The sequence below is a fragment of the Arachis hypogaea genome, chromosome 3 (assembly GCF_003086295.3).
Source record: "Arachis hypogaea cultivar Tifrunner chromosome 3, arahy.Tifrunner.gnm2.J5K5, whole genome shotgun sequence".
NCBI lineage: Eukaryota > Viridiplantae > Streptophyta > Magnoliopsida > Fabales > Fabaceae > Arachis > Arachis hypogaea.
The window spans coordinates 81,396,974-81,458,258 of record NC_092038.1 but is presented as its reverse complement, the minus strand read 5'-3'; the positions used below and the strand labels follow the sequence as shown (position 1 = coordinate 81,458,258).

General features: G+C 37.7%; 2 protein-coding genes and 2 non-coding genes across 4 annotated transcripts; 1 reads left to right on the top strand and 3 right to left on the bottom strand.

The window, feature by feature from the left end:
• Positions 1–6,204: 6,204 nt before the first annotated feature.
• On the bottom strand, positions 6,205–6,312 carry LOC112793930 (small nucleolar RNA R71). The gene has a single exon (XR_003198617.1). It is a non-coding gene; the product is annotated as a small nucleolar RNA R71 (small nucleolar RNA).
• Positions 6,313–18,501: 12,189 nt separating this feature from the next.
• Positions 18,502–18,609, bottom strand: LOC112792967 (small nucleolar RNA R71). The gene has a single exon (XR_003197683.1). It is a non-coding gene; the product is annotated as a small nucleolar RNA R71 (small nucleolar RNA).
• Positions 18,610–33,992: 15,383 nt separating this feature from the next.
• Positions 33,993–36,486, bottom strand: LOC112778399 (uncharacterized). The gene is made up of 5 exons (XM_025822721.1): positions 36,147–36,486; positions 35,252–35,598; positions 34,606–35,107; positions 34,411–34,510; positions 33,993–34,278 (listed from the first exon to the last, which is right to left on the bottom strand). Exons 1-5 carry the CDS (start codon positions 36,484–36,486, stop codon positions 33,993–33,995), a joined length of 1,575 nt encoding a protein of 524 aa, XP_025678506.1.
• Positions 36,487–37,212: 726 nt separating this feature from the next.
• LOC112790672 (uncharacterized) lies at positions 37,213–43,372 on the top strand. Its single transcript, XM_025833186.3, has 10 exons — positions 37,213–37,919; positions 38,016–38,083; positions 38,892–38,962; positions 39,094–39,372; positions 39,924–40,087; positions 40,175–40,230; positions 40,336–40,388; positions 40,470–40,590; positions 40,906–41,003; positions 42,908–43,372. Exons 1-10 carry the CDS (start codon positions 37,582–37,584, stop codon positions 42,977–42,979), a joined length of 1,320 nt encoding a protein of 439 aa, XP_025688971.1. The 5' UTR covers positions 37,213–37,581; the 3' UTR covers positions 42,980–43,372.
• The last annotated feature ends 17,913 nt before the right edge of the window (positions 43,373–61,285 follow it).

Sequence of the window (61,285 nt, the reverse complement as noted above, 5' to 3'; positions counted from 1 at the left end):
CTATCAGCAAACAGTTAACAACTGAAATTGAAAAACAATCAACCAAAGTGACTTAAACATAAACTATCTAAAAAGCTTGAAATTGAAACGATATGAATGTTGGGGTGCCTCCCAACTAGCGCTTCTTTAACGTCACTAGCTTGACGATTCTTCCTTCTTCAGCTGAGATTGTAGTTCACCCTCTGCTCCTCTAGTGAGTCTCCCAAGTAGTGCTTAAGTATTTGGCCATTAACAGTGAAAGTCCTCTGAGTTTTCTCATCCATAAGCTCCACATGACCATAAGGGGAGGCCTTGACTATAGTGAAGGGTCCAGACCACCTTCACTTAAGTTTTCCTGGGAAGAACTTGAGTCTTGAGTTGCATAGTAGCACCTTTTGACCTTCTATAAAATCTCTTCTTGCTATCTTTTGGTCATGCCATTTCTTAGCCTTCTCCTTGTAAATTTTGGCATTTTCATATGCTTGAGCTCTGAATTCTTCCAATTCTTGCAGTTGAAAGATCCTTTTTCTCCCCAGCAGTGTTACTATCAAAATTTAGTAGCTTGAGGGCCCAGAAAGCTTTGTGCTCCAGCTCCAATGGCAGGTGATATGCCTTCCCATACAACTGCTGATATGGGAACATCCAAATTGGTGTTTTGAAGGCTGTCCTATATGAACAAAGAGCGTCGTCCAGCCTTTTTGACCAGTCTTTCCTTGAAGCTCCCACAGTCTTCTCTAGGATCCTTTTTAACTCTCTGTTGGATACCTCTGTCTGCCCATTTGTTTGAGGGTGATAAGGTGTGGCAACCTTATATTTTACTCCATATCTCAGAAAGAGGGCTTCTAATGGTCTATTGCAGAAATGGCTTCCTCCATCCCTGATAAGGGCTTTGGGGACACCCAATCGATTGAAGATGTTCCTTCTAAGGAAGTTCATCATGACTACCTTATTATCATTTGTTGGGGTTGCAATGGCCTCCACCCACTTAGATACATAGTCCACTGCCACTAGAATGTACTTGTTTGAGTATGAGGTAGGAAGGGGACCCATGAAGTCAATTCCCCATACATCAAAAAGCTCAAGTTCTAGGATGAATTGTTGTGGCATCTCGTTTCTCTTGGGAAAATTTCTAGCTTTTTGGCATTCATTACAATCCTTTACTAATTCTTTTGCATCTTAAAAGATAGTGAGCCAAAAGAATCCACATTGCAGCACCTTGGCTGCAGTTCTTTCCCCATTGAAATAGCTTCCATATGGGGTCCATGGCACTGCCAGAGGACCTCTTGTCCTTCCTCATGGGATATGCATCTTCTTAGGATTCCATAGCACACCTCTTGAAGAGGTATGGCTTATCCCATATGTAGTCCTTGGCATCATTGATGAGTTTCCTTTTCAAGTGTTTGTTAATGTTTGAAGGTAGCTCTCCAATAGCTTTGAAATTAGCTATATCTGCAAACCAGGGGGCATCTTGGATCATCATCAAATGTTCATCCAGAAAGCTCTCATTCACTGTAGGGCTATGTGCTTCATTCTCCTCATGTGGGATCCTTGACAAGTGGTCAGCCACTTTGTTCTCTGCCCCACTTCTATCCTTGATTTCAAGGTTAAATTCTTGGAGCAGCAAGATCCATCTTATCAATCTAGGCATGGACTCTTGTTTGGTCATCAGATATTTAAGAGCTGCATGGTCAGTAAACACAATGACTTTAGAACCAATAAGATATGATCTAAGCTTATCAAATACAAAGACTATAGCAAGAAGTTCATTCTCTATGGTGGTGTAGTTCTTTTGATTCTCATTAGGAACCTTGCTAGCATAATACATGACATGCACTAACTTATCTTTCCTTTGTCCTAAAACAGCACCAATAGCAAAGTCTGATGCATCACACATCAATTCAAAAGGTAAGTCCCAACTAGGTGGTGCTATAATAGGTGCAGAGGAAAGTTTGATTTTAAACTCATCAAAGGTGCATTCTCTATCAAAGATAAAAGGGATATTAGAGACAAGCAAGTTACTTAAAGGTTTAGCAATTTTCGAAAAGTGTCTAATGAACCTTCTATAAAACCTAGCATGTCCTAAGAAACTTCTAATTGCTTTGAGATTGCAAGGTGGGGATAATTTCTCAATTACTTCCACTTTAGCTCTGTCCACCTCTATGCCTCTTTTGGAGATCTTGTGACCAAGAACAACCCCCTCTGTGACCATAAAGTGACACTTCTCCCAATTCAAAAAGAGGTTGGTTTCTTGGCATCTCCTTAGCACCAAGGCAAGGTGATGCAAGAACTTAGAATATGAATCACCAAACACAGAAAAGTCATCCATAAACACTTCAATAAATTTTTCAATCATGTCAGAAAATATGGAGAGCATGCTGATGAGCGGATAATTTATACGCTTTTTGGCATTGTTTTTAGGTAGTTTTTAGTAGGATCTAGCTACTTTTAGGGATGTTTTTATTAGTTTTTATGAAAAATTCACATTTTTGGAATTCACTATGAGTTTGTGTATTTTTCTATGATTTCAGGTATTTTCTGGTTGAAATTGAGGGACCTGAGCAAAAATCTAGTAGGAGGCTGAAAAAGGACTACAGATGCTGTTGGATTCTGACCTCCCTTCACTCGAAATAGATTTTATGGAGCTAAAGAACTCCAAATGGCGCGCTCTCAATTGAGTTGGAAAGTAGACATCTAGGGCTTTCCAACAATATATAATAGTCCATACTTTATTCGAGTTTAAACGACGCAAACTGGCGTTCAACGCCAGTTCCATGCTGCATTCTGGAGTAAAACGCCAGAAACACATCACAAACAAGAGTTAAATGCCAAAAACACGTTACAACTTAGCGTTTAACCCCAAGAGAAGTCTCTGCATGTGTAAAGCTCAAGTTCAGCCCAAGCACACACCAAAGTGGGCCCCGGAAGCAGATTTCTGCACTAAGACTTATTTTTGTAAACCCTAGTAACTAGTCTAGTATAAATAGGACTTTTTACTACTATATTTGAATCTTTGGACGAGCTTTTGGAACATCTTTGATTATTGTTAGTCCTTAGACATTGGGGGCTGGCCTCATGGCCATGCCTACCTTATTTTCACTTATGTATCTTCAACGGTGGAGTTTCTACACACCATAGATTAAGGTGTGGAGCTCTGCTGTTCCTCGAGTATTAATGCAAGTACTACTGTTTTCTATTCAATTCATGCTTATTCTTATTCTAAGATATTCATTCGCACTTCAACCTGATGAATGTGATGATCCGTGACACTCATCACCATTCTCACTTATGAACGCGTGCCTGACAAACACTTCCGTTCTACCTGCGAAAGCTAGAGTGTGTATCTCTTGGATTCCTGACCCACGACGCATGGTTGCCTCGCCTGACAACCGAGCCTCCCATTCCGTGAGATCAGAGTCTTCGTGGTATAAGCTAGAATCCATTGGCAGTATTCTTGAGATCCAGAAAGTCTAAACCTTGTCTGTGATATTCTGAGTAGGATCTGGGATGGGATGACTGTGACGAGCTTCAAACTCGTGAGTGTTGCGCGTAGTGACAGACGCAAAAGGATCAATAGATCCTATTCTGACATGATCGAGAACCGACAGATGATTAGTCGTGCTGTGACAGCGCATTTGGACCATTTTCACTGAGAGGATGGGAAGTAGCCATTGACAACGGTGACGCCCTACATACAGCTTGCCATAGAAAGGAGTAAGAATGATTGGATGAAAGCAGTAGGAAAGCAGAGATTCAGAAGGAACATAGTATCTTCACGTGCTTATCTGAAGTTCCCACCAACGAATTACATAAGTATCTCTATCTTTATTTTATGCTTTATTTATCTTTATATTCGAAAACCATTATAACCATTAGAATTTGCCTGACTGAGATTTACAAGATGACCATAGCTTGCTTCATACCAACAATCTCCGTAGGATCGACTCTTACTCATGTAAGGTTTATTACTTGGACGACCCAGTGCACTTGCTGGTTAGTTGTGCAAAGTTGTGAAAAAGAGTGATATTACAATTGTACATACCAAGTTGTTGGCGCCATTGAGATCACAATTTCGTGCACCAAATTTTTGGGACCGTTACTGGGGATTGTTTGAGTTTGGACAACTGACGGTTCATCTTGTTGCTCAGATTAGGTAATTTTCTTCTTATTTTCTTTTCAAAAAGTTTTCAAAAATCTTTCAAATTTTTTTTATTTATTTTCGTTTCTTTTTCAAAAAGACATTTTCGAAAAAAACCCAAAAAAATTAATAAAATCATAAAAACAAAAAATATTTTGTGTTTCTTGTTTGAGTCTAGTGTCAATTTTTAAGTTTGGTGTCAATTGCATGTTTTTAAAATTTATGCATTTTTTTTTTTGAAAAATTCATGCATGGTGTTCTTCATGATCTTCAAGTTGTTCTTGGTAAGTCTTCTTGTTTGATCTTCATGTTTTCTTGTTTTGTGTCTTTTGTTGTTTTTCATATGCATTTTTGCATTCATAGTGTTTAAGCATGAAAAATTTCTAAGTTTGGTGTCTTGCACGTTTTTCTTTTCTTGAAAATTTTTCAAAAATAAGTCTTGATGTTCATCTTGATCTTCAAAGTGTTCTTGGTGTTCATCTTGACATTCATAGTGTTCTTGCATGCATCATGTGTTTTAATCTAAAATTTTCATGTTTGGAGTCATTTTTGTGTTTTTCTCTCTCCTCATTAAAAATTCAAAAATAAAAAATATCTTTTCCTTATTTTACTCATAATTTTCGAAATCTTTGGGTTGACTTAGTCAAAAATTTTTAAAATAAGTTGTTTCTTGTTAGTCAAGTCAAGATTTCAATTTTAAAAATCCTATCTTTTCAAAATCTTTTTCAAAAATTAAATCTTTTTCATTTTTCTTATTATTTTTCGAAAATTTTAAAAATTGATTTTCAAAATCTTTTTCTTAATTTTATTTCATGATTTTCGAAAACTTTACTAACAATTAATATGATTGATTCAAAAATATAAAGTTTGTTACTTTCTTATTAAGAAAGGTTCAATCTTTGAATTCTAGAATCATATCTTTTAGTTTCTTGTTAGTCAAGTAATCAATTTTAATTTCAGAAAATCAAATCTTTTTAAATTTCTTTTTCAAATCCTTTTCAAAATAAATTTCAAATCATATTTTTTCAATCATATCTTTTGAATTATATCTTTTTCAAAAATTTGATTTCAAAAATCTTTTCTAACTTCCTATCTTTTCAAAATTGATTTTCAAATCTTTTTCAACTAACTAATTGACTTTTTTGGTTTGTTTTACTATTTCTTATCTTTTTCAAAACCACCTAACTACTTTTCTCTCTCTAATTTTCGAAAATCACCTCCCTCTTTTTCAAAAATCTTTTTACTTAACTAATTGTTTTAAATTTTAATTTTATTCCTTTTTATAAATTCAAATTTTAACTTTAATTTAAGATAAAAACAAAAATATTTTTCTTTTATTTTAGTTTTTTCGAAAACTCGTCTCTCTCATCTTCTTCTATTTATTTATTTATCTACTAACACTTCTCTTCTACTCAAAATTTGAACCCTCTTCTCCCCTCTACCTGTGCTCAGATTTTTTTTCTTATTTTCTTCTACTCACATAAAGGAATCTTTCTACTGTGGTAAAGAGGATCCCTATTATTATTTTCTGTTCCCTTCTTTTTCATATGAGCAGGAGCAAAGACAAGAACATTCTTGTTGAAGCAGATCCTGAACCTGAAAGGACTCTAAAGAAGAAACTAAAAGAAGCTAAAATACAACAATCCAGAGAAAACCTTACAAAAATTTTCGAAAAAGAAGAGGAGATGGCAGCCGAAAATAATAACAACAACAATAATGCAAGGAGGATGCTTGGTGATTATACTACACCTACTTCCAATTTTTATGGAAGAAGCATCTCAATCTCTGCCATTGGAGCAAACAATTTTGAGCTGAAGCCTCAACTAGTTGCTCTAATGCAACAGAACCGTAAGTTTCATGGACTTCCATCAGAAGATCCCTATCAGTTTTTAACTGAGTTCTTGCAGATCTGTGATACTGTTAAGACTAATGGAGTAAATCCTGAAGTCTAAAGGCTTATGCTTTTCCCTTTTGCTGTAAGAGACAGGGCTAGAACATTGTTGGACTCACAACCTAAAGATAGCCTGGACTCTTGGGATAAGCTGATCACGGCCTTCTTGGCCAAGTACTTTCCTCCTCAAAAGTTGAGCAAGCTTAGAGTGGATGTTCAGACCTTCAAGCAAAAAGATGGTGAATCCCTCTATGAAGCTTGGGAAAGATACAAGCAGTTGACCAAAAAGTGTCCTTTAAACATGCTTTCAAAGTGGACCATTTTTGCCATTGGAGCAAACAACTTTGAGCTTAAGCCTCAATTAGTTTCTCTAATACAACAGAATTGCAAGTTTCATGGACTTCCATTGGAATATCCTCATCAGTTTTTAGCTGAGTTCCTGCAAATATGTGACACTGTCAAGACTAATGGGGTTGACCCTGAAGTCTACAGACTTATGCTATTCGCTTTTGCTGTAAGAGACAGAGCTAGAATATGGTTGGACTCACAACCTAAAGAAAGCCTGAACTCTTGGGAAAAGCTAGTCAATGCCTTCTTGGCAAAGTTCTTTCCACCTCAAAAATTGAGTAAGCTTAGAGTGGAAGTCCAAACCTTCAGACAAAAGGAAGGAGAATTCCTCTATGAAGCTTGGGAAAGATACAAACAATTAATCAGAAAGTGACCCTCTAACATGCTTTCTGAATGGAGCATCATAGGTATTTTCTATGATGGTCTGTCTGAACTGTCCAAGATGTCTTTGGATAGTTCTGGTGGAGGATCTCTTCATCTGAAGAAGACGCCTACAGAAGCTCAATAACTAATTGAAATGGTTGCAAACAACCAATTCATGTACATTTCTGAAAGGAATCCTGTGAACAATGGGACTAATCAGAAGAAAGGAGTCCTTGAGATTGATACTCTGAATGTCATATTGGCTCAGAACAAGATATTGACTCAGCAAGTCAATATGATTTCTCAAAGTCTGTCTGGAATGCAAAATGCACCAGGCAGTATTAAGGAAGCTTCATCTGAAGAAGAAGCTTATGATCCTGAGAACCCTTCAATGGAAGAGGTGAATTACATGGGAGAACCCTATGGAAACACCTATAATCCTTCATGGAGAAATCATCCTAATCTCTCATGGAATGATCAACAGAGACCTCAATAAGGTTTCAACAACAATAATGGTGGAAGAAACAGGTTTAGCAATGGCAAGCCTTTTCCATCATCTTCTCAGCAACAGACAGAGAATTCCAAGCAGAACCACTCTGACTTAGCAACCATGGTCTCTGATCTAATCAAAACCACTCAAAGTTTCATGACTGAAACAAGGTCCTCCATTAGAAATTTGGAGGCACAAGTGGGTCAGCTGAGCAAGAAAATTACTGAACTCCCTCCTAGTACTCTTCCAAGCAATACAGAAGAAAATCCAAAAGGAGAGTGCAAGGCCATCAACATGGCCAAATTTGGAGAGGAGCGAGAGGCAATGAACGCCACTGAGGAAGACCTCAATGGACGTCCACTGGCCTCCAATGAGTTCCCTAATGAGGAACCATGGGAATCTGAGGCTCCCACTGAGACCATAGAGATTCCATTGGATTTAATTCTGCCATTCATGAGCTCTGATGAGTATTCCTCCTCTGAAGAGGATGAGTATGTCACTGAAGAGCAAGTTGCTAAATACCTTAGAGCAATCATGAAGCTAAATGACAAGTTATTTGGCAATGAGACTTGGGAGGATGAACTCCCTTTGCTCACCAAAGAACTGGATGACTTGTCTAGGCAGAAATTACCTGAAAAGAGACAAGATCCTGGGAAGTTCTCAATACCTTGTGCCATAGGCACCCTGACCTTTAAGAAGGCCTTGTGTGACCTAGGGTCAAGTGTAAACCTCATGCCTCTCTCTGTAATGGAGAAGCTAGGGATCTTTGAGGTGCAAGCTGCAAAAATCTCACTAGAGATGGCAGACAATTCAAGAAAACAAGCTTATGGACTTGTAGAGGATGATCTGGTAAAAGTTGAAGACCATTACATCCCTGCTGATTTCATAGTCCTAGAGACTGGAAAGTGCATGAATGAATCTATCATCCTTGGCAGACCCTTCCTAGCCACAGCAAAGGCTGTGATTGATGTTGATAGAGGAGAATTGATCATTCAAGTGAATGAAGAATCCTTTGTGTTTAAGGCTCAAGGATATCCCTCTGTCACCATGGAGAGGAAGCATGATGAGCTTCTCTCAAAACAGAGTCAAACAGAGCCCCCACAGTCAAACTCTAAGTTTGGTGTTGGGAGGCCACAACCAACTTCTAAGTTTGGTATTGAACCCCCACATTCAAACTCTAAGTTTGGTGTTGGGAGGTTCCAACATTGCTCTGAGTATCTATGAGGCTCCATGAGAGCCCACTGTCAAGCTAATGACATTAAAGAAGCGCTTGTTGGGAGGCAACCCAAACTTATTATATTTATCTATTCTCTTTTGTTATTTTATGTTTTTTGTAGGTTGATGATCATGAGAAGTCATAAAATCAGTTGAAAAAGCAAAAAAACAAAATGAAAAAAAGAAAGAATAACAACACACCCTGGAGGAAGATCTTGCTGGCGTTTAAACGCCAGTAAGAGTAGCAAATGGGCGTTTAACGCCCAGTCTGGCACCATTCTGGGTGTTTAACGCCAGAAAGGGGCACCAGACTGGCGTTAAACGCCAGAGAAGGGCAAGAACTTGGCGTTAAACGCCAGAAATGGGCATCAGCCCGGTGTTTAAAGCCAGAATTGGCAGAAAGGGCATTTTTGCTCGCCACTTGGTGCAAGGATGACTTTTCCTTGACAACTCAGGATCTGTGGACCCCACAGGATCCCCACCTACCCCACCACTCTCTCTCTTCTTCACCCATTCACCAATCACCTCAACACCTCTTCCCCAAAAACCCTTCACCTATCAAATCCCATCTTTCTCTTCACCACTCACATCCATCCTTCATAAAACCCCACCTACCTCACCATTCAAATTCAAACCACTTTCCCACCCAAACCCACCCTCCCATAGCCGAGCCCTACCCCTCTCTTCACCCCTATATAAACCCCTCTTCAATCCTTCATTTTCACACGACCTAAACACTCATTCTCCCCCTTTGGCCGAACCACAAAGCCATTTCCATCTCCTTCATTTCTTCTTCTTCTACTCTCTTCCTTTCTCTTTTGCTCGAGGACGAGCAAACCTTTTAAGTTTGGTGTGGTAAAAGCATTGCTTTTTGTTTTTCCATAACCATTTATGGCATCCAAGGCCGGAGAAACCTCTAGAAAGAGGAAAGGGAAGGCAAAAGCTTCCACCTCCGACTCATGAGAGATGGAGAGATTCATCTCAAGGGTGCATCAAGACCACTTCTATGAAGTTGTGGCCTTGAAGAAGGTGATCCCCGAGGTCCCTTTCAAACTCAAAAAGAGTGAATATCCGGAGATCCGACATGAGATCCGAAGAAGAGGTTGGGAAGTTCCTACCAACCCCATTCAACAAGTCGGAATCTTAATGGTCCAAGAGTTCTATGCCAATGCATAGATCACCAAGAACCATGATCAAAGTGTGAACCTGGACCCAAAGAATTGGCTTACTATGGTTTGGGGGAAATACTTGGATTTTAGTCCGGAAAATGTAAGGTTGGCATTCAACTTGCCCATGATGCAAGGAGATGAACACCCTTACACTAGAAGGGTCAACTTTGATCAAAGGTTGGACCAAGTCCTCACAGTCATTTGTGAAGAGGGCGCCCAATGGAAGAGTGATTCAAGAGGAAAGCCGGTTCAATTGAGAAGGCATGACCTCAAGCCCGTGGCTAGGGGATGGTTGGAGTTTATCCAACGCTCAATCATTCCCACTAGCAACCGGTCCGAAGTTACCATAGACCGGGCTATCATGATTTATAGCATCATGATTAGAGAAGAAATAGAAGTTCATGAGGTTATATCCCAAGAACTTTATAAGGTGGCGGACAAGTCCTCTACCTTGGCAAGGTTAGCCTTTCCTCATCTCATTTGTCACCTCTGTTATTCAGTTGGAGTTGACATAGAGGGAGACATCCCCATTGATGAGGACAAACCCATCACTAAGAAGAGGATGGAGCAAACAAGAGACCCCTCTCATCATCAAATCCCTGAGATGCCTCAAGGGATGCACTTTCCTCCACAAAACTATTGGGAGCAACTAAACACCTCCCTAGGAGAATTGAGTTCCAACATGGGACAACTAAGGGTGGAGCACCAAGAACACTCCATCCTCCTCCATGAAATTAGAGAAGATCAAAGAGTCATGAGAGAGGAGCAACAAAGACAAGGAAGAGACATTGAGGAGCTCAAGCACTCCATAGGATCTTCAAGAGGAAGAACAAGCCGCCATCACTAAGGTGGACCCGTTTTTTAATTTCCTTGTTCTTTATTTTTCTGCTTTTCGAAAATTATGCTTATGTTTATCTATGTTTGTGTCTTGTGATCATTAGTGTCTTAGTGTCTATGCCTTAAAGTTATGAATGTCCTATGAATCCATCACCTTTCTTGAATGAAAAATGTTCTTAATTGAAAAAAAAGAAGAATTGCATGAATTTTGAATTTTACAACAGTTTAATTATTTTGATGTGGTGGCAATATTTTTATTTTCTGAATGTATGCTTAAACAGTGCATATGTCTTTTGAATTTGTTGTTCATGAATGTTGGCTCTTGAAAGAATGATGAAAAAGGAGAAATGTTACTGAGGATCTGAAAAATCATAAAAATGATTCTTGAAGCAAGAAAAAGTAGTGAATACAAAAAAAAAGAGAAGGAGAAAAACGAAAAAAAAGAGGGAGAAAAGAAAACGAAAAAAAAGAAAGAAAAAGAAAGAAATAAAGTTGTGATCCAAAGCAAAAAGAGTGTGCTTAAGAACCCTGGACACCTCTAATTGGGGACTCTAGCAAAGCTGAGTCACAATCTAAAAAGGTTCACCCAATTATGTGTCTGTGGCATGTATGTATCCGGTGGTAATACCGGAAGACAGAGTGCTTTGGGCCACGGCCAAGACTCATAAAGTAGCTGTGTTCAGGAATCATCATACTTAACTAGGAGAATCAATAACACTATCTGGATTCTGAGTTCCTAAAGAAGCCAACCATTCTAAATTTCAAAGGATAGAGTGAGATGCCAAAACTATTCAGAGGCAAAAAGCTAAAAGCCCCGCTCATCTAATTAATACTGATCTTCATAGATGTTTTTGGAATTCATTGTATATTCTCTTCTTTTTATCTTATTTGATTTTCAGTTGCTTGGGTACTTTGGGCGTTTAGCAAAACGCCCAGTGATAAAGGGATTTCTGGCGTTTAACGCTAGCCAGGGTACCTGGCTGGGTGTTAAACGCCCAAATTGGCCAACAAATGGGCGTTAAATGCCAGAATGGATACCATTCTGGGCGTTTAACGCCAGAAAGGCAGGGGGAGGAGATTTTATTTCCCACTTCAAATTTTTTCAAACTTTCTTGTTTTGATCCATATTTTTCTGCATAAACACATTACAAACTTTCATCATTCACCTTCCAATTTCAAAAATTAAAATCTTCTTCAAATCTATTTCAAATCCTTTCCTAGGCTCTTTCAAAAAACTCAATTATCTCCTCAAATTTTTTTCTATATCTTCTCAAATCTCCCTCAAATTTTCGAAAATCTCTCCTCCTCTCCTATTTAAACACGTTCGGCCACCCCCCTTTTCCCCAAACCATTCGAATTTTCTCTCCTCCTCTCTCCCCTCTTTCCTTTCTTTTGCTTGAGGACAAGCAAACCTCTAAGTTTGGTGTGCTTTTCCATGATCATTAAGCCAAGATTCATCAAGATCATGGCTCCTAAGGGAAAACAAACCAATTTAAGAGGAAAGAAAGAGAATAATCCAAAGAATCTTTGGAATCAAGAGAAATTCTTAACCAAAGAACATGAAGACCATTATCACAAAATAATGGGTCTGAGGTCAGTGATCCCGGAAGTTAAATTCGATCTGAAAGAAGATGAATATCCAGGAATCCAAGAGCAAATTCGAAATAGAGGATGGGAAGTTCTAACCAATCCTGAGATAAAGGTTGGAAGAAATATGGTTCAGGAATTCTACTCAAATCTGTGGCTGACAAATAAGCAGAGAATGACTGGAACTGCTTTCCATACTTACAGAACCATGGTCAGAGGGAAAGTTATCTACTTCCATCTGGACAAAATAAGAGAGGTCTTCAAATTGCCTCAACTGCAAGATGATCCTGAATCCTTTAATAGGAGAATGGTGAGAGCAGATAAGGGGTTGGATCAAGTTCTAGAGGACATTTGCCTCCCTGGAACTAAGTGGATAACCAATTCAAAAGGTGTCCCAAACCAACTCAAGATGGGAGACCTCAAACCAATTGCAAGAGGCTAGCTAGACTTTATTGGGCATTCCATATTGTCCACTAGCAACCGTTCTGAGGTCACCATCAAGAGAGCAGTGATGATTCATTGCATCATGCTTGGAAAAGAAGTGGAGGTTTATCATCTGATTGCTTGTGAGATCTACGCAATTGCAAATAAGAATTCCACTGAAGCCAAATTGGCTTATCCAAGCTTGATCTCCTTGCTCTGTAAAGAGGCTGGGGTGAAGATGGGAGTAGATGAATTCATACCCATTGAACATCTAATCACCAAGAAGTCAATGGAAGGACAAATGCAAGACAACTCTATCAAAAAGAGGGCGCAGGAGTTCCTCCCTGAATTTCCTGAAATTGACTACTGGGCCAACCTAGAAGCATCTATCACCAAGTTGCAAGAAACTATGGAGCAACTTAAGGAAGAACAGCAGAATGAGAACTGCATGCTCTGCAAATTGCTGAAGGAACAAGAGAAGCAGGGGCGTGAACTTCAAGAGTTGAAACGCCAAAAGTTCTCCCCTCAATTTGAGGGAGCATCCACTTCTCAAAATCAAGGTTGTTGAGTCCTAACTCTGTGATAACCTCTATCATTAGGAGCCTATTTAAATTTTTGTTTTCTATTCCTACTAGTCTCATCTTATATCTATTTCTGAGTCTTGTTCTTAATTCATAATTAATAAAATTTAAAGTTCATGTCTTAAAGCTATGAATGTCCTATGGATCCATCACCTCTCTCAAATGAAAAGTGCTTTAATCACAAAAGAACAAGAAGTACAGGATTTTGAATTTATCTTTGAAACTAGTTGAATTAGTTTGATGTGGTGACAATACTTTTTGTTTTCTGAATGAATGCTTGAACAGTGCATATGTATTTTGAATTTGTTGTTTTAAGAATGTTAAAATTGTTGGCTCTTGAAAGAATGAGGAAAAAGAGAACTGTTATTGAGGATCTGAAAAATCATCACATTGATTCTTGAAGCAAGAAAAAGCAGTGATTCAAAAAAATGAAAAAAAAAAGAAAGAAATAAAGTTGTGATCCAAGGCAAAAAGAGTGTGCTTAAGAACCCTGGACACCTCTAATTGGGGACTCTAGCAAAGCTGAGTCACAATCTGAAAAGGTTCACCCAATTATGTGTCTGTGGCATGTATGTATCCAGTGGTAATACTGGAAGACAGAGTGCTTTGGGCCACAGCCAAGACTCATAAAGTAGCTATGTTCAAGAATCATAATTCTTAACTAGGAGAATCAATAACACTATCTGAGTTTTGAGTTCCTATGGATGCCAATCATTCTAAACTTCAAAGGATAAAGTGAGATGCCGAAACTGTTCAGAAGCAAAAAGCTACTAGTCCCGCTCATCTAATTGGAGCTAAGTTTCTTTGATATTTTGGAGTCTATAGTATATTCTCTTCTTTTTTATTCTATTTTGAATTTCAGTTGCTTGGGGACAAGCAACAATTTAAGTTTGGTGTTGTGATGAGCGGATAATTTATACGCTTTTTGGCATTGTTTTAGTATGCTTTTAGTATATTTTAGTTAGTTTTTAGTATACTTTTATTAGTTTTTAGTTAAAATTCACTTTTCTGGACTTTATTATGAGTTTGTGTGTTTTTCTGTGATTTCAGGTATTTTCTGGCTGAAATTGAGGGTCCTGAGCAAAAATCTGATTCAGAGGCTGAAAAGGACTGCAGATGTTGTTGGATTCTGACCTCCCTGCACTCGAAGTAGATTTTCTGGAGCTACAGAAGCTCAATTGGCGCGCTCTCAACAGCGTTGGAAAGTAGACATCCTGGGCTTTCCAGCAATGTATAATAGTCTATACTTTGCCTGAGATTTGATGGCCCAAACCGGCGTTGTAAATCAGCTTCAGAATTCCCAGCGTTTAACGCTGGAACTGGCATAAAAATTGGAGTTAAACGCCCAAACTGGCATAAAAGCTGGCGTTTAACTCCAGAAAAAGTCTCTACACATGAAAGCTTCAATGCTCAGCCCAAGCACACACTAAGTGGACCCAGAAGTGGATTTTTACGTCATTTACTCATTTCTGTATACCCTAGGTTACTAGTTCACTATTAATAGGATCTTTTGACATTGTATCTGTACCTCATGACACTTTACACATTTCTCATTGTATCTTCTACAGCATGAGTCTCTAAACCCCATGGTTGGGGGTGAGGAGCTCTGCTGTGTCTTGATGGATTAATGCAATTACTACTATTTTTCATTCAATCATGCTTGCTTCCGTTCTAAGATATCACTTGTTCTTAAACCTGATGAATGTGATGATCCGTGACACTCATCATCATTCTCAACTATGAACATGTGCCTGAAAACCACCTCCGTTCTACCTTAGATTGAGTAGATATCTCTTGGATTCCTTAATCAGAATCTTCGTGGTATAAGCTAGAATTGATGGCGGCATTCAAGAAAATCCGGAAGGTCTAAACCTTATCTGTGGTATTCTGAGTAGGATTCAAGGATTGAATGACTGTGACGAGCTTCAAACTCCTGAGGGCTGGGCGTTAGTGACAGACGCAAAAGAATCACTGGATTCTATTCCAACCCGATTGAGAACCGACAGATGATTAGCCGTGCCATGACAGGGCGCGTTGAACATTTTCACTGAGAGGATGGGAGGTAGCCATTGACAACGGTGAAACCCTACATACAGCTTGCCATGGAAGGAGTCGTGCGTGCTTGAAGATGAAGACAGTAGGAAAGCAGAGATTCAGAAGATAGAGCATCTCCAAAACCTCAACCTGTTCTCTATTACTGCAAAACAAGTACTTATTTCATGTTCTTTTACTTTCTACAATCAATCCTGATAATTATTCATATCCTGACTAAGAGTTACAAGATGACCATAGCTTGCTTCAAGCCAACAATCTCCGTGGGATCGACCCTTACTCACGTAAGGTATTACTTGGACGACCCAGTGCACTTGCTGGTTAGTTGTGCGGAATTGCAAAAGTGTGATAGCAATTTCGTGCACCAAGTTTTTTTCTGGCCTCACGGCCATGCCTAGACCTTGTTCTTATGTATTTTCAACAGTGGAGTTTCTACACACCATAGATTAAGGTGTGGAGCTCTGCTGTACCTCGAGTATTAATGCAATCACTATTGTTCTTCTATTCAATTCAGCTTGTTCTTGTTCTAAGATATCACTTGTTTTTCAACTTGATGAATGTGATGATCCGTGACACTCATCATCATTCTCACCTATGAACGTGTGCCTGACAACCACCTCCGTTCTACCTTAGATTGGGTGGATATCTCTTGGATTCTTTAACCGGAATCTTCGTGGTATAAGCTAGAATTGATGGCGGCATTTAAGAGAATCCGGAAGGTCTAAACCTTGTCTGTGGTATTCTGAGTAGGATTCAATGATTGAATGACTGTGACGAGCTTTAAACTCGCGATTGTGGGGCGTTAGTGACAGACGCAAAAGAATCACTGGATTCTATTCCGACATGATCGAGAACCGACAGCTGAATAGCCGTGCCGTGACAGGGTGCGTTGAACATTTTCACTGAGAGGATGGGAGGTAGCCACTGACAACGGTGAAACCCTACATACAGCTTGCCATGGAAAGGAGTAAGAAGGATTGGATGAAAACAATAGGAAAGCAGAGAGACGGAAGGGACAAAGCATCTTCATACGCTTATCTGAAATTCCCACCAATGAATTACATAAGTATCTCTATCTTTATCTTTATGTTTTATTCATTATTCATAACCATTTGAGTTTGCCTGACTAAGATTTACAAGGTGACCATAGCTTGCTTCATACCAACAATCTCTGTGGGATCGACCCTTACTCGCGTAAGGTTTATTACTTGGACGACCCAGTACACTTGCTGGTTAGTTGTGCGAAGTTGTGTTTATGCCATGGTATTAAACACCAAGTTTCTGGATTCATCACCGGGGATTATTTGAGTTGTGAAAAGAAGAGATCACAATTTCGTGCACCAAGTTTTTGGCGCCATTGCCGGGGATTGTTTGAGTATGGACAACTGACGGTTCATCTTGTTGCTTAGATTAGGTATTTTTCTTCAGAGTTCTTAAGAATGAATTCTAGTGTTTCAAGGTGATGTTCTTATCATCACCAAAGCTGATTGATTTTCATCAATTTAGCTCTTGAATGCAATGTCCTGCTGAAGCTTGGTTAGCCATGTCTAATTTCTTTAGACTGAAGCTTTAGACTAACATTGCATGATTCCTGGAATTCTTATTAAGAATTTTGATATCTTTATTTTCTTTTCCACTTTATTTTCGAAAAATCCAAAAAAAAAATTTACAAAATCATAAAAACCAAAAATATTTTATGTTTCTTGTTTGAGTCTAGAGTCTCATGTTAAGTTTGGTGTCAATTGCATGTTTCTTTTCTTTTTGCACTCATGCATGTGTCTTCATTAATCTTCAAGTTATTCTTGATGATTTCCTTGTTTTAATCTTTAAATTCTCTTATCTTGAGTGTTTTGTTGTTTATCATATGCATTCTCATTTTGTTAGTGTCAGTAGTATACAAACTGTTAAGTTTGGTGTCTTGCATGCATTGTTATTTGATTTTAGTTGCATTATGATTATTCCTCATTATTAAAAATCCAAAAATATTTTTAATTTGTGTCTTTTCAAGTCAATAATACAGATAATTGAAGATTCAGAATATACAGCAGAGGAATTACACAGAAAAAGCTGGGCGTTCAAAACACCCAGTGAGAAAGACAAACTGGCGTTTAAACGCCAGCCAGGTACCGTTTAACGCCCAAAAGGGTAGTGTTTTGGGCGTTAAACGCCAGAATGTGCACCATTCTGGGCGTTTAACGCCAGGATGGCACAAGAGGAAAGATTCTGTTTTCAATTCAAATTTTTTTCAAGTTTTCAAAATTTTTCAAAATCAAATCTTTTTCAAATCATATCTTTTCAATCAAATCTTTTTCAAAATCAATTTCTTTCCATTTTCAAAAATACTTGCTCTCGATTAATGATTTGATTCAACATTTCAAGCATGTTGCCTTTTCTGTTGAGAAAGGTTTGATGTTTGAATCATATCTTTTCTTGTTAGCTAAGTTATTAATTTTTAAAATCAAATCTTTTTAAAATGTTTTTCAAATCATATCTTCCCAATCACATCTTTTTAAAACCAATCATATCTTTTTAATCACATCTTTTTTAAAATAGTTTTCAATCATATCTTTTTAATTTCTTATATCAAAATCTTTTTCAAAAATCACTTGATTTCTTTTCCACCCTTGGTTTTCGAAAATCAATTAGTGTTTTTCAAAATGTTTTTAAAATCTTTTACTTAATTTTCGAAAATTACTTCTCCTCTTCTCACATCCTTCTATTTATGGACTAACACTATTCGTTAATGCACAATTCGAACTCCATCTTTCTTGATAAGTTCGAATTTTCTACCTCTTCCTTCTATTTTTCTTTTCCTCTGACACCTCAAGGAATCTCTATACTGTGACATAGAGGATTCCATATTTTCTTGTTCTCTTTTCTCTTTCATATGAGCAGGAGCAAAGACAAAAGCATTCTTGTTGAGGCTGACCCTGAACCTGAAAAGACCTTGAAGCAAAAACTAAGAGAAGCTAAGGCACAACTCTCTGTAGAGGACCTAACAGAAATCTTCAAAGAAGAAGAAAACATGGCAGCCGAGAACAACAACAATGCCAACAATGCAAGGAAGGTGCTGGGTGACTTCACTGCACCTACTCCCGACTTCTATGGGAGAAGCATCTCTATCCCTGCCATTGGAGCAAACAACTTTGAGCTTAAGCCTCAATTAGTTTCTCTAATGCAACAGAATTGCAAGTTCCATGGACTTCCATTGGAAGATCCTCATCAGTTTTTAGCTGAATTCTTGCAAATCTGTGACACTGTCAAGACTAATGGGGTTGACCCTGAGGTCTACAGACTTATGTTATTCCCTTTTGCTGTAAGAGACAGAGCTAGAATATGGTTTGGACTCACAACCTAAAGAAAGCCTGAACTCTTGGGAAAAGCTAGTCAATGCCTTCTTGACAAAGTTCTTTCCACCTCAAAAATTAAGTAAGCTTAGAGTGGAAGTCCAAACCTTCAGACAGAAGGAAGGAGAATCCTTCTATGAAGCTTGGGAAAGATACAAACAATTAATCAAAAAGTGTCCCTCTGACATGCTTTCTGAATGGGGCATCATAGGTATTTTCTATGATGGTCTGTCTGAACTGTCCAAGATGTCTTTGGATAGCTCTGCTGGAGGATCTCTTCATCTGAAGAAGATGCCTACAGAAGCTCAATGGTTGCAAATAACCAATTCATGTACACTTCTGAAAGGAATCCTGTGAACAATGGGACAAATCAGAAGAAAGGAGTTCTTGAGATTGATACTCTGAATGCCATACTGGCTCAGAATAAAATATTGACTCAGCAAGTCAATATGATTTCTCAAAGTCTGTCTGGAATGCAAAATGCACCAGACAGTACTAAGGAAGCTTCATCTGAAGAAGAAGCTTATGATCCTGAGAACCCTTCAATGGAAGAGGTGAATTACATGGGAGAACCCTATGGAAACACCTATAATCCTTCATGGAGAAATCATCCTAATCTCTCATGGAAGGATCAATAGAGACCTCAACAAGGTTTCAACAACAATAATGGTGGAAGAAACAGGTTTAGCAATGGCAAGCCTTTTCTATCATCTTCTCAGCAACAGACAGAGAATTCCAAGCAGAACCACTCTGACTTAGCAACCATGGTCTCTGATCTAATCAAAACCACTCAAAGTTTCATGACTGAAACAAGGTCCTCCATTAGAAATTTGGAGGCACAAGTGGGTCAGCTGAGCAAGAAAATTACTGAACTCCCTCCTAGTACTCTTCCAAGCAATACAGAAGAAAATCCAAAAGGAGAGTGCAAGGCCATCAACATGGCCGAATTTGGAGAGGAGGGAGAGGCAGTGAACGCCACTGAGGAAGACCTCAATGGACGTCCACTGGCCTCCAATGAGTTCCCTAATGAGGAACCATGGGAATCTGAGGCTCACACTGAGACCATAGAGATCCCATTGGATTTACTTCTGCCATTCATGAGCTCTGATGAGTATTCTTCCTCTGAAGAGGATGAATATGTCACTGAAGAGCAAGTTGCTAAATATCTTGGAGCAATCATGAAGCTAAATGACAAGTTATTTGGTAATGAGACTTGGGAGGATGAACCCCCTTTGCTCACCAAAGAACTGGATGACTTGTCTAGGCAAAAATTACCTCAAAAGAGACAAGATCCTGGAAAGTTCTCAATACCTTGTGCCATAGGCACCATGACCTTCAAGAAGGCCTTGTGTGACCTAGGGTCAAGTGTAAACCTCATGCCTCTCTCTGTAATGGAGAGGCTAGGGATCTTTGAGGTGCAAGCTGCAAAAATCTCACTAGAGATGACAGACAATTCAAGAAAACAAGCTTATGGACTTGTAGAGGATGTTCTGGTAAAAGTTGAAGACCATTACATCCCTGCTGATTTCATAGTCCTAGAGACTGGGAAGTGCATGATTGAATCTATCATCCTTGGCAGACCCTTCCTAGCCACAGCAAAGGCTGTGATTGATGTTGATAGAGGAGAATTGATCATTCAAGTGAATGAAGAATCCTTTGTGTTTAAGGCTCAAGGATATCCCTCTGTCACCATGGAGAGGAAGCATGATGAGCTTCTCTCAAAACGGAGTCAAACAGAGCCCCCACAGTCAAACTCTAAGTTTGGTGTTGGGAGGCCACAACCAACTTCTAAGTTTGGTGTTGAACCCCCACATTCAAACTCTAAGTTTGGTGTTGGGAGGTTCCAACATTGCTCTGAGTATCTATGAGGCTCCATGAGAGCCCACTGTCAAGCTAATGACATTAAAGAAGCGCTTGTTGGGAGGCAACCCAAACTTATTATATTTATCTATTCTCTTTTGTTATTTTATGTTTTTTGTAGGTTGATGATCATGAGAAGTCATAAAATCAGTTGAAAAATCAAAAAAACCAAATGAAAAACAGAAAGAAAAACAACACACCCTGGAGGAAGATCTTGCTGGCGTTTAAACGCTAGTAAGAGTAGCAAATGGGCGTTTAACACCCAGTCTGGCACCATTCTGGGCGTTTAACGCCAGAAAAGGGCACCAGACTGGCGTTAAACGCCAGAGAAGGGCAAGAACTTGGCGTTAAACGCCAGAAATAGGCATCAGCCCGGCGTTTAGTGCCAGAATTGGCAGAAAGGGCATTTTTGCTCGCCACTTAGTGCAGGGATGACTTTTCCTTGACACCTCAGGATCTGTGGACCCCACAGGATCCCCACCTACCCCACCACTCTCTCTCTTCTTCACCCATTCACCAATCACCTCAACACCTCTTTCCCAAAAACCCTTCACCTATCAAATCCCATCTTTCTCTTCACAACTCACATCCATCCTTCATAAAACCCCACCTACCTCACCATTCAAATTCAAACCACTTTCCCACCCAAACCCACCCTCCCATAGCCGAACCCTACCCCTCTCTTCACCCCTATATAAACCCCTCTTCACTCCTTCATTTTCACACACCCTAAACACCCCTTCTCCCCCTTTGGCCGAACCACAAAGCCATCTCCATCTCCTTTATTTCTTCTTCTTCTACTCTCTTCTTTCTTCTTTTGCTCGAGGACGAGCAAACCTTTTAAGTTTGGTGTGGTAAAAGCATTGCTTTTTGTTTTTCCATAACCATTTATGGCATCCAAGGCCGGAGAAACCTCTAGAAAGAGGAAAGGGAAGGCAAAAGCTTCCACCTCTGACCCATGGGAGATGGAGAGATTCATCTCAAGGGTGCATCAAGACCACTTCTATGAAGTTGTGGCCTTGAAGAAGGTGATCCCCGAGGTCCCTTTCAAACTCAAAAAGAGTGAATATCCGAAGATCCGACATGAGATCCGAAGAAGAGGTTGGGATGTTCTTACCAACCCCATTCAACAAGTCGGAATCTTAATGGTTCAAGAGTTCTATGCCAATGCATGGATCACCAAGAACCATGATCAAAGTGTGAACCCGGACCCAAAGAATTGGCTTACTATGGTTCGGGGGAAATACTTGGATTTTAGTCCGGAAAATGTAAGGTTGGCATTCAACTTTCCCATGATGCAAGGAGATGAACACCCTTACACTAGAAGGGTCAACTTTGATCAAAGGTTGGACCAAGTTCTCATAGTCATTTGTGAAGAGGGCGACCAATGGAAGAGAGATTCAAGAGGAAGAACAAGCCGCCATCACTAAGGTGGACCCGTTCTTTAATTTCCTTGTTCTTTATTTTCTGTTTTTTGAAAAATCATGCTTATGTTTATCTATGATTGTGTCTTGTGATCATTAGTGTCTTAGTGTCTATGCCTTAAAGTTATGAATGTCCTATGAATCCATCACCTTTCTTGAATGAAAAATGTTCTTAATTGAAAAAAAGAAGAATTGCATGAATTTTGAATTTTATAACAGTTTAATTATTTTGATGTGGTGGCAATATTTTTTTTCTAAATGTATGCTTAAACAGTGCATATGTCTTTTGAATTTGTTGTTCATGAATGTTGGCTCTTGAAAAAATGATGAAAAAGGAGAAATGTTACTGAGGATCTGAAAAATCATAAAAATGATTCTTGAAGCAAGAAAAAGCAGTGAATACAAAAAAAAAAGAGAGAAGGAGAAAAACGAAAAAAAAAGAGGGAGAAAAGAAAACGAAAAAAAAGAGAAGAAAGAAAAAGAAAGAAATAAAGTTGTGATCCAAAGAAAAAAGAGTGTGCTTAAGAACCCTGGACACCTCTAATTGGGGACTCTAGCAAAGCTGAGTCACAATCTAAAAAGGTTCACCCAATTATGTGTCTGTGGCATGTATGTATCCGGTGGTAATACTGGAAGACAGAGTGCTTTGGGCCACGGCCAAGACTCATAAAGTAGCTGTGTTCAAGAATCATCATACTTAACTAGGAGAATCAATAACACTATCTGGATTCTGAGTTCCTAAAGAAGCCAACCAGTCTGAATTTCAAAGGATAGAGTGAGATGCCAAAACTATTCAGAGGCTAAAAGCTAAAAGCCCCGCTCATCTAATTAATACTGATCTTCATAGATGTTTTTGGAATTCATTGTATATTCTCTTCTTTTTATCTTATTTGATTTTCAGTTGCTTGGGGACAAGCAACAATTTAAGTTTGGTGTTGTGATGAGCGGATAATTTATACGCTTTTTGGCATTGTTTTTAGTATGTCTTTAGTATGTTTTAGTTAGTTTCTAGTATATTTTTATTAGTTTTTAGTTAAAATTCACTTTTCTGGACTTTACTATGAGTTTGTGTGTTTTTCTGTGATTTCAGGTATTTTCTGGCTGAAATTGAGGGACTTGAGCAAAAATCTGATTCAGAGACTAAAAAGGACTGCAGATGCTGTTGGATTCTGACCTCCTTGCACTTGAAGTGGATTTTCTGGAGCTACAGAAGCCCAATTGGCGCGCTCTCAACGACGTTGGAAAGTAGACATCATGGGTTTTCCAGCAATATATAATAGTCCATACTTTGCCCGAGATTTGATGGCCCAAATCGGTGTTCCAAATCAGCTCAAGAATGCCCGGCGTTAAACGCCGGAACTGGCACAAGAATGGGAGTTAAACGCCCAAACTGGCACAAAAGCTCGCGTTTAAATCCAAGAGAAGTCTCTACACGAAAATGCTTCAATGCTCAGCCCAAGCACACACCAAGTGGGCCCGGAAGTGGATTTTTATGTCATTTACTCATCTTTGTAAATCTTAGGCTACTAGTTCTCTATAAGTAGGACCTTTTGCTATTGTATTTGGAATCTTCGGATCATTTTAGATCTTTTGATCACATTTGGAGGCTGGCCTCACGGCCATGCCTAGACCTTGTTCTTATGTATTTTCAACGGTGGAGTTTCTACACCCCATAGATTAAGGTGTGGAGCTCTGCTGTACCTCGAGTATTAATGCAATCACTATTGTTCTTCTATTCAATTCGGCTTGTTCTTGTTCTAAGATATCACTTGTTCTTCAACTTGATGAATGTGATGATCCGTGACACTCATCATCATTCTCACCTATGAACGTGTGCCTGACAACCACCTCCGTTCTACCTTAGATTGGGTGGATATCTCTTGGATTCTTTAACCGGAATCTTCATGGTATAAGCTAGAATTGATGGCGGCATTCAAGAGAATCCGGAAGGTCTAAACCTTGTCTGTGGTATTCTGAGTAGGATTCAATGATTGAATGACTGTGACGAGTTTCAAACTCGCGATTGTGGGGCGTTAGTGACAGACGCAAAAGAATCACTGGATTCTATTCCGACATGATCGAGAACCGACAGCTGAATAGCCGTGCCGTGACAGGGTGCGTTGAACATTTTCACTGAGAGGATGGGAGGTAGCCACTGACAACGGTGAAACACTACATACAGCTTGCCATGGAAAGGAGTAAGAAGGATTGGATGAAGACAGTAGGAAAGCAGAGAGACGGAAGGGACAAAGCATCTTCATACGCTTATCTGAAATTCCCACCAATGAATTACATAAGTATCTCTATCTTTATCTTTATGTTTTATTCATTATTCATAACCATTTGAGTTTGCCTGACTAAGATTTACAAGGTGACCATAGCTTGCTTCATACCAACAATCTCTATGGGATCGACCCTTACTCGCGTAAGGTTTATTACTTGGACGACCCAGTACACTTGCTGGTTAGTTGTGCAAAGTTGTGTTTATGCCATGGTATTGAACACCAAGTTTCTGGATTCATCACCGGAGATTATTTGAGTTGTGAAAAGAAGAGATCACAATTTTGTGCACCAATAAACCATCACAACTCAACCTAGGGCTCATCATAAATCAAAATCTCACAAGAGTTCAAAGTCTCTTACCTTGTTCAATAGTTTTGGTAGCTAAAACCCAATGCTAAGGAAGGATTAGAGTGAACCTAAACATCAAAAATCACAAAATCTCCCTTAATCAAAACCCTAGATTTTCGAAATTTTGAGGAGAAGAACTGAGAGTGATTCGAGCTTTCCTTACCAGTTTCTTATATGGGTTTTGTAGAGCTCTCCACAAAGAACGCGTAGCTATAAACGGTGCGGTGATCGGAGCTCTATAGCTCAAGATATGAGCTTGAGAAGATGGAAGTGAATAGTATTTCTCTCTTCTCCTCTCCTTCTTTTCTTTTCAGCATGAATGGGTGTGTTTGAGTGTGTTATGGGTGTTTGGGTTCATTAATGAGCCCTTATATAGGTTGGGCTTAGGCCTAACTTGGGCTCAATCCAACTCGTTAACGTTTTTAGCCCGTTGGGCCAAACCTTTGACACTAACGTCTGGTTTTTCATTTCTAATATTTTTCTAATGTTTTTGACTGTTTTCACTTTTTCTCACACAATACCGAGCATACTTCAACCGGTTCAACTGCCAATTCACGGTTTTTCACAGTTTTTTTTTTGCAGAAAACACATTTTCTGTCTCAGAAAGACCTAATGGTAGCACTATCTCTATTTTTGAGTGTATGGATTGAATAATACATATTTGATATTGGAGTTAAGAATATTGGTTTTTGAACAACAGAAACTTAGAGAAGTATTATGGATTCTCTGAAATAAGAAGAAATTTGATTCTTGAAGCAAAATAAACAACAACAAAAATAAAAAGAAAAAACAAAAGAAAAAGGTCCAAGACTTTGAGCATCAATAGTTAGGAGGGTCAAAACTGATCTAAAGGCTCAAAAGAGTAGTTTTCCCTAACCATATGCTTGTGATGTGAAAGTGTCAAGTAACCCTTGAGACTGAGCACTTAAAATCGTGACCCAATGTTATTACAGTGTATGCCTATGGCTTTGAGTACCACTGTCTGGGAGAAAAAGGAAGAGAAAATTTGAACCCGATGAAGTTCCCAGTTAAGTGCTTGTGGTGTTTTTGTATCAAGTTAAGCTTGAAAACAAAACACTTAGGGTCACAACTAGGCTCAAGGTGCAAAGCACCAAAGAAAAGAAAGAGTTGTGTTCAAGAATCAATTAGAGCCTAAAGAATAGAATCTATAATACCATCCGAGTTCTAGTTTTAAAGGATGTTGATGTTTTTGAGCTTCAATGGATAGTGAGATGCCAAAGCTATTTAGAAATAGAGTGTCATAAGCCCCATGTCATAACTAGATCTGGGCTTCATTGACAACTCAAAGTCTTAAGCATTTTCTCTTCTTGGTCCTATATTGTTTTGGTTGTTTGAAGACAAGCAACGGTTTAAGTTTGGTGTTGTGATGCGTGAGCATCTTATACCCTTTTTTTCCTCATTTTCTAATTGTTTTTTTAATTATATTTTATTAAGTTTTAGTTCAAAAATTCTCTTTAGATGCTACTTTGAGTTGTTTTGGTATTTTTATAATTTCAGGTGAAATTCGAGTGAATTTGGCAGATTTTTGTGCAAAGACAAAGAAAGGATAGTAGATGTTGTCAACTCTGACCTCCTTGAATTCCAATTATCATAACTTAAGCTACAAAGGTTCCATTGATGCAGTTTTAATGACGTTAGAAAGCCAACTTTCAAAGCTTTCCAACGATATATAATAGTTTATACTTTTTGTTCCGAGGGTTACCTGAAACTGTAGGTCGATCTCGGACGAGATCTTCTGTGCTGATCGGAGATGTTGTGTCCGACTTGTTGGACTTGGTGGTGGTGCTGATCCTTTGTCATCGGAGGGTGGGGGTACCTGCAAGGGACTCCGATGCTTAAGTTAGCAAGGGTATTAAGCAGGTTTTTAGCAGAATCAGAGTATGAGTTATACCTAGGTGCTCCAGCGTATTTATAATGGTGTGGAATGACCTTTTTAGATAAGATAAGTTAGTTATCTTATCTTGTCTTTGAGTGAGGTCATCTTATCTTCAGGGGAACCGCCCTTCTCTCTGTAGGCTTGGGCTGCCTCTGAATTTAGGTTGTGTTCCTCTATTTGGGCCCTTTTCTGGGCTTCCCTGGCAATTTGGCTGAGCTCTTTGAGAAGAAGTCGGATAGTTTGACACTAAAAGGTCGGTTGCTTTATCGCCAAACATCCCGGGTCGGACAGCTTAACCCGGGATATGAACATTTTTCTTCTGGAATCACTGCCAAATCTGGCACTAAACACCGAGCCTGGCATTTAGCGCCCAAGAGGGACAGAACCAACGCTAGAAACTTCCCCTGCCGATGCTGAATGCCCACCCGGTGTTTCACGACAGCAAGGGACCTCAGCATACACAAATTTTGACCCCATTTGGGACGTTTAATGCATATTATTGGCGTTAAACGCCAGTAGCAGCCTGAATCACTCCTTTTTGGGCCTTTCAAGTGGATTTAGAACTTCTTAACCTATTTTATTTTCTTTTGTAATTTTTAATTATAAACAATACCCTTTAGGTTTAGAATTCAATATTTTATTTTAGTTTCAAATTAAAAAATTTGATTTGATCTATATTTTATTTTGTTTTTATTTAGTTTGAATTTGAATTCTAGGTTTAGTTTTATAGGTTTTATTATAAATAGGGGACTTCCTTCCTCCTCAGAGGACACACTCGATCTCTCCTCTGGGAGGGAGACTCCTCACTTTCGCATTTTCACATTTTTTTTATAAGTCATGAGCCACTAAACCTCCTTGGTTAAGGTTAGGAGCTCTATTTATTTCTATGGATTCTATTTTAATATATGTTTGATTCAATTCTAAAGTGGTGTTTTCGTTCTTAATCTTATGAATTGGGTGGAACGAGAGTATGACCCTTTTCTACATGATTGCTTGTGATTCTCGGGAGAGTTATCTCGCTTGAACTACAGCTTGAAAATACTCTTCCTAGACGGCTAATCACACAACCTGATAGGGATAAGCAACATCTATTCAGTCGGAATTGGGGTGATTAGAGCCTTTGTGGTATAAACTAGTTTTCTGAACTTCACCCTCCAATCTGAATTGAGTGACCACGGGAGTGGTGTTTGATGAGGGTTAGAGGAGATTATATCGCTAAGGCATTAGGGTTTAATCACTTACGGTTTGCAATAGAATGAATCATTCATTGTTAAAATAGTTAGTAAAAATTTTTAATCCGAAAAAAGTAAACATCTCTGAAACCTTAACTGTTTTCTTATATTTTTTACACCAACCCTATTATTGCTTTCTTTATTTGCTTGTTTATTATTTTATGCATTTACAACAATAACAACTCTTTTTCTGTTTGTCTAACTAAGTCAATCATTCAACCATTGTTGCTCAATCCCTCAATTCTCGTAGGATCGACCCTCACTCACCTGAGGTATTACTTGGATGACCTGGTGCACTTGCCGGTTAAGTTGTGCATATTCCAAAAATTTGCACCACGTCCCTCTCTCTTGCAGTACTGATCCCCCAGTGACGACAGGACAGCCCCCACCCGCGGCAGTGGCGGCATTGGCTGGACACATCTTCCCTTTCTCACACAGCTCTCTCTCTCTCTCTCGCGTTAATTCTTCTCCTGGTAAAATCGACGGCGACGACGACCCAACAATAACGATGATGGGTCGAGGGCACTCCACTGGTAGCGATGCATGCGACAAAGACAACAACGACGACGCGAGACAGGGTAGAGCATGGTGGTGGCGAGGCAGCAGCCCGTCCCTGGCCGGCGCAATCTTCATCTCCTCTAATCCTGTGTGTGTGTGTGTGTGTGTGTGTGTGTGTGTGTGATGCAGCACTATTTCGTGGTACATTTTGTGCTTAATTTTGGTGGATTTTAACTTTTTCCACATTTATTCAATGAAATGGCATGGTTTCATAATTTTCTCCTAATTTGTACTTAAGTGTGATAACATGCTTTTTAGGCCTTTAATTGATTAATTTTGATTCACCTTTGATTCCACTAGATGCCTTGATGTGTTTGTTAAGTGAATTCAGGTTGAAAAGGCTAGGGATGGATCAAAGGAATGAAGAGAAAAGCATGCAAAGTGGAGAAATCATGGAAGAAACAAGGATTTGGGATGCTAAGATCGACGCGCAAGGATTAATTTATGGAACCTTACCTCTTCGTTTTAACTTAAAAAGAAAAAAAGTATAGGGACCTAATTGAAAATTTCGCAAAATTATAGGGACCAACAGAGTAATTAAACCTTTAAAAAATTTACTTGAAGATTGATGTTAAATGAGATGTGAGATGAGAGGATAGCTCTTTTAGAGTAAAATTTTAAAAGAGAGTAGAAAGATTTATTTTAACTCGAGTAAAATGAGAGCAAGGGACCACAGATTATATAGTTAGGCAAACTTAATTAAAATTTTCTAAACTAGTGGGAGAATTTGCTGATGTTTTAGAGCTCACTCAACTGGGCAAACTTATTCCAATTTTCATAAGTTTGTTAATGTATTGGACGAACTTATTACAAGTTCAAAAAAAAAGATTTTAAAATATAAAAAAACTATTTTTTTATGAAAAATAATAATTTTTTATTTTATTTTAAAAAATCATATTTTTAAATATAGTGTAAGAAATTAATGATATAATTTGTAAGTAATTTTTTTATTTTTTGACATAAATTATCTAATTTTTACTTGTTTGAAAAATTGTAATATATTTTTTTGTTTATGATATTTAGAAAACAACGAGAGAAGATAATTTTTCAAAAAAATGTTTTAATTAAGATAATATATTAAAATATTAAAAATAAAATTAAATAAATTCTTTTTTTAAAAAAAAATTAATATGTTAATAAATTATAATTTACATATAATATAAATAAATAAAAACATTAACATAATTTTATTTTATTATTATTTTTTTGTTTTTTCATTTAAACAAAAAATTTCTATTTTCTTTCTATCTAATTTTCCTTCAATCAAATAATACATAAAAAATACTTTTTTTAATATTTTTTCTTATTTTTTTTTCTCTCATTTTCTTTCATGTTTCATCATCTATCCAAACAAATTGTCAAGGGAAGATGAACTTCGTCGCTTTTTAATTTCTATATGGACCACAGGGGTGTGCTTCACCGGATTATGGGAACGAGAGGGTGAACATGGATGTGGTGTCAGGTGTTTAACAACTCGGACCGTGCGACATCGATTGTGTAACACGGAGGGTCCGATTTGGTGCTACCAAAAAGGATGGTCCGTTTTGTAGCATGGTGGACACGTGGCGCGCAATTGAAGCTCCCCAAACGGTGCCCAACAGACCAAAACGCTGGATTCATTAAGGAGTCTCACCCACCATCCGAGTTATTAGTTTCAGCCTTCACTTTCAACTTCAAAACTCCATAGTTGTGCTTCCTTTCTCTACTGCTGGTGGGTTTGCATGGTGGAGAAAATAACAAAATGCCAAAAAAAAAATAAATCTAAAGACGTTGATCGTCTTGAACTTCATATTATGCACTATCTTAGTCATTCTGATTATGTAAGTTTGTTTAATTTTTTTTAAAATTTTATAATTATAGTTATTATTATTTGAAACTTAGTTGTTGTTATTATTGTTAAGATCTGAACTTAGAATTAGCCATAGGATGGTTAGGACTATTTTTATTTTTTTCTTTAAATTTTTAACTATTTCTAGATAAAAAATAATTATTGTTAGTGTGTAAATTATTATTATTGTTAGTGTTAGTGTGTTAATACTATATACATTGTTGGACTATGTTGCAGTTTAAAAGAAAAACGCAATAGTTTTTTTTAATTTGTTTAATATTTCTTATTATAATTATTATAATTTTGGAATAAGTGAAAATATGAAAATATTTAGAAAATAAATTATAAAATGTTAACCGAATTGTTATTAATTTTTGGATGCAACGTCTTTTAATTTTTTTTGAAATATTTTATAAATTTTTAATTATTTATAATTGTTAGAATATTAAATATTATTGTGGCTTTGCACACAGGAATAAATAAAAACTGAATGGTTATTATTAATTTTTAAAAATGTGTTACTTTATTTTTGTTAATTGTAATTATCATTATTAGGAAGTTAATTATTATTGTTATTAGAAAATGAATTTAAGAAGAAAATGACAATAATTATTAATATTTTTCAAATTTAGAAATATGTGTGTAATTTTACCTAAGTTATAGTTATAGTTAATAAATAATTAATATTACAAATAATAATAATGTTAGATATTAGGAAATTCTTTTTTCATATCACAAATAAATAAACAAACATCATCTCTAATTTACTAATTTTCTTGAGATTTGGTTAGGAATATATGTATATGTATGTATTATGAATCTATGTATATGTACTCATTAGTTAATGTTATTAATAATTCATTTTGGAAGCACTAATTATTTGTTTTAGTCGAGTTAAGTCAAAAAATTTATGATAGATGTATGGTTTCAAGTAATATTTGTTGTTGAGTTAGTTGTGCAGATTTTGTTAATGAGTGGTTGTAGCTTAAAAATTCTTGTCTTCTAATAGTAAGTAATATAATAATAGTAGTTAATGAGTTGACTAATAATTTATTATGTTTCTTGCAGAAATTAAGAATGTTGACCTGTGACCATCCAGTTCCGCCGGATCAGTACAACGATCGAGTGGAGGAGCATTTACGAGTTACTAGATTCTATCATGCATCTCAAATTGGTGCCGTGCAAAATCAGAAAGCACTCGTAAATGCTCTAATCGAACGCTGGCACCCTGATACACATACGTTTCACCTTCTAATTGGTGAATGTGCCATAAGTCTTGAAGATGTTGCTCTAATTCTTGGTCTTCCGACGGATGGTCTTCCAGTTACTGGGATGACAATGAGTAGTTTCTCAGCGTTGGATGTGGAATGTTTGCATCAGTTTGGAGTTGCACCGCGTAAGTCGGAGTGTAGAGGATGCTGCATAAAACTGACTTGGCTGCGGGATCTAAAAGAAAACATTCAGTTGACTGATGAAGTAAGTATACAGAGGTATGTGAAGTGCCACATTATGTTGCTGATCGGGACGATCTTATTTGGGGATAAATCTGGGGCAGGTGTGCACTGGAAGTTTCTACCCTTGCTTCGTGATTTTGCCAGTATTGGATAGTATAGTTGGGGATCGGCATGCCTAGCATACCTCTACAAGGCGTTATGCAGGGCATCTCGTTATAACTGTAAGGAAATGGATGGTCCAATAACACTTCTGCTCAATTGGGCTTGGATCCGACTGCCATATCTATCACCGCTTCCTAGGGAACCCTAGAGTTTTTCACTAGCCAATAGGTAATATTACGTTACAATCTAGCTGTAACTTTATATTTAAAATCCGGTTTAGCTAATTGAATATATGATATTAGGTGGTATAACTGGGAGCGTGGTGACTGACGATATAGATATCTTAATCTAGCTCACTTTAGGAAGGTCTTTGATGAACTCCAAGAAGGCCAGGTGTGCTTTAATTAAAGAATTCTTAGTTTCGGGTTTGGTGTCCTGAGACATAATTATGAAGCTTTCTTGCATTGTTGTTATTATTGGTATTCTGGGTTGTAATCAGTAGTTTCCTTTTTCTTTTTCTCCCAGTTTGTGTGGGTTGCATATGCTGTGGATCGCGTGGATCCGAACATCATTCCTGCTGAAATCTATATGCAGTCGGTTGTGTGGACCGCTACTGTTCCGTTGGTGTCATTCGAATGTATCGAGTGGCATGCTACCGATAGGTATTGGCGACAGTTCAGTTTCGTACAGGGATTACCTCCTCAAGAGCGGAGTCTGGACAAGGCCCATGGAGAAGTCCTGACTGGTCCTAAAAATCTTAACTGGGCCACAACACCGAGTCATTCAAGTTGGGTTATGTATTGGACAAATAGGTATAACTACGTTCTTTCTGAGCTTCCCATGAATTCACAGCATCCATTGGAAACTTACATGTACTGGTACCGGTCAAAATATGGGGACCGGTTGAACTTGTCGAATCTTGTGGGTCAAGACAGTGATAAGGGTAATCAGGGTATGGATGAGGATAATGAGGGTATGGATGATGACAATGAGGAACTGGATCCACAGTCGCCGCAAACATCTATTCCGAATCCACTTCCACAAGAACAACCTCAGTTCTCAAGCCAGTTCGTACCTCAGACACAGTTCACCCCGTCATTTCCAATGCATCAACAATATTGGGGGTATGTCACAGTTTAAACCCGGAGAAGGAGGTTCTTTTAGCCAATTACTTGGGTTCATGGCTGCAGATGCTGGACAATCACAATATGGCAATCAACCTGAGTTCCTAGCGGGTAGGTATTCATTAGATGCGAGGCTCCCATGCCATACCTCATCGGTCGCTTCTGGAGGATTCGTATCTGTTGACTCTAGTAGAAGTGAAGGTGGACGCGGAGTACTTAATAGTCAAAATCCTAACCGTGTCTCCATGGGACCTCTTCAAGAAGATGCTAACACACCCGAGCAAGACACGAATGCGTATATAGTAGATGACCCGGATGAGGAGGACGATGATGAAGATGATGAAATAGAGGAGTTCGATGAGGATGAGGAATCCCGCAATGATGGTATTATGTTTTGTCTTGTTCTTTACATGTTTGATTAGCTATTCAATTTGTCTTCATAAATGGTATCTTTGTGTCATTTTACTAAATGAAATGTTGTATCTATATTGGTTTTACTATCTAATGTCACAAAATTTAATTGTTTTTATCATTGTGTATACAGGTCAGGCACACACTCCGGATGACAAAGACAAAGGTTACAATCTGAGGATTGATCCACCACGTCGCAACGCTAATCAATACACTCCATCTGTGTTCAAAAAAGCCGCAAAGAAATGCAAGAACTTCGTGAATGATGTAAAGTGGGCAATGAGAAAGTAGTTGTGGTGTATTACTCTTATTTTTGTCTTAAAAATGTGGACTATGTTTGGGGTACTTTGCATGTGGTGGACATTATGTATTAATGACTTGGACTATTGTATTCATAATGATGTGGACTATGGTATGTTTACAGATTTTATGTATCAATAATGTGAACTATGGTAATGAGTTTTACTAGATGGTATGTTTATACTATTTATGTACTTATGAACTTATTAAAGGGATTAACTCTGTGGACTATGTATTAATTGATGTTATATTATGAATTGCTTCATATGGAGTACAACGCTGGATTGACGTAGTTTATAAATACACATAAACCATGTTAAGGTTCTTTAATATGAGAATTGATGTCATATTATACAATGCTACATATATCATACATTGTTAACTCAAATAAACAGCTCCTGACAAAAGGAATAATGCCACATATATAATATCATCTCAGAATAAGAATCTACTGACGATCTCTGTCGGCATTTGCACCACCTGGCTGACGACATCTGCTGCGGCTGTGTCCCGCAGCTCTACATAGCGTACATCGCCTAGGCCGACGTAACATTCGCGTGTCCATCTCATTCAAGAAGCGCGTCATTTTGGGGCGACCTTTCGTGACGCGTCTCAGGAACGGATTCGGGATAAACCGAGGTCCGTTGTAAGCAGGCCATGTGGTAGGGTTACCTAATAGCCTAAACCTTGCTCGGTACACCCGACGAACTTGGTCCATCTTATACACATCATGAACATACACTTGTCAATCCAGTCACTGGTTAGCACAACATGCAAACACATGTCGACAGGGGATCCGGTCCACCTGAAACTCACCACAGTCACATCGAAGGCCACGTAGGTCCACTGCAAACTCTAGTCCACTTGGCATCTCACGCACCTCAAAGGCCTCATTCTGCCGGTCAAAGCAACTAACCTGAATGTTTCCTGATGCAAGTTGGTTTGCATGCAACTTCGAGATCACGACATCAGAAAACACATGGCCAGCATTAATCCGGACTTCCGCCTCCGCTCTTTTTCGGGTAAACAACTCGTTAAGCCTGTAGAATGTAGCCTTCACAAGGGTAGTCACGGGGAGATTGCGTGCACCCTACAATACTGAATTGATGCATTCCACTAGATTCGTCGTCATATGACCCCATCGATATCCACCGTCAAAAGTCAATGCATACTGTTCTCGGGGGATTCGGTTTAACCAGTCAATGTAGGCCTCACCCCGTTCTCGTAAACGCTGGTAATGCACCTCATACTCCCGCACCGTCCTCGAATATCCTAAAGGATCAAAAGAAAAATTTGAAACAAAAGAGGTCAACACACTTATTCAAGGGAACTCTGTTACAAAATTAATTAGCTATACTGAGCGGTACCTATGTTGATGACCAGTTTCTGCAAGTACGACGCCTTGAATTTTCTCAGAAAATTTGACTCTATATGCCTGATGCAAAACATATGAAAAGCTCTAGGAGGTGACCAAGCCCCGTTACTCCTTTCCACAGCTGCATTTATGGATTCGTGACGGTCAGATATCAGTCCCACACCATCCCGAGTGACAACATGCTGAAGAAGGTTACTTAGAAAAAAGTGCCACGCATCTGAAGTCTCTCCTTCCACAATCGCAAACACAATTAGGACGATATTGTTGTTGCCATCCTGTGACACTGCCACTAGTAGACAACCCTTGTACTTTCCGTACAAGTGAGTCCCATCCACCTGGACAACTGGCTTACAATGTCTGAATGCTCTAATGCAGGGGTAATAACTCCAAAAGACACGATGCAACACTCGAATATCAGTCACCAAGTCATCGCCTTGATATGCAGGCATAGTCTCAAAATGAACAACAGCTGACGGCTCCTTGTGACACATGGCCTAAAACCATATAGGCAACGCTTCGTACGATGCTTCTCAACCTCCAAATATTTTTTCCACTGCCTTTTGCTTAGCCAACCATGCTTTCCGATAACTAATAGTGTAGTTGAACTTCGATTGCACCTCTGCTATAACCGATTTTACCTTTAAGGCGGGGTCAGCCTCAACCAACGGCTTAATTGCTTCTGCAATTATGGTCGAATCCAGTTTCGAATGATCCTGAGAAATTGTTGCTCTGGTACATGTGTGACTGCCATTATACCTCCTTATAACCCAACAATACTTCCGGCTGATCATGCTAACCCGGATAAGCCAATCACATCCTGACCCATACTGTGTACACTTCGCATAAAATGTCAACGGCTCAGATTCATACACCCGGTAGTCTACGCTTCTTCGAATAGTATACTCTTTTATCGCTTTAATAACAACTTTCCTGAAACTGAATTCTATCCCAACGACAAATTCATCATCTGCGACATAAGGAATTTCTGCCACCAAGACAGCCATACAACCAATTTTAAAAACACAAATATTTAAGCATTCGAAAATTAAGGTAAAACAATTTTTACTACATTAATTATGATAAAAACCTCTAAAATAATTATATTTAACTAATTTACTAACAAATACTTATTTATATTCAAGTAACTGGCTAACAGATGCTAATTTTAAACTAATTTGCTAGTTTACCATTCTATACTAATAAATACTAATTTATATTAATATAATTTACAAATTTACTAATAAATATTAGTAAATACCAATTTATATTTACTTAATTTATAAAATTACCTCATAAGTACTAACGGATATTTAATTAATTTACTTACTAACAAATAAATTCTAATTTATATTCAACAAATTTAATAACTCCCAAATAAATTTTCTATCTTAAAGTTAAATACACAAACAGATAAACAAAAATAAATACTTTTCGAGTATATTTTGACACACCTCACTAAGCTAGTTGGTCCAACTATCAAGATAAATTAATAAATAATTCTAATCCTTCTTATGAGTTCAGAGAATTACGTACCTGCACTGATATAATCCAAAAATTCCGGAACATGCATGGCTTCCAAATCCAAAATTCGCATGAATGATGGATCCTCAAACGGCACATCGTTTGTCAGTGCAGTTGCCACGTCAGACACATCCGGAGCCATAGCTTCGTCACCTTCAACCCCATCTCCATCTGGACCAACAAATTCGTAGTTGCTTTCGAACTCTTCTTCATTGTCACTATTGTAATCTTCCCATAAAATATTCTGGTCGGCCTCAGATTGCTCAAACTCAACATACAACTCGATGAACGAGAGTTGACTCCGATTTTCAATATACATGGAAAACATATCTTGCATGCTCGCTTCGTCCATTACATATTTCGTTTGAAACTGGACGAATCCACCAAATACTTGTATAGGATATCTATATAGAATACAGGATATTCTTCTTGCTCTCTCAGAATGAATCTCTTCACAGATCACACCTTTGAGCTCTTCAAATGAGATTGTGAAAGGAATCACAACATCTAACGGATTTTTACAAACAAATCTTACTCCTTCAGATTGTTTGTAACAAAATCTGACTAAAATAATATACCTTCAATAATACTCTGTCACTCATTTCTCTCAATCACATTAACAAGCTCATAAACTTGGGTTTTAGATTTCTAACTATTATGCGAAACAAGTAAAGAAGAGAGGAACTAAGAACCAGAAGAAAGAGCCGTTGAAGAAGGAGAAGACGAGGATGCGAGTTGTTGTTGGGTCTGATCCAGTTTTCACCAACTTTTATTTAAAGTCCGAACCAAATCGGACCATGCGATTACCTTTAGTGAATTCAAAAAATTAATAAAAAAGGTCATCTCGGACCCTCCGATTTAATAACACAACACAAAAAAAATTCACAATGCTAACAACTCGGACGGTACGATTTAAATCTTTCAGATTTTTAAGTTCTCTTCATCCTCAAATCGGACCTACCAATTTGCTTTGCAAAACATGACTCTCAAACAACTCGCACGGTCCGAGTTGTTGGGCCTCACAGTAATAAAAAAATTGCCCCACATATTTATATTGCACTCCCATAAAAATATATCCAGATAATAAACACAAAGCCTCCGTATTAAAAAAATTGAGCCGAACTTCGTTGGCACTTCCACTAAACCAGTGTCCTGAAATTTGATATGATTGAGAGAAATGATGAAGTAAGATATTTCCACAAAATATTTTGTTGAAATTTTCTTACTTTGACGTGGAGTGGCATTGACCAACCAAGTCGCTCCAAGGCCGAAATGGACTGAATAAGATTCTGACTACCAGTACCAGATTACTGTTCAAACATCAGGCATCACACATCAAGCATCGCGAATCACCGATCACGGTCGCAGTCCCTTCGACCTCTGAAGCCACAGCAAGTGAATTCCATTCACCCCAATTCCATTCTTCTTTCCAACAAAGCGCTCTTTCATGCTCGCCTCCGATTCCAGCTCTGTGCTCGGACCCAAACCCGTCGTGCCTGCCCGCAACCCGACTCTTAACCGTTTCAGCGCCGGCGAATCCTGCGGCCTCTTCCATCCGCCATCTCGATTGAGACCCGCCGTCTCTGCGGGGCCCAACCTTTCCCTCAATACCGTTCAAATGGAAGCGCTCCGCCGGATGGGCCGCGGTTGCTTCAGCTTCAAGAACCCCCGACTCAGGGTAGAGGCCGACAGTAGTGGCGAGGACCTGTTTGTCGCTGCGTCTGGCTCTGTCGCCAAGCAGGTTCCCAGTCACCTTGTTATTATGGTCAATGGTATAATTGGAAGGTAAGGCTTCAGTATCATGAATATTATTGGACTTTGCTTCGTATGAGGATTTTGGTTTAGTGGGTTAACTGTGTTGAATTGCGCTTGGTATTTCAGTGCTGCAGATTGGAGATATGCTGCGGAGCAGTTTGTGAAGAAACTTCCTGATAAAGTTATTGTACACCGTAAGCTTTAAAATTACTATTTCACCTTTCCTATAATGTTCAACTTTACTGTGATGAGAATCATACGTGATAGAAAAATAAATACCTAAGAGAAAAATGGAAACGAGAAAATTTGCTAAAATGAGAAATTGGTAAAGATACAAGTGAAATGCCATCCTTATACATGGTAGCTTTCTAGTGTTATAGTAACTAAATCCAAAATATCTGAACTACGTCAGTAAATCTGTGGATTAAGTTCTTCTAGATTGAGGAAGTCGGTGAAGTCGATCAAGATAGTGGGACTCATACATGATGAAAATTACAAATTCAATGTTGATTAACCCTCACTTAATTACTTTCATACTTTACCAATCTCTTCACTTTAGAGGATCTTTTTCCAAATATGTTTTTTTTCCGAGTCCGTCAGAACATCTTGACAATTTAGTGGCACATGGAAAATATTATGTGTTACTGGAACCTGGAATGTTATTTTTCTTATTAACATTCTGATCTTTAAGAAAGTAGCTGGTGTGGATGTTTTTATGGTTCACATTTTGAATTTTTTTAGTAGCATTAATTTTAAGAGTTAATGTTATAAATAAGAAAGGGGGAAAAGAGTACTGATGCTTGCAAGAATTTATTGGGCTGTTTTATTTGCTTTCAGTTTCTCAAATGTTGAATCATCCTACTTTAAATTGTTCTTATTCTTGTCCTAGCATTGCCAACTCTATCATCCTTTGCTCTTAATTATTTCGTGTTTTTTTTTTTTTTTTTTTTTTTTGCAAGGATCGTCATTAATTGTGTTTTACTAAATATCTTGTCGACACAGGCAGTGAATGCAATTCTTCAAGATTGACATTTGATGGTGTTGATACAATGGGTGAGAGGCTAGCCGAAGAGGTACTTTGGTAATAACATAATTTATGATTGGTTTTCTGGTGAATGTCTTAGTCTCATGATTTATCTTCGGTGTTGACTTTGCAACGAGCCATTCACTTCTGATTTTTCAATTTTCACTCATATTTATGCAGGTTCTATGTGTTATTAGACGTTGGCCACAGGTGCAAAAGATATCCTTTGTGGCACATTCTCTTGGGGGCTTGGTGGCAAGATATGCTATTGGAAGGCTTTATGATTATTCTTCAAAATTGGGACCTGTTGGGACAAGTAGAAACAGCATAGTTGACGAGAAGACAGAATATTTGAAGCCATGCCTTGAACCTGGTTCTGAAAACAAAATTGCTGGTTTGGAGCCAGTGAACTTCATTACATTTGCAACACCACATCTTGGTTCACGAGGAAATAAACAGGTTGGTTATATTCCTATGGTGTGTGCCACGTAACTATATCTCTTTGTCAGTTTTTTGCTTGTCTCTCTTGACATTCATCTGTTTGCATTTTAGTTTTGTTAGAAGGAAAGTTCAAATGGAAGGCATTGCTCTTTTACTGCAAGTGCAGTGCACTGGGTGTAACAATTGATTTTAATTCCTTTTTTTTCCATGAATCCACTGCATGCATGGGGTTTTAGTGATATTATCTGAGGATTGTTTTATCTCTTCGTATCTGGAACTTCTGGTGGTCAGTTTCTAAGACGCTTTCTAAAGACACTTCTCTATATATATACACAGACATAAATTACGTATCCTCAAAGGAGATATAAGAATATGAAATATGGCTACTCTAAGACATGCTCAAAAGTTGGATGTATGATGGGATCAATTTGTTTGTGGTTTACTTGTTTCGTTGTTCATGCTAATTGTTTCTGTATTGAGCATGGAAGCGCAAATACTGTAATTCCAGTATTATATTTCCTTCTCTCTCTCTCTCTCTCTCTCTCTCCCCCTCTCTCTCTCTCTTGCAGCTTCCATTCCTTTGTGGTCTTCCTTTCCTTGAGAGAAGGGCATCCCAAACTGCACATTTAGTTGCTGGGAGATCTGGGAAGCATCTCTTCCTCATGGACAATGATGATGGAAAGCCCCCTCTGCTTCTACGAATGGTTGATGACACTGACGATTTAAAATTTATGTCGGTATTAATTTGTCAGGAGCTTATCGGATACCGATTTTAATTTCTGTACTATTTGCTCATTTGACCATTTGTGATGGTGTGCAGGTCAGCTTTACGTGCATTTAAGCGTCGGGTAGCATATGCAAATGCAAACTATGATCGTATCCACTTTAAATTTAGTAATTTTGCTGAAACCATAAATTCACCTAATGGTGCTGATAGATAAATATTATGGAACTCGTAAAATTTCTTGACTAAGTTTGAAGATATGGTTGGATGGCGTACTTCATCAATTCGTCGTCAACATGAACTTCCAAAGGTATAGATTTTCTGATAATTTTCTATCTCGTTGCTTTACATGTCTATCAGAGGCTGAATTCTGCTTCTTCTTTTGTGCAAGTCGAATCTTCTTGTAATTGATGAGAAATATCCACACATTGTTTACGTTGAAGGGGAGAATGCAAATGACGGTCGCAATAAAGCATCTTCTTATGTTGGAGCCCAAGCAGTTGACTTAGAAGGTTCTTCCCTTATTGTTTGTAAATTCTATATATATGGGACTCACAAGAACTTCTATTTCAAATTTTGAGGATATCTGAATTCCGAACTTATTGTAATCAACATATTCATTACATACAATTTGATTTGTATTTTATTAATTATATTCTATAAATATTTTCCTCAGCTATATTCAATTTGGTTGCACCAATTATACAAATCAAATGAATATATACTAGGTGCAAAGCAATTCAATAAGCTAGCTGTAGCTCTATTTTGATTGTTAGGGTAATTTTAAATATATATTTTTCTAATATCTTTATTCGACCACATTGTAGAGGTGATGATAAGGGGTCTCAATCAGGTACCATGGGAGCGTGTGGATGTTAGCTTTAAGGAGAGTAAGCAGCGGTATGTTGCTCACAGTACAATCCAGGTAAACTAGATATCCTTAAAAGTTTCTCAGAAATCTTTCATGATGCTATCATGTTATCTGATTTCAGGCTGTATTATGAGACGATTTCTTCATTCAATGTTTAAGACTCCAATATATAGATAAACATAGTGGTTGATGTGAAAAAGAAAATAATTCAAGATATTGTCTGAAGACAAAGTACTCTTGTAAGACACACTAAATCATTTCTGAATAAACCTTAAATATTTATCTCCTGTTTAATCCTTGCTAGACCTCTGTTCTTCACTGGCTATTTTCTGCCTTGCTCCTCATTTAGCACCAATACCATCTTTCTTATATTCCACCTCATCATCAACCCTTTGTGCTTCTCTAGGGTTCTTTATCTTGCTCCTTCAACTTCATCAAGTTCTGAATAAATTTCATTGGCGAAGATATTCGACTCATTTTTCTGCCTTCATCTCCAGTCTGTCACCTACAATGGCACATTATTTGTTTCCTCCCAATTGAATATATTTGTTTCTTTTCTTTTGATCATCCTCTAGTTCTGAACAAGATCTGATGTCTGGACACTGTCATAGTCACCACCACCTTGACTTCAACATCTTCATCCTCCTCGAAATCTTTATTCTCTTTTGCCTCCTCAACGTTTCCATTCTCCTTCATCGTTTCCTGCTTCTTTTGAAGATCAGGAGCTTTGGGGTCCCAATGTTCCTTGGAGGAATCCTGTTTTGAGTTTATAGAAACTGGAATCCTGAGATTATGAAGGAAACAAAATCCTGTATTACTGAATGCAGACTTGATATCAAGGTAATAACAGTAGTGGCTACTTGAAGGAATTTACAAAAACAATGCCCAAAAAGAAAAAAGCTTGAGCTTTCAATTAGCTCGATTCTCTCCCAGTGTACCAACTCTCAATTGAATTCCTTCCTGCATGCCCCTCTCGTACACTACATGTAGGCCTCGCTTCCCAAATTCTGAAGATTCTCTCTTCCCTTATCCTACTCTTCCAGGCCAGCAGAGTGAATGAAATTTCTGAACCCACTATTTTTCGGACACACTGTTTTTGTTATCCCCTCGATGAAATGGTTTTATAACACCTTATCTTCCACAACTTTCTTATCCTGTTTGGCTTTAGCTTCTCCATCCTCTCCCCCCAAGCCTGCACCATTATGGTAATTGATGTATTTCTTGTTGTTTAGCCTGATATTTGTTTTCAATTAAACAAAACTAAACTTTTTTTAGTATAAAAGGATGGAGTACAAAAGGAGGAGGTATCCTATGAAAAAATAGAGTCCTTTGACTTCAATTTTCAGCTGTGCTTTCATGATCCTGGTGTTATGCATGTAAGAAAAGTTGTGCACTTCAAATGTTGCTTGCACCAAGCAAATACATCTATTCAGCCTTTTTTTGGGTCAGAGATTGATGCCATATGTTCAGTTGATATGTCTAAGTCCATTCCTTTGGCTTGCATATTGGAATTTATGCAACAGATTTATTTTAATAATTGGAAACTTGATTTCTGTATAAGTTGAAAAAAAAGCGGTAGATTGATTTTTAATTAGAAACTACTCTGTTTAGCTTTTCCCAAAAAGTCGGAAATTGATTCATTTGGAATTTTGATTACTTTATACAAGAATTCTGCTAATGACAGCCCTTTACTAAGGAAAAACAAAATGTTCAACCTTTTGATTTAGTTAATGCATTGGAAACATGAATCTCTTTTGTTCTCCATACAAAACTTCTACTTTGTAACCATAATGAGTGCCCATTATAAATCTTATAAATACAAATATAGCTAAACTGAAAATTTCAGCCAAAAAAGCTGTAATAAATGCACCCTAAATCGTATATGTATTGGTACCGTTGTGAGAGAAACTTGACAAGATTATATGATGTTGCACCATGTTTCTACGTCTTTCTTTCAGGTGAAAACGTACTGGCTAAATTCTGATGGTGCTGATGTTGTTTACCATATGATAGATAACTTCCGTCTTTAGTCTTGGTAAGTTTGTTGTCAATAAAATCAATGCTGTCAGCAATTGTTGTCGTCTGATGTTTTTCCCCGGCCGTCTTACATCGAAACTGATGAAGATAATTTGTATACCAAGGGAAAAAAACGGGGTAGAAAAAGAGAGAGAAGAAAACGATGGTTTGTAGTTTGTACATTGTATTGTAAACTATTGTAGTCTTTTTCCCCCTTTTTTTTGTGTGTGCGGAGGGTTTTAACTTTTAAGGTAGTTGGAAAAGCTGTTGGCCTTCATTTAAGAGCACCTTTAGCCAAGGTAGTAGGGGAAAATAATCAACTAATAACAGCATGTAGCATAAAGTCAAAATTTTTTATGATCAACCAGTTTGCACGGGAATGATAAAATTTGTTATATTATGCTTTCTGTTTTTAATCTTGTTAAATTTTTAAAATTATTTTTAATATTTAATTTGATTTGTCTTATTCTCAACGTTTGAAATAAATTTTAATCTCATTTCTGAATATTAGGGACTAACATTTTTGGAGGAAAAATATAGTTCATTCAAATTCAGGACAAAAAAAAAACTGTTAATTTTTTAATATTCGTGTTGTGTGCTTTGACAATTAATTATAGGGTTTAATTACTCTTGTTTGACTTTTTAATTTTACTAAATTTCTAATTATATATATATATATATATATATATTTAATTGCATGTATTGTTTTTAATTTTATAATTAGGTCTTTATTAGTATAAAAATATTAGAATTAATGGAATTTTTTGCAAATTAAAAATATTCACAATTAAGAATCAAATTAGATCTTTGACTACATATTTTTCGAAAAAAAATTCTATTAATTTGAATATTTTTAACATATAAAAGATTTAATTACAAAATTAAAAACAGCGTAACGAACCAATTGAAAAGAAAAAAATAAACTTAATCATAAATTTAGTAAAAGTATAAGAACTGCAGGATAATTAAATTTAATTATTAAAATATTATTTAAAATAGTTCCTAAAATTTCTTTCACGAATTAAAACACTCTCTCACTTTCAAAAATGTCTAAATAAGTTTTTGAAATTTACTTTGATGAATCTTCGTTTGTTTCTAACTCAATTGTCATTAATACAGTGTAGATACGGACGGTTAAATAATACAATGTAGATATGGACGGTTAAATGTCAACGTGACATAATGTCCCAAACTAGTTAATTAGATTTAATTTAGTTCTTCTACTAATATAACATTAAATTAAATATATACAGTAATGATTAAATAAAATAAAAGTAGGTGTGTCCTATTTTATTTAATACCATTGTGATGTTTTTGAAAAAAAATATATGTAGTAATGGTATTTCAAGATATTCCATGATGGCACTTTTTAGACACATAATCAAATATATTTTATTCGTTTAAGTATAATCAACTAATTTGGCGATACTTTTTGACCATGTTGGGATGCGATGTTGATATTTAATAGTTCATATCAACATTGTATTAACGATAGTAGAATTAAGAATGAACAGAAATTAACAAAAATAAATTTTAAAAACTTATTTGATCATTTATAAAAGTGAGGGACCGTTTTAACTCGTATTGGCAATTTTGAAAACTATTTTAGATATTGCCTCGTTAATTATTAGTATTTTTTGTTCTACTTTATCCTTGAATTCATCATAATTTTCCAACCTTTAAACCCCCCCCCCCCTTTTTCTCATATTACAACCATTTTCTTCTCTCTACTATAGACTCTCATTTCCAAATTCCACACGCAGCAATCAAGGATCATACTACCACCATCATTTTCTCCCTTAACTGCGCAATTTGCCATTGTCATTGCATCTCCTCTCTAGTATTTGCTATTTCTACTATCATCGCGTCTTTCTCTTCCAACACTTCACATCTGGTGGGGATAAAATCAGTTTTAAATATTTTAAGATTAAAAGCTGAATATTTCGAAGAAAGAATTTTAAACTAATTTCGATATTATATTTCTCAAAATAATAACAGAATTCAAAATAAAAGTAGAATATTTTTAAATATTTCTAACCATTAAAGATGAAGAATGAGACTCAATTTTAGAAAAGTAAAAAAGCATGAATCAAAATAAAGAAAACACTTGCATCATTAATCAATAAAATCAAACATAGCTCCTAACCTTTAACAAGAGGAGGTTTAGTTACTCATGGTAGAAAAGAAAATAACCTAAAACTAAAGAGTTTCTTAGTCAGTAGACTCCAAGATCCAAAGATATCTCTCTGTAAACTTTGTCCACTTATTTATATTCTAGCTTCCTAACTTATTAACATTCAAAAACTAATCTTATCTTCCGAAAAGTGAGATAACAACTTATTCAAATTCAAATTTAATCTAATCTAAATCTTAACAACTAAATCTTATCTTTCTAGAAGAAGTTATTGCTAACTAATCTTTTACATCTTGAATCTTGAGTTGATTTTAGAGCTTCTTGAAAATTGAAGTTGTACTTAGTGCTGGGCTCCTGGGATTGGCGCTGGGCTTTGAAGAATTCTAGTCCATTGGGAGTTGAAATATCACTCAGAGCTGGGCTTTGGATTTGGGAGCTAGGCACTCAATACATAAGAATTGGTGGCGCTGGGCGCCACTCCTTGGAGTTGGGCGCCTGCCCACTTCTGCTCTTCCCCGGCAGAAAGTACTAGGCTTGGTGATGGTGGAGTTGGGCGTCCAATTTGGGCACTGGGCTTGGAGCAGGGGCGTTGGATAGTGCCTAGAGCTGGGCTTGGAGGTTGGGCACCCAACTGGGAGTTTTGGCGCTGGGCTTGGCGTCTTAAAGCCTGGCGCTAGCCTTGTGTTTACTTCCCTCGAAGTGCACTTGTATTTTTTTTCTAAATTTTATTTTGATTTGCTTAACTATATGCAGAAAGCTTAATCATTCTAAAACAACTACAAACATATGATTAGTTATAAAAATGTCACGAAATACATAAGATATTTGATTCAAATCCAAGAAAACTAAATAAAAAAAAGAGTAAAGGACAAATAGGTTCCTGACTTTTTTTTCCGCGGACATTTTTTTTTGTCTCTGACCATTGAAAAATACTTTTAAGTCCTTGACGTCCTTAAAAGTTGGACGGATTAGTCCTTCCGTCCAAATGCCTCCTTCAAACCTCTTGACGTAGCTCCTGTAATTCTTGTCATGCGTACGCGTGGGTCACGCGTACGCGTCGCCTGGTATACTTCCCTCTACGCGTACGTGTCGCCATGAATGCAGCAAACCCTCATTTCTTCATGAATTCTCCACTTTGCATGCTTTTTTTCCATTTCTTTCAAGCCATTCTTGCCATTACAACTCTTGAAAAGACCTCTTGGTAGAAGACGATCAAGCCTTGGAAAGCAAGATTAGTAGAGAATAGAGAGAATCGGCCCTTGATGAGCGGATATTTTATACGCTTTTTGACATCATTTTCATATAGTTTTCATCATGTTTTATTTAAGTTTTATTAAGTTTTCATAGGTTTTTGTGTAAAATTCACATTTTTGGATTCTACTTTGAGTTTGTATGGTTTTATACAATTTATGATATTTTTTGGCTGAAATTGAGGAGCTGGAGCAAAAGTCTGATGCAGAAGCAGAGAAAGTGCTGCATATGCTGTCAGAATCTGACCTCCTTGCACTTGAAAGAGCTTTTCTAGAGTTATAGAAGTCCAAATAGAGCGTTTTTAACAGCTATGAAAATCTAACATCCATGGCTTTCCAGAAATATATAATAGTCTATACTTTGCCTCATAATTGAAGGCCCAAAACTGGCGTTTAACGCCAGCCATCTACCCCAGTCCAGGCGTCCAAAGCCCAAAGAAGAGTGGCCAGCATCCAAACGCCCAAAGAGGACCTCCAAGCAGGTGTTCAACGCCCTAGAGCCATCCTATCTCGTGGAGACACTCAAGGCTCAGCCTAAACACTCACCATGTGGGCCCCGGAAGTGAATTTTCACACAAAAGAGACTGTTTTACACTTCTTATGTAATCCTTAATCATTAGTTTAGTATTTAAAGGATATTCTACATAATTTTCAAGACTTGTGAAACTTTACACATTTACATTGTTTTTTATTAGTATGAGTCACTAAACTCAATTCGTGTTTTGATTCTATTCTAAGATGTATCTTCGTTCTTTATCCTTATGAATGCGTTGAACCGGCACAAGGTTATCTCTTTCTACATGGGTTCGGAGTGAGTCTTTCATCGGATAACAATGAACCACTAGCTTGATCATACATCTCTTAGACGGCTAATCCACGACTTCATTGGGGACTTCTCGAGACACAAGTTCAGCCGAGGCACGGAGAGATTAGAGTCTTTGTGGCAGAGGCTAAAACCAAAGACACACCATTCTCTAATACGGAAGATTTGACCTTCTTTGTGCCATTTTGAGTAGGATCATCAAGTGGCATGAACTGCAGGAGCTCCACCCTCAATCAGACTGGATCCGCAGTAACCCTGGGGTTCAACACTGGAGGAGAATCGGTGACCTCTCAATAAAGGCGTTGATCACATATAGCCTGCTATAGAAGAAATCATTCACAGTTAGAGTAGACAGTAAGACCGGATTAATCCAAAAGAATAAAGAATCTCTGAGGCCTTAACCATCTTCTTATCATTGCATTCACCTTCAATTGAGTAACGTTATCTTTATTTTACTTTAATGTACTTTAAACAAACAAACAACTTTTCTATCTGCCTAACTAAGATTTACAAGATAACCACTGTTTGATTCAAATCACAATCCTCGTGGGATCGACCCCTGACTCACTTAGGTATTACTTGGACGACTGATGAGGGAAAAATGATTCCACACAAACTCACTGGCAAGTGTACCGAGTCGCATCAAGTAGTAATAACTCACAAGAGTGAGGTCGATCCCACAGAGATTGATGGATTGAGCAATTTTTGCTAGGTGATGAATTTAGTTAAGCAAATAGTTGATGACTTGAGTTAATTTTGATTGACAGAAGCTAAGTTGCAAGTAAATAAGGGCGCAGAAGGTAAATGTAGCAGAAAAACAAGTGCAGAAGAGGTAAATTGCAAGTAACTTAAAGAACAAGAAAGTAAAAGAGCTGAAACTTAAAGAACAAGAAAGTAAATTGCAAGTAACTTAAAGAACAAGAAAGTAAAGGTCCTTTTACAAATCAAATTAACTCCTATTTATACACTTTCTATTTTTGGTTTTCAGAATTTAGAGTGGGCTTTTCAAGTTGGTGAAGAAGTGGATCCAAGATGGCATTTGATTGAAAATGGTTCATGGGTCCTAGCTCCAGTGGAGCGCTCAGTGAGGATTATCAACGTAGCGCTACATGCCTTGTCATGCTTTCCTTGCGTGCTTGCAATTCCTCAGCGCTCAGTTGGAAGATGCAACGTAGCACTACACTTGGTGTGAGGTTCCCCCTTCAAACCTTGGCTGCTTCACTTGGTGTAGTGTAGCGCTCTCATGCTTGCCTTGGGGCGCTTTGATCCCTCTTCGAACCCTGGCTACTCCACTTTGAGTGCTGCGCCTTGCTTTTCTTTTGAGCCATGCCCAAAAAAGGTAGAAGGAGTTAACGTAGCGCTCACTTCAATTGAGCGGTGATGCCTTGTAGTTGAGCGCTCCGTTTTGATTGTCAGCGTAGCGCCCTTGCTCCCCTTGCTTGGCCTCTCTATACTAGCGCGAAAACGTTCACACGACCGTAGCGCTTGACGTTAGGATTTTTGCTAGAAAAAAATTTTATAAAAATAGTCGCGTTGTAGATATAGATTCTAAACCAACAGAAATCCCTTCGTACAAACGTTTTGGTTGTCACAAGTAACAAACCCCTTTAAAATTGATAACCGAAGTATTTAACCTCGGGTCGTCTTCTCAAGGAATTGTAGGGAGGTATGTTCTTATTATTGGTTATGAAAAAGTGTGTTTTGGGGTTTTGGATTAAGGTAAAAGGTTAGTTGAATGACAAGTAAAATAAAATAATAATAACTGTAAAATAAACCTTTGGCAAGGTACAAGAAATTGGAAGTCCAGACTTAGTTATTCTTATCAATAATAATGAAAGTTGAATCTTAATTCCACTTAGTTAACCTTTGCTAAAGCAAAGGAAAGTCAAGGGACTAATTAGTTGACCTTCGAATCCTATTTATTTCCTAAGAAAGGGTTGGGATTATTGAAGTTCAGTTCAATTAGCAAAAATAACAGTTATCAATTATGTTAAGCTAAGATAACTCCTGAGTTACTGATTTCTTAACCAAGACCAAAAGGATAAGAAATTGAAATCATAAATCTAAAAACATCTCAGAAATATATAATCCTAACATGAAAAGTTCATAAGCCAATTGGGCAACATAAATCAAATACCAATAAAAGCATAGTATCTAAAATAAGAGATAAATGTAAAGTAATATCTAAAATAAGAGATAAATGTAAAGTAAAGGAAATATTGAACCTGATGAAGAGTCGAATTAAATCCTAATTTCTAAAAATCCTACCTAAATTCTAAGAGAGAGGAGAGAACCTCTCTCTCTCTAAAAACTACATCTAAAACTAAAATTATGAATTATGAGAGCATGATCATGAATGGATGCATTCCCCCACTTTATAGCCTCTAATCTATATTTTCTGGGCCAAAAACTGGGTCATAAACAGCCTAGAAGTCACTTCCAGTGCTTTTTGGTCCGTACAGGTCGCGGCCAAGTGACGCGGAGGCGTCGCCCACGCGGTCGCGCGGGTTGAAGTTCGCAGATGCAATGCGTCCGCGTGAATCACGCGTTCGCGTCGCCTAGCGTCAGGGCAACTATGGCATATTATTTATCAAATCGAAGCCCTGGACGTTAGCTTTCCAACGCAACTGAAACCGTGTCATTTGGACCTCTGTAGCTAAAGTTATAGCCGTTTGAGTGCAAAGAGGTCAGGCTGGACAACTTAGCAGTTTCTCCAACTTATTGTATTCCTTCCATTTTTGCATTCTTCCTTTCCATCCTCTGAGCCATTCCTGCCCTATAATATCTGAAAACACTTAACACACATATCAAGGCATCTAATGGTAATAAGAGAGGATTAACATAGGGAACTTAAGGCCAAAGAAGCATGTTTTCAATCAAAGCACATAATTAGGAAGGCAAATGTAAAACCATGCAAATAGTATGAATAAGTAGGTAAAGAGTTGATAAAATCCACTCAGTTAAGCACAAGATAAACCATAAAATAGTGGTTTATCAACCTCCCCACACTTAAACAATAGCATGTCCTCATGCTAAGCTCAAGAGAAACTATAAAGATGAAGAGGAATGGTAGGATGTATGAAATGCAACCTATCTATATGCATGCAACTACATGCAAAAATGTTTCTACCTACTTGGTTAAAAATAAATAAGTTCTTCAAGACAAATTTGAATTAAATTCCACTAATTCAAATCACATAATAAAAAGCAAGTAAACTTGTAAGAAGATAGCTAATGAAAACAGGGAACATAGAATCAAGCATTGAACCCTCACTAGTAGCGTATATCACTCTAATCTCCAGGGACGGATCCAGAAATGATATTATGGGGGGCCAATAACACATATAATATTAAAAATTATGTAAAAGAATTATATAATATAAGATGTATTACAAAAATATATTGACAGAGCATATATTTTAAAGTAAAAAGAAATATGTGTATACTTTTTACTAACGAAATGATCGATTCTTTATATCATAAAATTCACCGATAATAGAATTTGTGTAAAATTTTTCAGTAATTTTCTTTTTAATAATTAAAAGAAAATTATCAAGAAATTCATCTTTTATTTTGTTTCTAAGTTATTTTTCACAATATTCATAGTTAAAAAAGATCTCTTAATTGTAGCAGTTGAAACAGAGAGAATTAATACCAAATGAATAAAAAAAGACGGCTACAAGAAGAAAAAGAATTCACTTTATGATATTTGAAAATTTTTATTTAATTAAAAAATATTAGTAATAATATCTTTTTCAGATTTCTTTAATATTGTTACTTACTTTTTAGATATTAAAAATTATTAATATTTAAATTAGACTGAACTTTTATTTATACTAGACTAAATACTAAATATTTTAAAAAAAATTAAATTATACATAATAACTTATTACTCTTAAAAAAAGTTGGGGGGGGGGGGCCGAGGCCGCTACTCGCCCCCCTTATGACCGTCCCTGCAGTAATCTCTCAAGTGTCTAGGGTCAATCACTCTATTCTTCTCTAATCATGCTTACTAAACTTTTGTTCTTCATCTAATCAATCAACAAATATTTAGCATACCAATGCAAATATCATGAGGTCTTTTCAGAGTTGTAATGGGGCTGAGGTAAAGGTAAGGGTATATATAAGGCTAAGTGAGCTAATTAAGTGAATCCTTGATTAGTCTAAGATTTCACCTAACATACATACTTTGTAAAGCAAAGCTTCTTTACCTATTCTCCCATATTTTTCCCACTTTTGATGTTACATGCTCATGTATTAGTTTTAATTTTGTCCCATGTGCATTGCTTTATTTTGCATTTGGGAAATTCTTTTGTATCCCCTTTATTCAAATACTGAATTAATTTTTTTTAATGCACATGATAATTCAATTATTTTGATTTCACATGAGCATGCTTCCCAAAATTTTTATTTTTAATTATTTCATTCATTTCAGCTTCCTACCCTTTGTTTTTATCATCCATGATCCCAATAGGTTTCCCACACTTAAACAATTACACAATTTCTATCTTAAGCTAACCAGAGATTCAACTTGGGATTTTAAATTTGTTTTTCTGCTTAAGGCTAGTGTTGTGGTTTATAGAATAAGAGGGAATTAAAGGCTCAAGGGGGCTAACAAGGGTGATGTAAAAGGTAGGCTGATTTTGGGATAAGTGAGCTAGAATCAAACAATGGCCTCAATCATATGCAAGCATGTAAATATATTAAATATTGGACATATAGAATGGAACAAAGCAAAGATTACAATTATAGAGAAGAAAACACACAAGAATAAAAATTTATGGTTAAATAATGTAACCATATAAATAAGCTCAAAATCTCACAAGTTGTGTGTTCTTTGGCTCAAAAACCATATTCCAAATACAACTTCAAAACAAGTTTAACACAACTTTTTCAATTTAAATTTGTGAAATACTATAAAAATTTCTTGAAAAAGAAAATATTTCTTCAACCAAGTGATAAAATATGCACAAAATCAAATAAATATGCAAATGCAACAACTAGCTACAAAGAAAATTTAAACATTGGTGTTGAGACAAGAAAGTACTAACCCATGGAGATCGGTATCGACCTCTCCACACTTAAAGATTGCACCGTCCTCGGTGCATGCTAAAATGTACAAGTGGATGGCTACTCCAACTGATGCCTTTCTCCAAAGATTGTGCAGGTGGACTTGTTTGTCTTCCCATTAAGAAGCTTTTCTTCTTTTTCCTCTCCCTTCGTGGTGGCCATCCTGAAAGAAGAGGGAAAAGAAGAAAAGTAACCCAAAAATAAAGATAGAAAATAAATAAAATATGGGTGTTAATGCTAGATAATAAGGGTCTCAATTACATGGTAGCTACAACATGCAAGTGAGAAAACAGTAGAAGTACATGGCAAAGCAAGAGTGCAAAAATTTACAACAATGGGAAAGAGAGTGCAAGATAATATAAATTTATGTCAATGCAAAATTAATACAAATATCATAAAAGAATAACATTGACTTAAATAATATTACCCAACAGTGTAAAACAAGTCACTGAGTACCAAAATAATACCAGAAAAGACACAACAGTTGAATATGAACAAGTAACACCAATGAAAAAATTAATAAATTTAGAAAAGAAAATAAAAGATGCACAAAATTAAAATACAATGGAAGAAATTATGCAAATAAATTAAATAAAATAGAATGGAGGTGAAAAAGATGAGAAGAAGAAAGTAAGAAAAGGAAGAAGAAAGAAGAAAAGAAATAAGAAAGGAAGAAAAGAGTTAGGTATAGGGAAGAGGAGATAAGATATTTGGCTGCGTTGAAAAAGTTGTGCAGCGCAAGCGACGCGGACGCGGTCGCGTCGGTCACGCGGACGCGTGACTTAGGTTATGCTACTGGCGCGAGGGCAGCCTCGCGCTCGCACAACTCTCTGTTTGAAATTTTATTTTTGCCAAATTTGGGGTGACGCGATCGCGTGGGGCATGCGATCGTGTGAATGGGCTTGAGAAGGGAATGACACGGACGCGTCGGCGATGTGGTCGCGTGATAGAGGTTGTGCGTCCAGCACCAATCCAGCACCACTCTCGCACAATAATTTGTTGTGCACCCTTTGTACGTCGAAAATTAGGGCACACGGCCGCGTGGGGCATGCGATCGCGTGGAAGGCCATTATTCCCATGTGACGCGGACGCGTCAGCGACGCGGTCGCGTGGGACGATTTGTGCCACTGGCACGCCTCCAGCCACGCTCTAGCGTGACTCTCTGTTCTTTTTTATTTTCTCCCCTCTCCTTGCGACGCGGATGCGTCGCTGATGCGGTCGTGTCGCGTGGGATTTTTTTTTAATAATGCAGTATGCAGAATGCAATGCTAATATGAATGTTATGCAAAATTCCAGGTTCAATACAATAAAATAAAATAACACTCGAAAAAAAATAAAACTAAATAAAAATGAAAAAGGAACGATCATACCATGGTGGGTTGTCTCTCACCTAGCACTTTTAGTTAAAGTCCTTAAGTTGGACATTTGATGAGCTTCCTGTTATGGCGGCTTATGTTTAAATTCATTCAAAAATCTCCACCAATGCTTGGAATGCCAATAGCCTCCGGGGTCCCAAACTAGGCATGTGAAGCTTCTGAGCAGCTTCAAACAGATTTTCAGACTCCCGGGGTGAATATCAGAGTATTTTCCAGGATCCCAAACTTTGGTTCCAAATCCGCCTTTGTTTTGATCTATACTTTTCCATCCGGGCGGTTTGGAAATTAGATTCTCACCAAGATGACCAAACGTTTTTCGAGATCCATTCGATTGAACATGATACCAATCCGTGCACTTCGAGGTGAAGCGTGGAACCTTATTGAACCTTGTGCACCAGCTCTGAGTACAAGCCATTTCCCTTTTTCTCTTAAAGCCACAAAGAGCTCTAAGCTGGCCATCTGTTTCAAGCAAACCATATTCAAGTGGAAAAATAAAGATAAGAGTCAAGGATTTTACCCACTTGAAGTCTGTATTGGGTGGTAATGGCCTTGGGATCAGTGTTTCCAGTGGTTCTGCAAGATCTACTCCCTTGTGGTCTTCAGTAGATTCCTCCACTTCCTTGCAAACCTTTTCCATTCCAGCTATGTTCAGGTCAAAGTCTTCCATATCTTCCTCATCACTTGAGTCATAAATAGGAGGTTGAGAAAAGTCGACCTCTGCATCATCTTCGTATTCACTTGGGAAAGATTCTTCTGTCTCAGAGAATTCACTCGCGGTTACAAGTTCATCACTAGGAAGACTTGACTGGTGACTATCATCATCAAAGAAACATGCGTCTTGAGTTACTCCGTCCAGTTCTTCATAAGATATCCGCATTGGAGGTTGTGCAACATCCTCTTTAGCATCAGTTATAACATCCTTGACGGGGTTTTCCATGACTCTGTATTCCCTAGGAGGTTCAGCATCTCCTAAATCTTCAACCAACTCTTCTTCTTCTACAATGACAGCTTCCTCTATTTGTTCCAGTATGAAGTTATGCTCTATGCTGTCTACTGGAGTCTCTTGTGTCTTCTTCACAATACATTCTTCATTAGATTTTCCACATGAAGCCATGGGGGTCTGTTGAGTAGCTGAACGTCTGGAAGATAGTTGATTTATTGCCCACTCCAGTTGATGAAGGGTTGTATTGAATTGGTTTATTGATTCTTCGAGGTGAACCTGTGATTCTGGCTTTGATGGATGTGAACATGGTGTATAAGGGAGTGGTGGTTCTTGGGAGTAATTGGATTGGTGTTGAGGTGGATAAGGATCATATGGTGGTGAACGGTGAAAAGAAGCTTGTGAGTGTGGTGGTTCAAAGTTATGTCGAAAGGATGGTCTCTGAGCATAGGGTGGGGCTTGTTGGTAGTTACAAGGTTGTCCACCATATCTTTCAGCTGGGTATGCATTGTAGAATGGTCGTTGTCCATGAAATCTTGGAGGGTGTTGTTGCCTAAAGGGTTGATTAGATCCTCTTAGCTCCATCCATCCTTGATTGGTCTGACATTGATGCATATTCCTACTGTGGTTTCTATTTTCTTCAACAAAGTTAGAACCAAACTCAAAGCGAGAGGGGTGAGAATTCATAGTAGTTATCAGAAATAAGGGGAAAAAAGGAGAAACAAATAAACAAGTAAAAGAATATATATATATTTTTGAAAAATATTTACAATAACCAATAATAAGGCACACATTTGCAATTTCCCGGCAACGGCGCCATTTTGACGTTAGAATTTTTGTTAGTAAAGAATTTTATAAAAATAGTCGCGTTGTAGATATAGATTCTAAACCAACAGAATTGCCTTCGTACAAACGTTTTCGTTGTCACAAGTAACAAACCCCTTTAAAATTGATAACCGAAGTATTTAACCTCGGGTCGTCTTCTCAAGGAATTGCAGGGAGGTATGTTCTTATTATTGGTTATGAAAAAGTGTGTTTTGGGGTTTTGGATTAAGGTAAAAGGTTAGTTGAATGACAAGTAAAATAAAATAATAATAACTGTAAAATAAACCTTTGGCAAGGTACAAGAAATTGGAAGTCCAGACTTAGTTATTCTTATCAATAATAATGAAAGTTGAATCTTAATTCCACTTAGTTAACCTTTGCTAAAGCAAAGGAAAGTCAAGGGACTAATTAGTTGACCTTCGAATCCTATTTATTTCCTAACAAAGGGTTGGGATTATTGAAGTTCAGTTCAATTAGCAAAGATAACAGTTATCAATTATGTTAAGCTAAGATAACTCCTGAGTTACTGATTTCTTAACCAAGACCAAAAGTATAAGAAATTGAAATCATAAATCTAAAAACATCTCAAAAATATATAATCCTAATATGAAAAGTTCATAAGCCAATTGGGCAACATAAATCAAATACCAATAAAAGCATAGTATCTAAAATAAGAGATAAATGTAAAGTAATATCTAAAATAAGAGATAAATGTAAAGTAAAGGAAATATTGAACCTGATGAAGAGTTGAATTAACTCCTAATTTCTAAAAATCCTACCTAAATCCTAAGAGAGAGGAGAGAACCTCTCCCTCTAAAAACTACATCTAAAACTAAAATTATGAATTATGAGAGCATGATCATGAATGGATGCATTCCCCTACTTTATAGCCTCTAATCTGTATTCTCTGGGCTAAAAACTGGGTCAGAAACAGCCCAGAAGTCACTTCCAGCGCTTTCTGGTCCGTACAGGTCGTGACCAAGTGACGCGGAGGCGTCGCCCACGCGGTCGCGCGGGTTGAAGTTCGCAGATGCAATGCGTCCGCGTGAATCACGCGTTCGCGTCGCCTAGCGTCAGGGCAATGATTAGCGGATAATTTATACGCTTTTTGGCATTGTTTTTAGGTAGTTTTTAGTAAGTTCAAGCTACTTTTAGGGATGTTTTCATTAGTTTTTATGTTAAATTCACATTTCTGGACTTTACTATGAGTTTGTGTGTTTTTTCTGTGATTTCAGGTAATTTCTGGCTGAAATTGAGGGACTTGAGCAAAACTCTGAAGAAGGCTGACAAAAGGACTGTTGATGCTGTTGGAATCAAGCCTCCCTGCACTCAAAATGGATTTTCTGGAGCTACAGAACTCCAATTGGCGCGCTCTTAACGGCGTTGGAAAGTAGACATCCAGAGCTTTCCAGAAATATATAATAGTTCATACTTTATTCGGAAATTGACGACGTAACTTGGCGTTGAACGCCAAGTACATGCTGCTGTCTGGAGTTAAACGCCAGAAACACGTCATGATCCGGAGTTGAACGCCCAAAACACGCTATAACTTGGAGTTCAACTCCAAGAAAAGCCTCAGCTCGTGGATAGATCAAGCTCAGCCCAAACATACACCAAGAGGGCCCCGAAAGTGGATTTATGCATCAATTACTTACTCATGTAAACCCTAGTAGCTAGTTTAGTATAAATAAGACTTTTTACTAGTGTATTAGTCATCTTTTGACCATTCGGTCTTCTGATCACGTTTAGGGGGCTGGCCATTCGGCCATGCCTGAACCTTTCACTTATGTATTTTCAATGGTAGAGTTTCTACACACCATAGATTAAGGGTGTGGAGCTCTGCTGTACCTCAAGTTTTAATACAATTACTATTACTTTCTATTCAATTCTCTTTTATTCTTATTCCAACATATACGTTGCACAACACTTTGATGAATGTGATGATCCGTGACACTCATCATCATTCTCACCTATGAACGTGCGTGACTGACAACCACTTCCGTTCTACTTTAGGCCGGACGCATATCTCTTAGATTCCCCAACAGAATCTTCGTGGTATAAGCTAGATAGATGGCGGCATTCATGGGGATCCGGAAAGTCTAACCTTGTCTGTGGTATTTCGAGTAGGATCCTAGGAATCCGGAAAGTCTAACCTTGTCTGTGGTATTCCGAGTAGGATTCCGGTATTGAATGACTGTGACGAGCTTCAAACTCCTGAAGGCTGGGCGTGATGACAAGCGCAAAAGAATCAATGGATTCTACTCCAACCTGATTGAGAACCGACAGATGATTAGCCGTGCTGTGACAGAGCATTTGGACCATTTTCACTGAGAGGATGGGATGTAGCTATCAACAAGGGTGATGCCTCCAGACGATTAGCCGTGCAGTGACAGCGCATAGGACCATTTTCCCGAGAGGATTAAAAGTAGCCATTGATGATGGTGATGCCCTACATACAGCTTGCCATGGAAAGGAGTAAGAAGAATTGGATGAAAGCAATAAGAAAGTGGAGATTCGAAAGGATTCTAGCATCTCCACACGCCTATCTGAAATTCCCACTATTGATTTACATAAGTATTTCTATCCTTTTTTTATTTTATTTATCTTTTAATTATCTAATCCAATTATATTTGACCCTATGAATCCACTTAACTGAGATTTACAAGATGACCATAGCTTGCTTCATACCAAAAATCTCTGTGGGATCGACCCTTACTCACGTAAGGTATTACTTGGATGACCCAGTACACTTGCTGGTTAAGTTGAACGGAGTTGTGTCCACACATAGTTGAAAAAGCAATGAATTTTACAAAATACAATAACAAAGGAATCACAACTTCGTCCACCAGGCAACTATGGCATATTATATATCAAATCGAAGCCCCGGACCTTAGCTTTCCAACGCAACTGGAACCGTGTCGTTTGGATCTCTGTAGCTAAAGTTATAGCCGTTTGAGTGCGAAGGGGTCAGGCTGGACAGCTTAGCAGTTTCTCCAACTTATTGTATTCCTTCCATTTTTGCATTCTTCCTTTCCATCCTCTGAGTCATTCCTGCCCTATAATATCTGAAAATACTTAACACACATATCAAGGCATCTAATGATAATAAGAGAGGATTAACATAGGGAACTTAAGGCCAAAGAAGCATGTTTTCAATCAAAGCACATAATTAGGAAGGCAAATGTAAAACCATGTAAATAGTATGAATAAGTGGGTAAAGAGTTGATAAAATCCACTCAATTAAGCACAAGATAAACCATAAAATAGTGGTTTATCAGCGCTCCTTAGCGTTCACTCTTTGAGCGCTACGCTCACTCTTTGAGCGCTGGCCCTTGTCAAGCGCTCCCTTGGTCGAGCGCTCTCTTGTGGTGCTCCCTTGGTCGAGCGCTGACCCTTGCTCCTTTGGATGATCGCCACGCTTTAATAAGGCACGCTTTCCTGGTTCTTTCTTTTCTTCCTCATTTCTTCACCTACAAGTAATCAAAACAACCAATCAAAGCATCACCAAATTCACAAGATCTCTACATTAATCATAAAATCAACTAATTCTAGCATGAATCCTATGATTTTGTGTCAAATAAATAATGGTTTATTGATTTAACATAACCGTGAAAATCCACTCCAAATCACATACTTATAGTGCATGAAAGTGCATAAAACCTAATGAAAGAAGTGAAAAATGCTTGAAAAGCTAGCATAAGATGACTTGTCATCACAACCAAACTTAAATCTTTCTTGTCCCCAAGCAAGTAGTAAACATAAGAAGAAATGAAAAAAAACAAAGAAGCATACATGTCCTTATTTAGCAGATAATTGAACTTGGTTCATGGGGTTTTATGCAGACAAATGTAGCTCACTTATTCTTAGCTATCTGATATGAAATGTCTCTTTGATGGTTCACTAGAGTTGCGGTTATAATGCCTTGCTCTTTGATTGATCCCTGTTAGCTTTTTCTTTCTTTCTTTTGCTTAGAAAGCTTATTTCTTAATGAAAGCTTGGTGGCAAGTGTTACAGCAACCTTTTGGCTCAATTTTTGCTCAACACTTCTTCACCACAGACACTTGGCTCATAATTTCTTCCTAGGAACATTGATGCCCAGCATCTCTTTGGATCACTAAATGCCTTGTAACTAGGTTGCTCTTGATAATGGACTTTCGGTTGGCAATCCCAGATTAGTTAATCCAAGTGGCCAAGTTTTAAAATACTCATCAGAACTTAATTGTCCAAGCATATCCTAGTACAAAAGGCACCACAGGCATATGTCCTAAGGTCCAAGCTATTGGTGTCTAGCCTTATTGTTGTTTCTTTGCCAATTCTTGGCTTTTCTCTTCTTTTTCTTTTTATTGTGCTTCATTCTCAAGGGATGCTCATTAATAAAAAGGTTTTATAGTAGCAACCTAATTCACACTTCAAGGAACATTTTATTATGTAGCTTTTATTATTGAGCTAATCATTAAATCAAACAAGTACCACCACTGAATTTCATTCTAATTCCTACAACATTGGACAATCACTTTCTGTTTCAAACATTTTTCTTTTATTAATGCAGAAGGGAACAAAATAGAATTTAAGCAAATGATTGATAACAAGCATAATGCAGATCACTTGTAAGAACACTACTTAGAATATAAGGTGCAAAACATAAAGCATTTGGAGGCATATCATGTTTCACGTATGCATCATCCTTATTTAATTGAAAAACATGAAAGAAACTCCACCACCTCCTAATTGTCGTGCTCCTTGCTCCTGCTTAATTCTCCTTTCTTCTTCCTCTTCTTGGTTGCATCTTGAGGTTCTTCAACAGGGCACCTTCGATCCCAAATAGGGTCTATCAGACCTGAGAGTCCAGCCTCTTCCAACCCATGCTGCATATGTGTTGCATGCTGCTTGGTTTTTACTCTCTGATGGTCTACCAACTCTTGGCATTGCTCAAATGGCTTGATTTGTGGGTTCAATCTTGGTATGCTGTGGACTAAATAATCCAACTTTGATTGGGTTTCTATATTATACTCCATTCTATCCACGTGTTTATGCTTCCCAATGGTATTATATATGTTCTTCCACTGATATAGATTCTGAGTGTATTCCTCATACTTGGCCTGTCGCAAAGACAATCTATTATATGATTCTCGAAAATCTGCTGATTGTTCCCTTTGCCCATCAAGAATATTTGTTTGAAATTCTTATTGTTGAGCCATAATTTGTTGCTGCCATTTCTCTTGTTGTTCCATCATTTGGCGCTGCCAGTTCTCTTGTTGCTCTCGATCCTTCAGATACTGCTCCTGTTGCCTCAAATATTGCTGAGACATTTCTTCAATGGCTCTCTACATTTGACTCAAATCCATTGCATTAGAAGCTTGCTCTCCCTCCACTTGCGGTCTTCTTTTTCTTCCTTGTCATCTTCTTTCCTCTTAATTGTCATCATCAATAATACCTTCCATGCTTCGCCTTGTGATTCCCCTGCCTCCTTTTACCTTCTCTGTATCGTCATCCTCAAAAAGTACCCCCGCCCTATTGCACAGGCTCAGAATAGTGTTTGGGTGACCAAGTCTACTTTTGATTTGCCTGTGTCTTCAGCCATCTCCTGAATGCTCTCTGCTATGAGTTGTGAGAGGTTGATTTTTCCTCCCTTTAAGATGCAGTATGTCAGGATAGCTCGCTTGATTGTAACTTCTGAGGTGTTTGCAGTAGGGAGTATAGATCTCCTCACTATCTCATACCACCCTTTGGCCTCAGGTATGAGATCTATTCTTTTCTAGTGGCTTGGAGTTCCCTCTGAGTCCCTTTCTCAGTCTTTGCCTTCAAAGCATAACCCATGTAATATCTCATTAGGGTCATTTTCACCCTGCAATCTTTCCTCAAAGCTAAGCTCTCCATAGGTTATTACTCTCAACTGTAGGAC

Coding starts and splice junctions, on each gene's coding strand:
- LOC112778399 (XM_025822721.1), bottom strand. CDS start 36,486: ATGGACGAAGCGAGCATGCAAGATATGTTTTCCATGTATATTGAAAAT. Junction 35,599..36,146: donor TTTGGATTATATCAGTGCAG/GTACGTAATTCT, acceptor TCTTGGTGGCAG/AAATTCCTTATGTCGCAGAT. Junction 34,279..34,410: donor AACCGAATCCCCCGAGAACA/GTATGCATTGAC, acceptor TACATTCTACAG/GCTTAACGAGTTGTTTACCC.
- LOC112790672 (XM_025833186.3), top strand. CDS start 37,582: ATGCTCGCCTCCGATTCCAGCTCTGTGCTCGGACCCAAACCCGTCGTG. Junction 40,389..40,469: donor GTCAACATGAACTTCCAAAG/GTATAGATTTTC, acceptor CTTTTGTGCAAG/TCGAATCTTCTTGTAATTGA. Junction 40,591..40,905: donor CCAAGCAGTTGACTTAGAAG/GTTCTTCCCTTA, acceptor ACCACATTGTAG/AGGTGATGATAAGGGGTCTC.